This window comes from Bos grunniens, chromosome 1, assembly GCF_055505025.1.
Source record: "Bos grunniens cultivar Pamir isolate PY7600 chromosome 1, Bosgru_T2T1.0, whole genome shotgun sequence".
Classification (NCBI taxonomy): domain Eukaryota; kingdom Metazoa; phylum Chordata; class Mammalia; order Artiodactyla; family Bovidae; genus Bos; species Bos grunniens.
In genome coordinates, this window is record NC_141165.1 from 135164885 (window position 1) to 135225832 (window position 60948).

Sequence of the window (60948 nt, forward strand, 5' to 3'; positions counted from 1 at the left end):
TCTGTTATTAGTGATTATCTTGATTTTCTCTGTTAAGTCTCTAAATCTCTCTAATAGGTCACATTCTGATGTATTCAGGGTTAGGATTTCAAGATATGAATTTGTAGGGGACACAATTTAACCTATCAGATCAGATCAGATCAGTAGCTCAGTCATGTCCAACTCTTTGTGACCCCATGAATCGCAGCACGCCAGGCCTCCCTATCAATCACCAACTCCCAGAGTTCACTCAGATTCATGTCCATCGAGTCAGTGATGCCATCCAGCCATCTCATCCTCTGTCATCCCCTTCTCCTCTTGCCCCCAATCCCTCCCATCATCAGAGTCTTTTCCAATGTGTCAACTCTTCGCATGAGGTGGCCAAAGTACTGGAGTTTCAGCTTTAGCATCAGTCCTTCCAAAGAAATCCCAGGGCTGATCTCCTTTAGAATGGACTGGGTGGATCTCCTTGCAGTCCAAGGGACTCTCAAGAGTCTTCTCCAACACCACAGTTCAAAAGCATCAATTCTTCGGCGCTCAGCCTTCTTCACAGTCCAACTCTCATATCCATACATGACCACAGGAAAAACCATAGCCTTGACTAGATGGACCTTTGTTGGCAAAGTAACGTCTCTGCTTTTGAATATGCTATCTAGGTTGGTCATAACTTTCCTTCCAAGGAGTAAGCGTCTTTTAATTTCATGGCTGCAGTCATCATCTGCAGTGACCTATAACAAGTATTAAAACAAAGGGTAAAGCAGATTAAATTGTAGAGCACCATGTATTATTGCTAACGTTTTTGATACATTTCTTCTATTTTATTGAATTTTGATTTTTTTATATATTTATTTATTTATTTGGCTGTATTGGGTCTGAGTGTGCTGTACGTGGTTCTGTGAGGTCTTCATTTTGTTCTGAGGGATCTTTCTTGTTGCTGCACACAGACTCTCTAGTTGTGGTGCACAGGCTTAATTCTCCACAGCATAAGGGATCTTAGTTCCTCAACCAGAGACTGAACCTGCATTCTCTGCATTGCAAGGTAAATTCTTAACCACTGAACCACCAGGGAAGTCTTTGAATCTGAATTTTAAAAGACACTTTTAAAATAGAGGAGATATCTCTGTAGACGAAGTCAAGGGGAAGGGATAGTAGCACAGGGAAGTGGTGATGGCTAGAATACATAGGTGAAGACAAAGCATCCAAAATGGTGAGGAGCGGTTGTTTAGGGATGCATCTCGTTTTCATCGTAAGAGCTGTCTGTGCAAAGTTTGTTCTAGTATAAACCATGTTTGGATACATAATTCTCATATATAGACAGAACTTTCAGAGAAGGTAACCAATGTTCCTGAGTACAATGGTTAGAATTTCTAGACTATCTTATATAGCACAATATATCATGTAATGTGGGCTTCCCTGGTGGCTCAGATATAAGAATCTGCCTGCAATGTGGGAGGCTGGGGTTTGATCTCTGGGTCGGGAAGATGCCCTGGACAAGGAAATGGCAACCCACCCAACTAAGTTTTCTTGCCTGGAGGATTCCATGGATAGATGAGCCTGTTGGGCTACAGTCCATGGAGTAGCAAACAGTTGGATGCAAGTGACAGACTAACACACACACCATGCAATGTATAACATGAAGCTGGGAATCTAAAGATAGCATGAAATGAACAAAGTGTTGTACAGAAAAGGGACATTCTCATTAAACTTCAGTAAGTTTTGAAATAAGTTTTGGGAGTCTCAATTTTTTCACTTTATTTTTAAGGAAGATTAATTGTAATATGTTAAAATATTTATAATGTATCAGTTGCTTCAAAACTGTTTAGTAGAACTTCCCTGGCAGCTCAGTGGTAAAGAATCCACCTGCCAATACAGGAGACACTGGTTCGATCCCTGATCCGGGAGGATCACGTATGCTTCAGGGCAGCTAAGCCTGAGTGCCGCAGCTACTGAGCCCGTGCCCTAGAGTCTGGGAGCTGCAGCTACTGAGCCGAAGTGCCTCAACAGCTGAAGCCCCTGCACCCTAGAGCCCATGCTTCACAGCAGGAAAAACTAACACAGTGAGTAGCCCGCACACCACAACTAAAGAGTAGATGTGGCTCGTCACAACTAGAGAAAGCGCCCTCATAGCAATGAAGACCCAGCACAACCAAAAATAAATAAAATTATTTTTAAAACCATTTAATAAATTAGATGAAAGGGAAATAAATAAATAAGTGACACTTTATATGTTTCTTCCTCCTTTTCCTAAATGTGACTACCATAAACTGAATATTGTCCATAATTCTTAAAGGTTTTAAATTTCCAAAACATGATATGGTATCCTGCAATAGCAAAGGAAATGGAATCTAGAATTAAACCATGTGACTTCAAAACCTTTCTCTGCCTCTAAAGTGCAGTTATATGCAACCTATTTCATCTCTTTGTGTCTCAGTTTCCACAACTATAAAGTAAAAATAAAAAGAGCGCCTTATTCTTAGGGATGTTAGCAACAACAAAGATCCAGCACAGCCAAAAATAAATATATGAATTAAATTACTAAAAAAAAGAGAGATCATTTAGGAATTCTATGTTTGTATAATTGAGGAAGTCTAATACATAAAATTAAAAACATTTCCCATAATGGTGCTAATTACTGTACAGTATCCATAACCTTTAGAGCACTGAGCTTAATTTAAACAAAAATAACAGATGGTGTTTCAGGAAAACAAGCCTTTATATTGCTGTTTTTCCCTTTTCATATGCAACTGTAAGGAAAGCAGATTTGGAAGTTTATTGAGACCTAATTCTATTTTGTCTTCTATTCTGCATTCTGTATATTTCATTCTAATAACAATGAAATTAAATTAACTTTAACTTAAAGAATATTATAATGATTAAATATCATGTGGAAAACATATTTTATTTATCTTGGCAAAAGTTTCACTCATTCGATAAGATAAAAGAATAAGCTTTTTAAATGCATACTGTATTTCAGATCATGATTTATTATTTCATGCTCTCTATTTGCTTTTGGAAGTGAATCACTTTGGGAAAATTCAGATTAAAGCAAATGGAAATATTGGCTAGAGTTTGAAACCAGTGACATCTTGCTACATTAATGTGCAGTTGTTTTTCAGTCACTAAAGTCACATCCAACTCTTTGTGACCCCATGGACTGCAGCACACCAGGCTCCTCGGTCCTCCGCTATCTCCTGGAGTTTGTTCAGATTCATGTCTATTGAGTCAGTGATGCTATCTAACCATCTCATCCTCAGCTGGCCCCTTCTCTTTTTGCCTTTAGTTTTCCCCCAGCATTAGGCTCTTTTCCAGTGAGTCGGCTCTTCGTATCAGATGGTCAAAGGATTGCAGCTTCAGTTTCAGCACCAGTCCTTCCAATGAATATTCAGGGTTGATTTCCTCTAGGATTGACTGGTTTGGTCTCCTTGCAGTCCAAGGGGCCCTCAAGAGTCTTCTCTACCACCACAATTCGAAAGCATCCGTTCTTCAGCACTCAACCTTTTTAATGGTCCAACACTCACATCCATACATGACTACTGGAAAAACCAGAGATTTGACTATACTGACCTTTGTAGGCAAACTGATGTCTCTGCTTTTTAATACACTGTATAGGTTTGTCACAGCTTTTCTTCCAAGGATTGTCTTTTAATTTCATGGCTGTAGTCACTGTCCAAAGTGATTTTGGAGCCCAAGAAAATAAAATGTGTCACTGTTTCCACTTTATCCCATTTATTTGCCTTGATGTGATGGGACCAGATGCCATGATCTTAGTTTTGTTGTTGTTTTTTTTTTAATTTGAGTGTCAAGCCAACTTTTCAAAGCCTGGGTAAATCTATAAAAATAATTGAAAAATTTGTAGGCAGAAACACACAGAGAAGCTCTCTCAAGGGGGTGGCATCATGATTTATAACAATCTTGTTAAAGTATATTCCTTCTGAGTGTGACAACTTTACCCACTAAGTTTCAAAAAACCTGTTGACTCAACTGTGGTTTTTAGTCCCTTCCCTCAGATGATAGAGTAGACAACTTTCAACAGAAACCATACAAGAGACTGTTATCGAAAACAATATGAAGCAGTCCCATTGCTGATCTAAATCTCAGCTCCATGACAATCACTATTATGCAGTTTTGCATGTCTGTCTTTACATTTATTCTTCGGCTTCCATTTTTATTTATCTACTTCTATGAATATTCACTTATTCCTACCAAAAGAACTGGAAATCAGTTTATTAGTGCCTGAATTAAACAGCCCAACCCCTAAAGCTTTGAAAAAAGACTGAAGTTAATTTTTACTGTATAATATATGGAACCCAATATATAGCAGACCAATGTAGCATTATTTGTATCAGCTGCTACTGCTAAGCTAACCATCCAGAGATTCCCCATCCTCCCAATAAAGTAGTTGGATTTATTTGAATTATCCATACTCTCAGGTACAAACTGTGTGAACTATGTGAACTATTTGCCCTGATTTTGCTATTATATAGCCAGTATTAGAGGAGATGTTCTAATTAGATTCACTTTAACACGGTCAATTTAAAAAAATTGATCAGTGTTAGTTGTTTTTTAAAGTCCAAACCCCAAAACTGATGATATCTCTCTGAAATGACTTAGATTTAGTTTGGCTCGACCTGAGTAGATTCCTCAATTGCCTTGCTATTCTGAGTATCTGCTAGGACCAATTCATACCTCATAATCTGACCATCAGGAGTGCATTATGACTTAGTTGATATCTTTCTCAGTCATTTGGGTGGATTCTAAAGCAGTCTTGAATTAAATAGTCTTTATTCTGTTAATTTCATGTTACATAGAAGTTCCAGTCTATAGTATAAGACCTAATACAAATACACCAAGATTTCACTTAAGCTGTGACCACCCTTCTTGATATTATTCTTAGAATCTCACAAATAAGCACAGGAATTGGTTCATTCCTCATATCAGAATATATGGGGACAGAAGTTGGCTCACGCTATTAGACTGAAGATGGAATTTTCACTAAATCATGAACTCTACTCGGCAATGGAAATGACATTTTTTCAAAATGAATCCCATCATGAAATCCATTGGTCCACTCACTTCCACATCAGTTTAAATCCTGGCTGAGTCTAGAGATTTATGTTTTCAGTTTGGCCTTCTTTTCATTACTGGAGAGCTTTAATTTCTTTCCATTACTTAGGATTCTCTCATTTTCTCTCCTTATTTTCAATGCTCTGCATATATTAACATACCTGTATTTGTCTTTGATAATGAAAAAAAAGACTCATCACTTTCAAGACTCATCACTCTACATATCTTCATTATCTTTGGAATATCTTCACCAAAATATATTAAAATGTCACTAGAGAAAAATTAATGCATATAAAATATATGAATATTACTGGACTAGATCTGTATCGCTCTCTCATTAGTCAGCATGCAGCCTTCTGGCTGAATGCCTACGTTTCAAGTCCAACAAAAAGCAAACAACAAATAGATTTAAGAACATCAGGCACAAATAGAAAGAGTCCTTTTACTGTGTAATGTTCTACCAGTTATTCACCAATTTATGTCTTTTCCTTAGTCATTTGTTTTTTGCATCAGAGTCAAGCAAATTCTTTTGTTCCTGTGCTCCACAAATATATATTGTGTACATTCTATGTGCCAGGAGTTGCTATCAGCACTGGGAACAAAGAATAAGCAAAACAAGCAAGGTCCTTGGTTTTACATAAAGTTTACATTTTAGTTGAAGATGACAGGCAGTAAATGAATAAACACACACATTGTCAAATAGGTCTTAAGGGCCAAGGGAGGAAAATACAAGACAGGAGGAAAGCTAGAATGTCCTCTGGAAATGGTAAGAATGCTATTTTATCTAGGGATATTTGTGTAGAGATTAACGGAAAATAAAGAAGCAGGTCACACGGAAGAAGAGTGGCCCTGGCAGATAATGTAATGTGCAGTAAAATCCTTCATAATATGAACTGCTCCCTACTGGTTCGGAGGTGTCAACTCCCAAGTAATGAAGAGGTCAGAAGTATCAATTCTTTAAAAATTGTATGCTATTTTATTTTCTTAGAAATTTTGCAAAATTCTTGGGAAAATACTGTTCTCATAACCTTTACTCATAGTTTCAAGATTCTTACAAGCTTGTATTACAAAACTGATGCCTCTAAATTTCATCTCTTTAGGGTTGTTTTACATCTTTGAATCAATGACAGATGAGATTTTATTGTAGTTTTGTTGTTGTTGCTCAGACACTAATTTGTGTCTGACTTTGAGACTCCATGGACTGCCCCATGCCAGGCTTCTCTATCTTTCACTGTCTCCTGGAGTTTGTTCAAATTCACATCCATTGAGTTGGTGATGCTATCGAACCATCTCATCCCTTGCCACCCCCTTCTCCTTTGGCCTTCGATCTTTCCCAGCCTCAAGGTATTTTCCAATGAGTTAGCTTTTTTCATCAGGTGGCCAAAGTATTGGAGCTCCTGCTTTAGTATCAGTCCCTCCAATGAATATTCAGGGTTGATTGCCTTTAGTATTGACTAGTTAGCTGTTTGATTACTTGCTAAGATAATTTTTTGCAAGTTTCCAGACAGTAGGCATATGGAGAGCACAAGGAATATAACCAGATGTGCTCCTTCTTATTTAAGAACTGAGATTTCAAGTGACACGTAGTTTTCATATAGTAGTAGTGTTAGTCGCTCAATCGTGTCCAACTCTTTGCAACACGGTGGACTGTAGCCCACCAGGCTCCTCTGCCCATGGGATTCTCCAGGCAAGAATACTGGAGTGGGTTGCCATTCCTTTCTCTTTCCTGACACAGGGATTAAACCTGGGTCTCCTGCATTGCAGGAAGATTCTTTAATGTCTGAGCTACATAGACTGCTGCATTTCATAGTAGTATGAATGTTCTCTGTAACAAGATTCTATGATCTTTGAAATTGAATGCAAATCCCTATCCTCACAGGCAGTCTCCAAAGGCAATCTGAAAAATGCATCTAGATGTTTGAATATAAACTGTGAAAGTAAGAGGAAAAGAGTCCTTACCAAACGGAGAATACTAAATGAATGGAGTGCAAGCAATTTTATTCTTGCAGAGGAACAAAATGTCTTCTTTTTGTTACTTGTCTTTAGTGTCTGTACCTATCAAATGTTTTAATTAATATTTGGCATTTAGACAATAAACATTATACCCCTTTCTTGTTTGATCATAAGATCAACAGGAAGACAAGCAAACATATCTAGTGGTTCACAAATACTTGAATTCAAACTGATAGTGAGTGCAAATGAGAGCTAATACTTTTCATCACTGGATTTAAGCTGCTTTGTAACCTGGTAAAGTCTCGAATTCAACATTGAGTTTTCTCTAAAATAAATAAGTTAACTGGAGGAAGAGCAGATGAATTTACATCCTGTAGAAATGATTTAGGAGATTGATTATCTAAGGTTTATTCTAAGATTAAAAAATATTGACCAAGAACAACAAGAACATTCCCATCCAAAATAATGTGAACAATTTAAAACTTCATTTTTGTATTTTGTCTTTCTTCTCAGTACTTCTATAAAGAGCTTAGTAATCCTGTTATTTATCTTCTCAATATTTACATGTATAACAGTGAAGGGAAAATAATCACTGTTAATGACTGAAACAAAGAGAGTTTAGATAAAATGTTAAGAACTTAAGTGGATTATTGAAGCAATTATACAGATAATCTCAGCAAAAATTCACAAATGTAGTTGAGGTAGACATTGTTTTGTTAGACTTGGTTCCTATATATTTCAAATAATCACCTTGATTTTCTCTTTGCTCTTCATGAAGACACACAGGCTAAGTAATTTGTGTAACATATATTTTCTATATGCTGCTTTCACTACCATCACTGTTTAATCAACATTTATGCTTAGTTGACTTTTCTTAATTAAAAAAGGAAGATTAACTTAGCCATTAATTTACTATCTAAAAGTATAAGCTTCTACCCTGCCAAATAAATAACTAGCACTTGCAAATGAGTGCATGATTCCACTTGACTGATTTTTAGTGACAACATGGCATAGTGACCTTAAGAGAGACAACATGGTCACAAAAGCAGTGTAAATATATATCGGATGATGTTAGGTGACAGGCTTCCTTGGTGGCTCAGCTGGTAAAGGACTCACCTGTGGGGGACCTGGGTGTGATCCCTGGGTTTGGAAAATCCCCTGGAGAAGGCAAAGGCTACCTACTCCAGTATTCTGGCCTGGAAATTTCCATGGACTGTATAGTCCATGAGGTCGCAAAGAGTCGGACAAGTCTGAACGACTATCACTTTCACTTTTAATGTTAGGTGAAAAAGTAAAATACACTATTAAATCTCTGCTACATTTAAAGCTGTTAAAAGTAAGACAAGTAATGAATGGAAACAGGGGGAAAGTATAATGGTTTAGTTCATGACATCATAAAGAGTTGGGTTTAACTAGCGTAGATTCAACTGAAATTTAATGAATCCCTGCTGTTGTTGTTGTTGTTCAGTTGCTACCTCACCTCACGTGTGCTCAGTTGGTTGGGTCTGACTCTTTGAGACCCCATGGACTGCAGCCCACCAGGCTCCTCTGCCCATGAAAGTTTTCAGCAAGAATACTGGAGTGGGTTGCCATTTCCTACTGCCATTCTTTGCAGCCGGGCTCTAGTGATAAAGAACCTACCTGGCAATGCAGGAGATGCAAGAGCTTTGGGTTCAATCCCTAGGTGGGGAAGACCCCCCGGAGAAGAGCATGACAACCCACTCCAGTATTCTTGCCTGGAGAATCCCATGAACACAGGAACCTGGTGGACATGACTGAAGCAACTGAGCACGTTCATTTGCTAAGTTGTATCCAACTGTTTGCAACCCCATGGACTGCAGCACACCAGGCTTTCATGTACTTCACAATTTTCCAGAATCTGCTTAAACTCATGTCACTGAGTCCATATGCTATCCAACCATCTCATCTTCTGTCACCGTCTTCTCCTCATGCCCTCATTCTTTCTCAGCATCAGGGTCTTTTCCAGTGAGTCAGCTCTTAGCATCAGATGGCCCAAATATTTGAGCTTCATCCCTACTGTGTACCAAACACTATGCCAAGTTCTTTCATTCTCCTTTGTCTCATTGTCTTTCATCATTTTTGTAGGAATAGTTTATCACTATGGCAGAAAGTGAAGAGGAGCTAAAAAGCCTCTTGATGAAAGTGAAAGAGGAGAGTGAAAAAGTTGGCTTAAAGCTCAACATTCAGAAAACGAAGATCATGGCATCTGGTCCCATCACTTCATGGCAAATAGATGGGGAAACAGTAGAAACAGTGTCAGACTTTATTTTTGGGGGCTCCAAAATCACTGCAGATGGTGATTGCAGCCATGAAATTAAAAGGCGTTTACTCCTTGGAAGGAAAGTTGTGACCAACCTAGATAGCATATGCAAAAGCAGAGACATTACTTTGCCAAAAAAGGTCCATCTAGTCAAGGCTATGGTTTTTCCAGTGGTCATGTATGGATGTGAGAGTTGGACTGTCAAGAAGGATAGCGCCAAAGAATTGATGCTTTTGAACTGTGGTGTTGGAGAAGACTCTTGAGAGTCCCTTGGACTGCAAGGAGATCCAACCAGTCCATTCTAAAGGAGATCAGTCCTGGGTGTTCTTTGGAAGGAATGACGATAAAGCTGAAACTCCAGTACTTTGGCCACCTCATGTGAAGAGTTGACTCATTGGAAAAGACCCTGATTCTGGGAGGGATTGGGGGCAGGAGGAAAAGGGGACAACAGAGGATGAGATGGCTGGATAGCATCACTGACTCGATGGACATGAGTTTGGGTAAACTCCGGGAGTTGGTGATGGACAGGGAGGTCTGGTGTGCTGCGATTTATGGGGTCCCAAAGAGTCGGACGTGACTGAGTAACTGAACTGAACTGACTGATCTTCATTTTATGTAAGAAAAAAATAAATTTCGAAGAAAAGACTAGATTATACAACTTTGTGAGAAACAAGAGTAAGCCAGGGTTTCTGATGTTTTTCATGTATTTCTTACAGCACATAATGGTTTAAAAATTGTTGTTGTTCAGTTACTAAGTCATTTCTAACTCTTTGTGACCCCATGGACTGCAGCACACCAGGCTTCCCTGTCCTTCACTATCTCCCAGAGTTTGCTTAAATTCAGGTTCCTTGGTTTAGCAACACATAAACATAAAATGAAAACCGAATCAGGACAACTATCCAGTGGTTTAAAAATATGTGCTATATATAATATAATTACAAGGTATATGTAATACAGTAGGCCTCACTGTCCCTGTTATTCATTGTTTAGTCATTAAGTCATGTCCAACCCTTTTGTGATGTGTCCATCCCCCAAGGACTGTAGCCTGCCAGACTCCTCCATCCATAGGATTTCCCAGGCAAGAATATGGAGTGGGTTGCCATTTCCTTCTCCAGGGGATTTTCCCAACCCAGCGATCAAACCCATGTCTCTTGCATCTCCTGCATTGGTAGATTCTTTACCATTTGCCACCAGGGAACCCCACTGGCAGGTATGAGACTTTCAGGAATTATGTCTTGCATTATGGAGTAGGACAGACATGGAATTTCATGTGTATAAAGCTGAAACGGACTGTGAAAAGAGATCCAGAATATACCTCTGTGAAGAACCTTTATTCTGAACTTCTCTTATCTGCCTAAAGGCAGATCCTCCCCAAAGAATTAAACTATCATAAATCCCTCCTCCAGGAGATTTTTATGGCAGTGAAGAAGGTGGGAAAAGACTAGTTGCATAAGCATAAACAAATATTATCACAAACTTCCTTATCTCCTGGGTTTTTTTCCTCTAAGAACCTATCTTTATTTTTTTTTAAAGACACCCATCCATTTTTCCCAGAACCCTTTTCTCACCTCTCCCTTTCTTTAAGTTAGATATAAAAGTCCCTAATCTTAGCTGTTTAATGAGCCACTTCATTTGTGTGCTCTCATGCATGTCCATACAAATAAGCTTTTTTTCCTCTTGCTATTTTTTTTTCTTCTGTCAAATTTGCAGTGCCCTAGTCCCTTAATGGGACTTTCCTGATGGGCTCAGATGGTAAAGAATCTGCATGCAATACAGAAGACCCAGGTTTGATCCTTGGGTCAGGAAGATCCCCTGGAGAAGGGAATGGCAACCCACTCTAGTATTCTTGCCTGGAGAATTCCATGAACAGAGGAGCCTGGTGGGCTACAGTCCATGGGGCCCCAAAGAGTAGGACACAACCGAGCAATTAACATTTTCACTTTCAGTCCCATAATGAAAATAGGTAGAGGAAAAAGCCTTCCTCTGCAACAGATGATGAAGATGCAATGGTTGGGACCCATTGATCACTCTGGAGACTGCAGTTAAGATTTTGGGACCTCTGACCAGGCAGAAAAAAAAGTATCTTTCCTTACCAGTCAGACTCCTAGGTTTCTGCTCAGGGACTAAGTGAGCAAAGGTAATAAGAGCCTCCCCTTGTCTTCTCTTTCCAAAATTTAGATTAGCAGGAGAAAAGACCTGGACGACTATTACTTTTGGTATTTTCCTCTTGGTTCAAGTACTCTTACTGTAGATCATTTTCCTTCCAGAGAGAGCTAATGTGTTCTCTTTGTCTCATTTTGCGTATTGAGAGCTTGGCTTGAATCTAGTGAAAGCATTATCTCTCTAGTTTTCCATTTGCTGGATTTGCACTAAGAAGTGACCAACTATCCAACTGAGTTCAGTTCAGTTCAGTTCAGTCACTCAGTCATGTCCAATTCTTTGCAACCTCATGGACTGCAGCATGCCAGGCCTCCCTGTCCTTCACCAACTCCCAGAATTTACTCAAACTCATGTCCATTGAGTCAGTGATGCCATTCAACCATCTCATGCTCTGTCGTCCCCTTCTCTGCCCGCCGTCAATCTTTCCCAGCATCAGGGTCTTTTCTAATGAGTCGGCTCTTCATATCAGGTGGCCAAAGTATTTGAGCTTCAGCTTCAGCATCAGTCCTTACAATGAATATTCAAGGTTCATTTCCTTTAGGATTGGCTGGTTTCATCTCCTTACAATACAAGGGACTTTCAAGGGTCCTCTCCAACACCACAATTTGAAAACAGCAGTTCTTCAGTACTTAGCCTTCTTTATCGTCCAGTTCTCACATCCATACATGATTACCAGTAAACCCATAGCTTTGGCAATACAGACCCATGACAACAAAGTAATGTCATCCCATTTACAGCTGGTGTCCTATAGAAATTGCCAGCTCTTGATTTTGTCTGTTTCTTTCTCTATGGCCATCTTTGGGAAGTAACTTTGGATATAGGGGCTGCATCCTTTAAGGGGGGTACCTCTTGAACATAGTTAAGCCATAAGGCTTGTTGGTTTTGAGTCACACTTTGGGATAATTGACTCTTCTCTGGTGGCTCAGATGGTAAAGCATCTGCCTACAATGCGGGAGGCCAGGGTTCAATCCCTGGATCAGGAAGATCTCCTGGAGAAGGAAATGGCAACCCACTCCAGTATTCTTGCCATGAATGGAGGAGCCTGGTGGGCTATAGTCCATGGGGTCACAAAGAGTCGGACATGACCGAGTGACTTCACTTTCACTTTCACTTTGGGATAATTGTACCTTTGGAGACCTTAAGTCAACAATGGCCAGTATATATAACCTTTGATTTGGAAAAACTCTCATATTTAAAAGGATTTTCAGAGAGCAGAGAGTTCTCATGCTTAAACAAATTTCCTGTTTATACCTATGGAAGGATCAAACTGAATGAAGAACAAAAGTATCAATTCTAGCCTAAAACATTACCTTGACAAAAATTGAACTGTAAAAATCGGATTTAGAATAAAAATTTAAATCCCAAATCCACCATTAAACCCTTCCATCCACAGTTAAATTGTACTTATGCAACAAGCCAGATGACCTCTGGAAAAAAAATCCTCCTTACTGAGATAACAAATGGTCAGACCCTCTTCCACTTACTCCTATAAATGATCAGAAGTTGGTCTAGTTAATCTGATATTCAGAGCTTGATAGGAGCTATTTTATGTCTTCCCTACCACTATCAATTGGGCTAAAGTAGAAGCATGCACTCAGAGGAAGAAATACCTTCTAATTGGGTTTACTAGTCAAGTAGGCTTATGCATTATCTATTAGATGTTTAAGGTTATAAAACTTATAGATTTTATTTTAATCATGGTTCTGATAACAATAATTGTGTTTCATAATATATATGCTTAGAAATAGTTTCCAAAAATCTTTTTATTAAATTGAAGCTTTAAGGTTATACTAAATTAAGTGATTGATATCAATTGATTATCTATAGCCTTGTTAATAAAACAAAATACTAAACATTAATTACTAAACATAAAATTAAGCTTATCTATCTTGGGCTTTTTATTTTTACAGAGAATAAAGTTACTTGAATCTATTAGTAAACATATTCTTTTTTGCTATATTGAGATATTTTACTATGAAGAGGCATTTGCCTCTAAATTATGGAATTCTATACCCATAAGGGCTCATCCGGTAGCTCAGTGGGCTCTGGTAGCTCAGTGGTAAAGAATCTGCCTGTAATGCAGGAGACACACTTTTGATCCCTGGGTGGGAAAGATCCCCTGGAAGAGAGCGTGGCAGCTCACTCTAGTATTCTTGCCTGGAGAATCCCATGTCAGAGGAACCTGGCAGGCTACAGTCCATAATGTTACAAAGAGCTGTGACAGGACTCAAGCAAATGAGCATGCCTGAACGTATAGATCAGTCCTGGGTGTTCACTGGAAGGTCTAATGTTGAAGCTGAAACTCCAATACTTTGGCCACCTGATCCGAAGCGCTGACTCATTTGAAAAGACCCTGATGGTGGGAAAGATTGAGGGCAGGAGGAGAAGAGGATGACAGAGGATGAAATGGTTGGATAGCATCACCGACTCAATGGTCATGAGTTTGGGTAGGCTCCAGGAGTTGGTGTTGGACAGGGAGGCCTGGCGTGCTGCAGCTCATGGGGTCCCAAAGAGTCAGACACGACTAGGGACTGAACTGAATTGAACTGAACATATACCCATAAACTTGTCAATCTACTAAAAGCTGCTGGTTTATAGCAGACAGATCACATTGCCTACATGCTCTTTTTTTCTGGAAATTGAAGTTACTAAGAGTTAAGAATCATAACCAATATGTGTAGATAAAACTAAGACTAATAAGGTTGAAGGGAAAAGCTCTACGCAAAATATTTAAAGAATGTAGATTGTTATTTTAAAAACAGAGAGAGAAATCTTTCCCTAAAGTAATTTTTTAGAGGTTTTCATGAGGTTGATCCAGAACAAGAAAGAGGAAAATGAAAGACAAATGCCTGAATGGAAATAGAAAGTTATAAAGAGTTAGGAGAAAAGAAATAGGAGAAATAAGACAGCAAGAGAGAATAGCTTATTTGGTTGACCTGACCAAGATTAAATGGATTTATTATAAGGAGCTTTATGATCAATATTAATCTAGTGCAAACTAAAGTTTAGTTTCCTTATCTGTTAAAATAACAAAGTTTTCTTGGATTATTGGTCTGCTCCTAATAAGAGATTATGAAAAGTTTTTCCTTACTTTTTGAGTCATTCACCTAAGAATAAATATACTGTGTCTTACCAGAATAATTTTCTGTGCTTTATGTTGTCTATATCATGTCCTGATGTCAGTTTAGTTCAGTTCAGTCTCTCAGTCATGTCCGACTCTGTGACCCCATGAATCGCAGCATGCCAGGCCTACCTGTCCATCACCAACTCCCGGAGTTTACCCAAACTCATGTCAATCGAGTTGGTGATGTCATCCAGCCATCTCATCCTCTGTTGTCCCCTTCTTCTCCTGCCCCCAATCCCCTCCCCAGCATCAGGGTCTTTTCCAATGAGTCAACTCTTTGCATGAGGTGCCCAAAGTATTGGAGTTTCAGCTTCAACATCAATCCTTCCAATGAACACCCAGGACTGATCTCCTTTAGGATGGACTGGTTGGATCTCCTTGCAGTCCAAGGGACTCTCAAGAGTCTTCTCCAACACCACAGTTCAAAAGCATCAATTCTTCGGTGCTCAGCATTCTTTATAGTCCAACTCTCACATCCATACATGACCACTGGAAAACCATAGCTTTGACTAGACAGACTTTTGTTGGCAAAGTAATGTCCCTGCTTTTGCATATGCTATCTAGTTTGGTCATAACTTTCTTTCCAAGGAGTAAGTGTCTTTTAATTTCATGGCTGCAATCACCATCTGCAGTAATTTTGGAGCCCCTAAAAATAAAGTCTGACACTGTTTCCACTGTTTCCCCATCTATTTCCCACGAAGTTATGGGACTGGATGCCATGATCTTATTCTTCTGAATGTTGAGCTTTAAGCCAACTTCTTCACTCTCCTCTTTCTTTCATCAAAAGGCTTTTTATTTCCTCTTCACTTTCTGCCATAAGGGTAGTGTCATCTGCATATCTGATGTTATTGATATTTCTCCCGGCAATCTGGATTCCAGCTTGTGCTTCTTCCAGCCCAGCGTTTCTCAAGATGTACTCTGCATAGAAGTTAAATAAACAGGGTGACAAGATACAGCCTTGACGTACTCATTTTCCTGTTTTAAACAAGTCTGTTGTTCCATGTCCAGTTCTAGCTGTTGCTTCCTGACCTGCATACAGGTTTCTCAAGAGGCACGTCACGTGGTCTGGCATTCCCATCTCTTTCAGAATTTTCCACAGTTTATTGTGATCCACACAGTCAAAGACTTTGTCATAGTCAATAAGGCAGAAATAGATGTTTTTCTGGAACTGTCTTGCTTTTTCAATGATCCAGAGGATGCTGGCAATTTAATCTCTGGTTTCTCTGCCTTTTCTAAAACCAGCTTGAACATCTGGAAGTTAATGGTTCATGTATTGCTGAAGCCTGGCTTGGAGCATTTTGAGCATTACTTTATTAGCATGCGAGATGAGTGCAATTGTGTGGTAGTTTGAGCATTCTTTGGCATTGCCTTTCTTTGGGATTGGAATAAAAACTGACCTTTTCCAGTCCTGTGGCCACTGCTGAGTTTTCCAAATTTGCTGGCATACTGCATACAGCACTTTCACAGCATCATCTTTTAGGTTTTGAAATAGCTCAACTGGAGTTCCATCACCTCCACTAGCTTTGTTCATAGTGATGCTTTTTAAGGCCCACTTGACTTCGCATTCCAGGATGTCTGGCTCTAGGTGAGTGATCATACCACTGTGATTATCTTGGTCGTGAAGATCTTTTTTGTACAGTTCTTCTGTGTATTCTTGCCACCTCTTCTTAATATCTTCTGCTTCTGTTAGGTCCATACCATTTCTGTCCTTTATCGAGCTCATCTTTGCATGAAATGTTCCTTTGGTATCTCTGATTTTCTTGAAGAGATCTCTAGTCTTTCCCATTCTGTTGTTTTCCTCTATTTCTTTGCATTGATCACTGAGGAAGGCTTTCTTATCTCTCCTTGCTATTCTTTGGAACTCTGCATTCAGATGCTTATATCTTTCCTTTTCTCCTTTGTTTTGCTTCTCTTCCTTTCACAAAAGAACCAAAATTTCTAAGTTATCTAAAAGTTAAAAGAGCTAAATTGTTTGTTTGAATAATCATATCACCTCCTATGTTCTCTTTAAAATCTTTTATTATCACTTTAGTTGAATTGATCACTAAGTATTATTTCATATTGATCTGTGATCCTATTTAATCAAGTGTTCTAATCTTTTGACACTTTTGATAACTTCTCCAAATCAAATTTTAAATAAAATTTTACTAATCTTAAATTGACCTTAACGTTTCCCAGAAAGTCCATGGAAAATTTCAAAGGATTTTTTTTCTTCCTTTGTAAAAACAGAGATGCTAAACTAATTAGGTTTATTTGGAAAACTAAATCAAATGAGAAGCATTGTCAAATATGTAGATATACTTAGATTTCCTAGGTTATATCTGTATGTGTATACATTATTGATGCAAGAATGTCAGACATTATATAAAAAGTTTTTTAGAAATTTTACAATGTCCTTAAATTTGACAATGTCCTTACTGTCTACAATATATCTTGATATAGTTTTATCAGACATGATTCCAGTTATCATTTTAAATAGATGTATGCATATGTATAAGTGAATCACTTTCCTGTACAACTGAAACTTTCACAATATTTTTAATCAATTATACTCTAATATGGGCAGGCTTCCCTGGTGGCTCAGAGGGTAAAGAGTCTGCCTGCAATGCCAGAGACCTGGGTTTGATCCCCAGGTTGGGAAGATCCCCTGGAGAAGAAAATGACAACCCACTCCAGTACTCTTGCCTGGAAAATTCCATGGATGAAGAAGCATGGTAGGAATACAGTCATGGGATCTCAAAGAGTCGCATCAACTTCACTTCATAATCCAATATGAATTTAAAATTTTTTAAAAAGTTGTATGTGAAAAATTATCTAAATTTCCTTTTCAATTATAATAAACTGTGATTAGATCTTTAACTACAGTCATTTTAAGCCTTTCATGATTCACAGCTAGTTATTGTTTTACTCTGTTCTTTTCTGAAAGCTCTTATAACCAGCTCCTGGCTGAAGTGCTTTGTCTTCCTGAAAATGGACTGTCTCAGAGACTCAAGAAAAGGACTATGACAGGTACTCTGAGGTACAAGCATCTAATGGTATTGCTTAAATAACTTTAAGATCATACACTGGATTAAGTACGAATTTCCACAACTAATGGAAAAGCTAATGAGTTCATAAAACCACTAACCCAAGATCAAACAGAGTAAGAATTAATTATGTGGAACTGAAAGAATTGATGAAGAAGGATTATGGTTTCTTTTATGACTTTTTCTCAGAGTATTACTGGTTCTTTAATGTTCTGTTTTCTTGACATAAAGAACCTCTTTCTCTTTTCTCTTAAGCTATATTTAATAATTGAATAGATTATATCTTTGTCAGTAAAAATGAAGCAATTATCTTTTTCTTGTTGCCTGATCCCTCCATAATGCAGAAACTTTGGCAATATAGTTATGTGCATAAATTCTATAAGAATATTTTCTCTCTGTAACAGGAAATAATTGAAAGCATTAGTTATTTGCCAAGATTTTGAGAAGAATGTCATATTTGAAATAATGTGCATAACATCAGTTATAACAAGACAGTCTTAAGAAACTAGGTTGACTTTTAAAGCCAGTGCTTGCACTGCCATCTTTTAAAAAAAAAACACACAAAAAACTTGTGTTGTATCTGATTCATAGGATTTCAAGCCTTACTAATGAATTAGGATGGTCACTTGTTAACAGACTCTGAAAATGTAGGCTACTTGGGGACCCTCATAAAGAGACAAATACACCCAAATCTGCAGATACTGCCAATGAAGTCTGATGGTGAGTTCTTGGCTTGACTTCCTAAAGTCAGGAGGTTTTTTAAAAGTTTCAGTAGAGCAAACTTTAAAAGGTCTCTGTAGTCAATTTCCATTCTTGCCACATTTATGCAAATAACCAAGCCAAATTTAATGAGTGAGTGAGTGAGTACTCAGTTATTGTCTGACTCTTTGCTTCCCCATGGACTATAGCCTGTCAGGCTCCTCTCTCCATGGAATTTTCCAGGCAAGAATACTGGAGTGGGATTGCCATTCTCTACTCCAAGGAATCTTCCCAACCCAGAGATCAAACCCCTGTCTCTAACATCTCCTGAATTAGCAAGCAGCTTCTTTACCACTAGTGCCATCTGGGAATGAGATTAGTCTTATTTTGTAAACAAAGTGATTTTACTTTGACCAGATTTTTTTATCAAAATTGGGTGACTGTAGAGAAAAAACTGTATATTTTGGTGAAAATCTAGACTGCATTCTTGTGGGTTATTAGATTCCAGTGTTATACTTATACTCTTTCAGCTGTTTTTGCCTCTTTCTAAAGTGGATCATTCAGTCTTGCATATTTCGTCAACAATTAATATTTTTAGTTTTACTCCTACCCTCCTGACTTGGCATCACTGAGGACTAAAACCTCCTTTTTCCCAAAGCAGTGAAAGCTGAAGCTGAATGACTTACTACAAAAGATTCACCAGCATAATAGTGAAGATCATTCATAAATGTTACTAGAACACCAGCATCTTCCAATCTCTGCTCCAGGAAATAACCATGACTGCAACACTGTCACTACATCCTCACTATACCATCTAAAGACACTTTGAATAGAAAATAAAAATGAAAGAAATCCTTGGGTTTATAGTTTATTCTCACCGTTGATATTTATAGTTCTTTTGTTTCCATAGCAATATCCCTCATTAAGTGCTAATGTTTGCACCATTTAAAGGCCTAGCTTCAGTGGGTTTACCAGCCCCACTTGAACCACTGCCTTCCAAAACGAGCTACAACAGTTTAACTGTACTGAGAGTCCTATGTCCAGGGCTGAAAGACTGGTTTAGTAGAATATGGGGCAATCAGACAGCTCAGTTTATTTATGAAACTTATGGGAAGTTTCAAACAGAGAATTAAGGGATCCAGAATATAACAATGTGTAGAATCTTTTTCTGAACTTCCCTTCTCTGTCTAAAAAGATTTCTCCCCAAAGAATTCATTTATCATAAATCCCTCCTCCACAGGGGTGAGGGGAGAGTTTTATGGCTAGGAAGAAAATAGGAAAAAGACCACTTACACCTGAATAAACAAACATCACAAACTTTCTTATCTCCCATTTGTTTTCCTAAAAACCCATTTATCTTTCCTAAAAACCCATTTATCTTTCCTGAAAAAACCCAGTTGTTCTTCCCATAGGAATCTTTTCCCCTTCTCTTCCTTTTCTCTTCACTTTCTCCTTTTAAGTTAGATATATAAGTCTCCAAGTCTAGGCATTTATTAAGTGGATTACATACAGTGATTAAACACTTAATTCTGCAAAAATAATGGGCTTAGAAGTTTTAAAGATAGTAAATAAATGAGAATGCCTACTGAAAGGGGGAAAAGGGACACAAGAACAGAGGAGAAATATAGAAAAGGCAAAAAGGTCAATAGAAAAAATACACTCTTTCGCTGAATTAAAACAAGCCTAAAAAGTAACCATTATACAAATAAATATGGCAGTATAAGGCTCAGTAAGCTAAACAGTTCTTTATCTTAAATAAACCATTGAAAAGTAAACAATGAAATAAGAATATGTTAGCCCAAACACTATTTAGGAAATAGGATTCTCATCTATTAATTAATTTGTATTCAATTAAATGAGAAAGTTCAAAAATGTTTCTCATTGTCCTAACATGAACAAAATGAAATTTCAGGTGCAAACTAGAATTTTCTGATTCCAGGCTCAAACTAAATCTCACATGAAGATGACCACGACCTCTTGAAGAAAATTAAGAAACTTGAATGAGAAACTTTGGTCATCATCTTCACAGTATATGTCTATATTTTGTCTATGTTTTCTTAGGCTCTTTGCCATTATGAATGGCTTTCTAGAACCAGCCCAATGAGGCGAACTTGTTAGGCATCCAGACCCTAAAGAAAAGGCAATTACTGTGACCTAAAGGCCACAAAATATGGTCATGCCATGCAATCCTTCCCAACTACCGCATCTACATGTGCACATATCACTCTAGGTGCGTCATTTCTTACAGTCAGAAGACAGGCCAACTTATCCAGAGACAAGAAATACAGCTGGAAGGTGCAACTTGAAAAACTTCTGAGATATTTTCCTCTAAAAGTTTATGCCCACATCTGCATTACAGCCTCCCTGTTAAACCTGTCTTTGGGATCAAAGATCTATCTTCGGGTTAAATAATGGTATAAATGTGAAAACACCTATCCTAGTGCTAGTCACATAGCACATCCTCAGTAGATGTTTACTGGGAAAGTGACCTCCAGATAAATGCCCTAAACAGTTACAGAGAGAGTCATCATTTTTATGATCACATCATAACGAATGCTACCTATACAATTCTCTTTCCTTCTCCTTAGGCTTATGGAGAAGTTCAAGTTCTGTCAGAATGCTTTCTACTTATCCTGCTTCATTGCCTTATAACACTTGCTTCATCAATAATCCTATATTTATCTTGTATTTTCAATCACTTGTTTTACAAAGGCTTTTTCTCTTGATATCTTGATAATTGATATCGTGATATCTATTTCTCTTGATATCTTGATAATTATGATCAAAATGCTTCCCTAGCAGCTCAGCAGTAAAGAACCTGCCTGCCAGTGCAAGAGATGTGGGTTCCATCCCTGAGTCAGAAAGATCCCCTGGAGAAGGGAATGGCAACCCACCCCAGTATTCTAGCCTGGAGAATCCGAAGGACAGAGGAGCCTCACAGGCTGCAGCTGCACAGAGTTGCACAGAGTCAGACATAACTGAAGCAACTGAGCCCACACACACACACACACACACACACTCATACACACACACACACACACTCACTCGTACTAAAATGATCCATATTTGACCTTGTCTGATCTTTTACTGACTACCCTATCTTCATCCCTCAGTCAAAGTATTCTTTAAAGAGGAGTCTGTATGAAGAATCCTCCTTCTCTGAATGTCTCTATCGAAGCATTTTAATCTGGCTTCTCTAATTACCAAAAACATGGCAGAAAAGACCACCACAAACTTAGTTGCTAATTTCAGGAGCTGCTCTTCAAAAAAGTCATATGATTTTCTTTATTTTATTTTGTTTAATGACACCCACTTTCTTGAAACTCAGTTTAAATTACACAAAATCTTCCCAGTGTTCTTTGCTTTCTGACCTTTCCTTCCCAATCTGCTTTTCCAGCATTGTTTTCTCCTTTTGCCCCTTAAATGTTGATGTTTACTCATGATCCTTTGCTTGGCTACCTTCTCTTCTTAATTTGAGTACTTTCCTTGATGACCCCAACCATCTTTACAGTTTAAATTTCACCTATGTTGCTAAACATTTCTTTCCAACACTAGCCACTCTCCTCACTTCCCACGAAATACTTACAACTGCTTCTTGACAGGAACTGCATAGAAACTTCCAATTCAGCATGTTCAATATGAACCATTTATCAAAAAATTATCATCTGCCAGGAATTTAAATTATGTCCATTACCAAATAACTCCAAAAATTTGTCTATTCTAAATCATAAATATATCTTGAATATGTCGCTTCCCCTTGATCTCCACCATTCTCCCTTAGCTCTTATCTTGGGTAATTATGATATCCTAAAATTCATTTTTTGAAGCTATTCAGTTCATTCTCCTTCCTGAGCATGCCTCTCCACTACCCATAGGAAAAAATACAAAATACTTAGCTTAGCAAACTCGTTCATACTTCTTCTAGGCTCCTGCCATTGCCCAATCATTCATTTATTCATTTGAGAAATATTTGTTCTAATTACTGAATATTTATTCTTTTAAATAAAATGATGAATAAGGCATAGTCAAAGAACTTGTAAAATTTACAACCTAGTAGAGAAGAAAGACAAACAAATTTAACAGTTTTTGGAAAAAGTGTTAGAAACTATGAGGTTGGGATATATATTGATACAGAAGGAGCATGAGAAAAAGAGTAGGTAGTTTTTCCGAGTGACATATATTAGAAGATCCTTAGGCAAATGATGCTATGCATAAATCCTGAAAAAGCAAAATGGTGGAGCAGGGAGAGTTTTAGAAAGCCTTTTGCTTTAGAGAAACCAAATTACTTGAAGTTTCTTGTATGTTCCCTGCTCTTTCATATTTGTCACTACACATACTACTCCCATATCCTCTTTCTTGGACACCTAATTCACTTTTCCTGAACCTTCTTAAATGTCACCTATCATGTTGACACTTTTGTGACACCCCCCCAAAACTAAATCTCTTTCTTCTCCCTGATCCAGAGCTTGCTCATACCTCTAAGTGCTTTGTGGTTATTTGTTTCTCCTTATTTATTTTTACCTAGGAGCTATGTGGTTTTCATTTTTGAATCTTGATTGCTGGTAGATAACAATCGCAGTTTCTATTATTATCTGTTGAATGCCCATAATTTATAAAGTTTTTGGTGCATATCGTCTTTAAATTTCACAGAATCTTTAGGTGGTGTTGTTTTTGTTCAGTTGTTAAGTTGTGTCCAAGTCTGTGATCCCATGGGCTGCAGCACACCAGGCTCCTTTGTCCTCCACTATCTCCTGGAGTTTACTCAAATTCATGTCCACTGAGTCGGTGATGCTATCTAACCATCTCATCCTCTGCCACCCCCTTTCCCCTATTGCTTTCTGTCTTCTCCAGCATCAGAGTCTTTTCCATTGAGTTGCCTCTTTGCCCAAGTAGCCAAAGTATTGGAACTTCAGTTTCAGCAACAGTCCTTCCAATGAATATTCAGGATTGATTTCCTTTAGGATTGGCTGGTTTGATCTCCTTGCAGTCCAAGGGATTCTTATGAGTCTTCTTCAGAATCATAACTTAAAAGCATCAATTCTTTGGCACTCAGCCTTCTTTATGGTCCAACTCTCACATCCATTTATGACTACTAGAAAAATCATAGCTTTGAGTATATGAACCTTTGTTGGCAAAATGATGTCTCTGCTTTTTAATATGCTCTCTAGATTTGTCATAGTTTTTCTTCCAAGGAGCAAGCATCTTTTAAATTTCATGCCTATAGTCACCATCTACAGTGATTTTGGAGTGATTTTGTCCTCAGATGTAGACATTATTATTACACTTGTAAGTCACAAAACTAAAGATCAGAGAGGGCATGTTTACCCAACTGGATACAGTTGGTAAATAGTTAAACTGAGATTAAAACTTAGATGTCAATCTGTCACCAAAGCCTATATCTTTATAAATGAACTACACTATCACCCTAGTAGGTCTTGAAGGTATGTTAAAATAACAAATGGATGAATCAACTAATAAATGAATGGTTGAATTTATGATCTACTGGAGTTGAAATAAAAAATTAGGGCAGGCCCCACACTCATTAGCTTCCTCTCTTATATGAAACAATAATGTCTGAACCCACAAAATTTCATTTGCAGTCTTGCTACTTGTACCCTAATCATCTGACTTGATCTGCTCATATCTTGAATATAACTGTCTCATTAAAAAATTGTTTTTTTCATGACTGCTTCCACATCACAAGATTCCACCTGAAAGTAATTACATAATGGTAGCTAAACATAACAGAGAAGGCACTGGCACCCCACTCCAGTACTCTTGCCTGGAAAATCCCATGGACGGAGAAGCCTGGTAGGCTGCAGTCCATGGGGTCACAAAGAGTCGGACACGACTGAGCAACTTCACTTTCACTTTTCACTTGCATGCATTGGAGAAGGAAATGGCAACCCACTCCAGTGTTCTTGCCTGGAGAATCCCAGGGATGGCAGAGCCTGGTGGGAAGCCATCTATGGGGTCGCACAGAGTTGGACACGACTAAAGCGACTTAGCAGCAGCAGCTAAGCATAAGATATTATTTATAGATTAAAAGGTCTTTTGGGCGACATAAGAAAATAACCCAATAAATAAAATGTGGTTATTGATATAATTAAATACACTTTAGAAATACATTCTCACTCATTTCAGAAACTTTACATAATATCTGTTATAATTCCTTCAGATGCAGTTATACAGTAAGTAATGTGTAATATAAAAATACCCAAATAGGAATAAGCTTGTTTTGATATTATTTGGTGTTTACTTTGTCTGGCAAGCCTAGAAACCAAAAACATGAGAATGATACATAATTATCAGTTTTGTGCATTTTGTGCATATCTTTCATAAGCGAGTTCTGTAATTTGTAACCTTATAAAGATAAAGGAAGCTTGAGACTATCTGAATCTACTAAACAACCAATTTAAGCATATTTATACCTCTGTAGCTAATGTGCAATGAAGTTCTGTTGTTAGTTTCCAGTGGCTTCTATTAATACATTACTCAGTATACACTATTCAGTTCAGTTCAGTTGCTCAGTCTTGTCCAACTCTTTGTGATCCCATGGACTGAAGCACAACAGGCCTCCCTGTCCATCACCAACTCCCAGAGTTTACTCAAACCCATGTCTATCGCATTGGTGATGCCATCCAACCATCTCATCCTCTGTTGTCCCCTTCTGCTCCCACCTTCAATCTTTCCCACCATCAGAGTCTTTTCCAATGTCAGTTCTTTGCATCAGGTGACCAAAATTTTGGAGTCCAGCTTCAGCATCAGTCCTTCCAATGAATATTCAGGACTGAGTTCCTTTAGGATGCACTGGTTGGATCTCCTTGCAGTCCAAGGGACTCTCAAGAGTCTTCTCCAACACCACAGTTCAAAACCATCAATTCTTCGGCGCTTAGCTATACACTATGGTATGCTATAATAACACACAAACCCCTAAATCCAAGGATATAGTAGGTAACATGTCTCCAATGATGTTTATATCCCAATTCCCAGAACCCGTGAATGTTGCCTTACATGCAAAAAAGATTTTGCTGATTAAGTTAAAATTTTTGAGATGCAGAAATTATACAAGATTATCTGGATAGGCCCAATGCATTCACAAGGATCTTTACAATAAATGCTTTAAATAATTACAATGATATTAATATGACCTATTCTGAATTCTAGTGACAGAAAAACATAGCTGTTTAAATTTTAAGGTAGATCTCTTCATCACCAAACTATTTACTTTACATGTTTTTCTTTTAAATCCTCTGAACCTTGTCACAGGCATAAAACAATGACCTAAGCTTGTAGAGAGGAAGACTAGTGAAATAAACTTATTTCAGAACATGAATATGGATTTATTCATATTTGTTGCCAACTAATGACATTGGCAAAAAAAGTAAACTAATGAACATCAGAGTGAATTAATTCCAATGCTATATATTTTGAAAAGCTGGTCCTTAAAGCAACTCAGCATTAGAAGAAAGAAAAATTCATTTAAGGATTATTCATCAGCTCCTAGGGCTTTCCCAATGGCTCAGTGGTTAAAGAATCCGCCTGCAATGCATTAGACACAGGAAACATGGGTTTGATCTTTGGGTTGAGGAGACCCCGTGGAGGAGGAAAATGGCAACCCACTCCAGCATTTTTGCCTGAAAAATCCCATGGACAGAGGAACCTAGTGGGCTACCATCCAAAGGTCACAAAGATTCGGACACAACTGAACAATTAAGCATGCACGCAATCATCTCTTATGTCGGAGACCAAAAAGAAAAAATAATTGACATAATTAATAACCTACTAGATAAAGATTTAAAAAGTACATATGCTTAACAAAAGGAAATCATGTTAAATATCAAGCTCTTAGTTTTCTGAATATACACCTCTCAATACGAATGCAATGCCATGGGAAAGGTGTAATTCAGTAAAAAGCCCTATAAATTAGATCCAAAAGCCTGACCTACAATTGAAAAGAACTTTCCTGACCCATATGGTGTTGCTGCTGCTGCTGCTAAGTCACTTCAGTCGTGTCCGACTCTGTGTGACCCCATAGACATCAGCCCACCAGGCTCTCCTGCTCCTGGGATTCTCCAGGCAAGAACACTGGAGTGGGTTGCCATTTCCTTCTCCAATGCATGAAAGTGGAAAAGTGAAAGTGAAGTCGCTCAGTCGTGTCCGACTCTTAGCAACCCCATGGACTGCAGCCTACCAGGCTCTTCCATCCATGGGATTTTCCAGGCAAGAGTACTGGAGTGGGGTGCCATGGTATTACAGTTACATATATTCCACAGCAACATTTCTTCCAGTTCCAAAGTTAAACATTTTTCTTTTCAATATTTTTTGCAAGGTCAAGAATTAAAACAATGTTGTTGTTACATACAAAAGACAATAATTTGAATTGCAACTTGAAATCAGTTGGAAACTAGTCCAATCTCTACAGGACAGCTGCAAGGCACTTCACAGGCCTATTCCCTCAAGTACCAAAAGCAGCCACTATTCAGCACACTAAATGAATCTTTTCCATTGCACAAGAGAATGAATTTGTGTGAATGAAAATTCTGCAAGACTACAGCTTGGCCAAAACAAACTCTTTAACCTTAAAGATAATACTAATCAAAACAATTCCAAAGAGCATTATTTACTGTTCTTTTATCTGGAATTATCTAGTAAGCTTTAAATAGTTTGTCAATAATTAGATGTTTGGGCTTTTACTTAAATGATCACTAGAATTATCAACTCTAAAATCTGGGGCTTCATAAAACTTTAAAATCAAGTAGCTTCATAAAGTGGGGTGAAATGTAAATCCCCAGTCTCAGGTATCTCATCTCTGAAATGGGAAGTCTGGAACAAATGATCCAATATCAATCTGCTATGGCTGCATTACAAACCATCCCAAACTTAGTGGCTGAAGACAACAGCCACTTATTCCTTTTTCTCAACCAGAATGGGTTGGCTGATCTCAGCTAGGCTCACTCATGCTTCGGTTGTCAGTGAACTGATCAGTTGTGGTTAGTTTATCTTGATAGTATCCCTAAGAAAACTCTCCTTCATTGGTCCTTCATTGAGCTTCTCATATACCTCTCCTGCAAGCTAGTCAGGGCACATTCTCATGGCAGAATCCAAAAAAGAAGCAGAAATGCAGAAACAGATAACTAATGAGAACTTACTGTATAGCACAGGGAATTCTACTCAGTGCTCTTTGGTGACCTGGATGGGAGGGAAATTTAAAAACAAGAAGGGATATATGTGTGTGTGTGTGTGTGTGTGTGTGTGTGTATATCTGTTTCACTTTGCTATACAGCAGAAAAGAACACAACATTGCAAAGCAACTACACACCAATAAGAAATTAAAAAAAAAAAATAGTGCCCTACAACTGACTGATCCACCTTTCATTCATTTTCCTCTTAATATTTTTATCAAAACAATATAATAATCAGGCAAGAAAAATTCAATGGATAACCCATTCAATGAATGCATGATTACACACATTAACTTTCATTTCTCATTTTTATTCACAGAAGAAAATGAAATTTTAAGAAGAGGAAACTGATAGAGTATTTTTTTAAAAGAAAGAATATTGGGAGTTTTATTTTTGCACATTTCTCTTAATGCTCATCAAGAGATTCAAAATAAAAACATCTTTTCCTTAGGGTAGTTGTATTGATAGATATTGAGGAGTAATTGTGACTAAGTAAGTGGCACTGCAAAGTCATCCTCAGAAACTGTTTTATAAACCACAACTAGATAAAAGAAGTCTTCCCTTACTGACCTCTTCTTTTAGGACCAGAGAGGAAATCTATTAAATTTCAGGCTCAAATTATGCCCATAGACAGTCTTAAAATCCAAGGTTATAAGTCATAATCCTGGCCACTGGTTAAATCATCCAGTAATAAAAATGCATTTCTTCCCTGTTTTGAAGGATAACCCCAAGAACTAAGGTATGGTAGAGGACAAAGCTATGCCAGCACATATAAATCACAGTTATGTTTTAGTCATAGTCCTGATATCTCTGCTCCCAACCCCTCTGTCTTCTTTTCCTCTCAGGTAGATCCCAAGACTTGCAACAAAAACACTTATAGTAGTACTTATACTTTACCCATACAAATGATGTAAGGCAATATTCAACTTTATATTTTTAATTTTCTAAGAATTCTTTAGTTGTTAAAAGCTGTGACCAATTTTACTGATGTATAAATTTTACTGAATCAACCACTATGCCAAAATGAAATATCTGCCTCCAGGGAACAGGGCAGAGGATGATCAATCTGTAGTGGTGCTTAGAAGAAATGGAGTAGCCATCATAGTCAACAAAAGAGTCCAGAATGCAGTACTTGGATGCAACCTCAAAAATGACAGAATAATCTCTGTCCGTTTCCAAGGCAAACCATTCAATATCACAGTAATCCAAGTCTATGCCCCGACCAGAAATGCTGAAGAAGCTGAAGTCGAGCAGTTCTATGAGTGAGTGAAAGTCTCTCAGTCGTGTCCAACTCTTTGCGACCCTATGGACTATACAGTCCATGGAATTCTCCAGGCCAGAATACTAGAGTGGGTAGCTTTTTCCTTCTCCAAGGGATCTTCCCAACTCAGGGATAGAACCCAGTTCTCCCGCATTGCAGGCAGATTCTTTACCAGCTGAGCCACAAGGGAAGCCCAAGTGGTTCTATGAAGACTTACAAAACCTTCTAGAACTAATACCCAAAAAAGATGTCCTCTTCGTCATAGGGGAATGGAATGGAAAAGTAGGAAGTCAAGAGCTACCCGAAGTAACAGGAAAATTTGGCCTTGAAGTACAAAAGAAAGCTGATTAAAGGCTAACAGAGTTTTGCCAAGAGAGCACACTTGTCATAGCAAACACCCTCTTCCAACAACACAAGAGAAGACTCTACACATGGACATCACCAGATGGTCAATACCAAATTCAGATTGATTAAATTCTTTGCAGATGAAGAGGGAGAATCTCTATACAGTCAGCAAAAACAAGACCAGGAGCTGACTGTGACTCAGATCATGAACTCCTTATTGCCAAATTTAGACTTAAATTGAAGTAGGGAAAGCCATTAGACCATTCAGGTATAACCTAAATCAAATCCCTTGAGATTATGCAATGGAAGTGTGAAATAGTTTCAAGGGATTAGATCTGATAGAGTGCCTGAAGAACTGTGGATGGAGGTTCATGACACTGTACAGGAGGCAGTGATCAAGACCATCCCCAAGAAAAAGAAATGCAAAAAGGCAAAATGGTTGTCTGACTAGATGAGTAAAGAAGGGAAGTAAAAGGCAAAGGAGAAAAGGCAATATATATCCATTTGAATGCAGAGTTCCAAAGAATAGCAAGGAGAGATAAGAAAGCCTTCCTCAGTGATCAGTGCAAAGAAATAGAGGAAAACAATAGACTGGGAAAGACTAGAGATCTGTTCAAGAAAATTAGAGATACCAAGGGAATATTTCATGCAAAGAAAAGTACAATAAAGGACAGAAATTGTATGGACCTAACAGAAGCAGAAGATATTAAGAAGAGGTGGCAAGAATACACAGAACTATACAGAAATGATCTTCATGACCCAAATAATCACGATAGTTTGATCGCTCACCTAGAGCCAGACATTCTGGAATGTGAAGTCAAGTGGGCTTTAGCAAGCATCACTACGAATAAAGCTAGTGGAGGTGGTGGAATTCCAGTGGAGCTATTTCAAATCCTAAAAGATGATGCTGTGAAAGTGCTTCACTCAATATGCCAGCAAGTCTGAAAAATTCAGCAGTGGCCACAGGACTGGAAAAGGTCAGTTTTCATTCCAATCCCAAAGAAAGTCAATGCCAAAGAAAGTTCAGACTACCTCACAATTGCACTCATCTCACACACTAGCAAAGTAATGATCAAAATTCAACAAGCCAGGCTTCAACAGTGCAAGAAAGTGAACATCCAGATGTTCAAGCTGGATTTAGAAAAGGTAGAGGAACCAGAGACCAAATTGCCAACGTCTGTTGGATCATTGAAAAAGCAAGAAAAGTTCCAGAAAAAGCATCTACTTTTGCTTTATTGACTAAGCCAAAGCTTATGACTATGTGGATCACAACAAACTGTGGAAAACTCTTCAAGAGATGGGAATACTAGACCATCTTACTTGCCTCCTGAGAAATCTGTATGCAGGTCAAGAAGCAACAGTTAGAACTGGACATGGAACAACAGACTGGTTCCAAATTGGAAAAGGAGTATGTCAAGGCTGTATATTGTCACCCTGCTTATTTAACTTATATGCAGAGTACATCATGCAAAATTCCAGGCTGGCTGAAGTACAAGCTGGAATCAAGACTGCCGGGTGAAGTATCAGTAACCTCAGATATGCAGATGACACCACCCTTATGGCAGAAAGTGAAGAGGAACTAAAGAGCCTCTTGATGAAAATGAAAGAGGAGAGTGAAAAAGCTGGCTTAAAACTCAACATTCAGAAAACTAACATCATGGTATCTGGTCCCATCACTTCATGGCAAATAGATGGGAAAATAATGGAAACAGTGACAGACTTCATTTTGGGGGGGCTCCAAAATCACTGCAGATGGTGACTGCAGACATGAAATTAAAAGACGCTTACTCCTTGGAAGGAAAACTATGACCAACCTAGATAACTTATTATAAAGCAGAGACATTACTTGGCTGACAAAGGACTGTCTAGACAAAGCTATGGTTTTTCCAGTAGCCATGTATGGATGTGAGAGTTGGACTATAAAGAAAACTGAGCACCAAAGAATTGATGCTTTTGAACTGTGGTGTTGGAGAAGACTCTTGAGAGTCCTTTGGACTGCAAGAAGATCCAACCAGTCAATCCTAAAGGAAATCAATCCTTAATATTCATTGGAAGGACTGATGCTGAAGCTGAAACTCCAATACTTTTGCCACCTGATCCGAAGAACTGACTCATTTGAAAAGACCCTGATGCTGGAAAGATTGAAGATGGGAAGAGAAGGGAACGGCAGAGGATGAGCTGGTTGGATGGCATCACTGACACGATGTACATGAGTCTGAGAAGCTCCAGGAGTTGGTGATGGACAGGGAAGCCTGGCGTGCTGCAATCCATGTGGTGGCAAAGAGTCGGACACGACTGAATGACTGAACTGAACTGACTGCAAGTTCAAAATTTCTTGAAGATTCATACTTTATTTAGACAAATCGTTTAAATTTTATATCACACTGCATATCATGGTATTGTTAAGTTAGAATAAAAGTATCTGAAATCTTTTAACAGTTAATTTACTTATCTTCTTTTCCCCCAAATCCCCATGTAAATCAGTACAACAGAAAGAAGCTGTAGGCTCATCTTGAGGTTTCAGAAACCCAAGTCCCAGTTTGGGAAACATGACACTAATGTTCTGTATTACCTGTATTACCCTGACAATTGAAGTTTCATTTTCTCAGGGTTAAACAAAATCCTAACATAATTTTGTACAATGGGTATTGAACCTGAAATTACTGACTTCAAAATGCTTATAGATATCTTGCTTGCCTCCTCTGTCAGGACCCAATGGTTATTTGAAAAATTATAGGAGGTCAGTTTCAATTTATCTTGAGATTTCAATTGGATAACACAAAAATGCCACAATTTTCCCTCTAGTTCGCTCTCTGGTATATTGTTATATACTATCAGTGAAGTTATTGAGCCTACATTTATGAAATGCCCCCCCTCCCTGCAAGAAGGTAAAAAACAAGTAAAACTTTTTGCAAATCAAACAGGATGGGAAGATGGTTTGGAGCTATGTTCCCAAATGGATCAGAATCTGCTTATTAGTTATGGAGGCCTTTCACACACTCTCAAATTCCTGCAAAAACATAATACTCTTTTAAAATGTCACATTACATGGCCATTCATTAACTTTTATACTATTATTCAAGCCCATCATTTCAGAAAGTCCTTCCCAAACGGTTCAGGGTGAAACTAGTTTCTCTATCATTTAAATCATCAAACCAGACTATACTCCTTTGCTCTTAATTTAATTTTAATTTATATCTGGTTGGAAGCCTATCATCCAAATCTCCCCAGCCTGCCAGGAAGTTTTCAAAAATAAAATTTTAATTGGGCATGGGGGTGGATGCAGAGCCAGCAGTGGCCCACCTAAACATCAGGGATCACATTTTACAGGTCTTGAGAAAAAATAGTGGTGAGAAGGGAAGTAGGAAAGGACAATAAAGAGAAGAAAAACATGTTTTGTTTAGACTTTATTCCCTGTGTATAAAACTCAAGACTCAAACATATTTTCAGTTTAGTGCTTAAAGGAGAAAACTAAAAGAAGCCCCCTGCTGGCCACTCTAATTTCTCCCCTATTGGCTCAAAAAGAAAAAAAAAGGAGAGAGAGAGACAGACAGGGAGAAAGACCTCTTTCTCTACCTGTATTTAAGATATCATTTAATCTTCTATCATTATTTTTTATGTATCATATCTCTCTTTAATTGAAATAAATGCATTCATACCAACATATATTCCTAAAGACAACTTGGTATTTTGTCTTTCCTTGATCATAGGAAAAAAAATTAGTCTTAAATGTATTGTTTTAAAATTGCACTTAAAACTATTTCACTAGCAGATTCCTTTTTGTTCTTCATACCATATCAGGGCATAAAATTTGGGCTAATTATCTCAAACTCACAGAGGTCTTTAAAAATAATATAGTAAATCAGAGTTTTATTCAAAATTACTTATTATAACTGTCTTTTGTCCTGTTCTAGAAAATTAAGGTACTATGCATGGCAAAAGTCTCCTGGTTGTGTGTTTCATGCTATAACCTGAATCTATGAGGAAGTCACCCCATAGACTATTCTTTAGAAAATAGAACTTCTTGGGGCAGAATGACCCAAGTTGCCCAGGAATGTAAATTAAAATGATTGAGTATTTCTCTTTCCATAAAACAAATATTTTACTACATTGTGTACTATAATAACCTTTCTCACATACAACATAGAAATATTAACATCCATCATATATAATTAAATGCTCAAAGCCTATTTGTAAAGCAAAATCTGCAGTAGAATGACATCACTTACATTTAGTTATCGTTTCAAAAGAAAGTGTGATTAATAGAAACAGAAGGATTCTCCTAGAGAGCTCGTGTCCTGTAACAGTGACATTTATATTAGAACAAACTACATATATAACATTTGTCTTTATTTTGCTCCAGATCAACCTAGCTGAATGTTTTTTTTTTAAATTTTATTTTATTTTTAAACTTTACAATATTGTATTGGTTTTGCCAAATATCAAAATGAATCCATCACAGGTATACATGTGCTGCCCATCCTGAACCCTCCTCCCTCCTCCCTCCCCATACCATCCCGCTGGGTCATCCCAGTGCACCAGCCCCGAGCATCCAGTATCGTGCATCGAACCTGGACTGGCGACTCGTTTCATACATGATAGTATACATGTTTCAATGCCATTCTCCCAAATCTTCCCACCCTCTCCCTCTGCAACAGAGTCCATAAGACTGTTCTATACATCAGTGTCTCTTTTGCTGTCTCGTACACAGGGTTATTGTTACCATCTTCCTAAATTCCATATATATGTGTTAGTATACTGTATTGGTGTTTTTCTTTCTGGCTTACTTCACTCTGTATAATAGGCTCCAGTTTCATCCACCTCATTAGAACGGATTCAAATGAATTCTTTTTAATGGCTGAGTAATACTCCATTGTGTATATGTACCACAGCTTTCTTATCCATTCATCTGCTGATGGACATCTAGGTTGCTTCCATGTCCTGGCTATTATAAACAGTGCTGCGATGAACATTGGGGTACACGTGTCTCTTTCCCTTCTGGTTTCCTCAGTGTGTGTGTCCAGCAGTGGGATTGCTGGATCATAAGGTAGTTCTATTTCCAGTTTTTTAAGGAATCTCCACACTGTTCTCCATAGTGGCTGTACTAGTTTGCATTCCCACCAACAGTGTAAGAGGGTTCCCTTTTCTCCACACCCTCTCCAGCATTTATTGCTTGTAGACTTTTGGATCGCAGCCATTCTGACTGGCATGAAATGGTACCTCATAGTGATTTTGATTTGTATTTCTCTGATAATGAGTGATGTTGAGCATCTTTTCATGTGTTTGTTAGCCATCTGTATGTCTTCTTTGGAGAAATGTCTATTTAGTTCTTGGCCCATTTTTTGATTGGGTCATTTATTTTTCTGGAATTGAGGTGTAGGAGTTGCTTGTATATTTTTGAGATTAGTTGTTTGTCAGTTGCTTCATTTGCTATTATTTTCTCCCATTCTGAAGGCTGTCTTTTGACCTTGCTAATAGTTTCCTTTGTTGTGCAGAAGCTTTTAAGTTTAATTAGGTCCCATTTGTTTATTTTTGCTTTTATTTCCAATATTCTGGGAAGTGGGTCATAGAGTATCCTGCTGTGATGTATGTCGGAGAGCGTTTTGCCTATGTTCTCCTCTAGGAGTTTTATAGTTTCTGGTCTTACGTTTAGATCTTTAATCCATTTTGAGTTTATTTTTGTGTATGGTGTTAGAAAGTGTTCTAGTTTCATTCTTTTACAAGTGGTTGACCAGTTTTCCCAGCACCACTTGTTGAAGAGATTGTCTTTAATCCATTGTATATTCTTGCCTCCTTTGTCAAAGATAAGGTGTCCATATGTGTGTGGATTTATCTCTGGGCTTTCTATTTTGTTCCATTGATCTATATTTCTGTCTTTGTGCCAGTACCATACTGTCTTGATCAGAGCAGAAAAAGAAATAAAAGGAATCCAAATTGGAAAAGAAGAAGTAAAACCTAGCTGAATGTTTGGGCACATGCGACAACTGTAGAGAGATGGACAGCTTCTTTGGTATTGACTTGGCTTTTGTAGAAGCTTTCGCTTCCTTGACTAACCCTTTTCTCATTTCTACCGTCTTAACTTTGGGGACGTGCATACATAGCTGGGCCATTTGCCATGCTCTCTGTTAGATCAGGGACAAGCAGACTACTCATAGCCCAGTTCATGATTCAGTTTTAAGAACATTACGATTCTACATAATACCCTTGACCTCTCAGAGCTGGTGATGTGAGCATAAAGGTTGCCAGGACACCATAAACTTGTCCTGAGACAGAGTCCAATCAACAACTTTATGACAGTCCTTCTGGACGGTTTGACCTAATACCTACAAGCTGGTCATGAGACAGTCAGGGGGTTGGAAATGTATCGCTTGACTGGGTTTTCAGATTGATAAAAAGAGAGTAAGCAACTGTGCTATCCAGAAGGTTCCAAAGTCTCAGGGTCATTTAGAGTCAAGTACAGCAGCTCCCCTTCCTAAGTCCGGGAGTTCTCCCACCAACCAGTGCCCAGGAGAGGGGAGTTTCCCTAATTTAAACAAGAAAGCCCACAGCCTGCTCAGCTAAGAGCCAAATGAAAAGGCAAGGTTGCTCAAGAATCATGAGACAGTTGGAAAACCCCTGTGGCTGGCACCCGTTATAACAGAATCTGCACATTAAATCAGGGAGGATTCATTTGGGCTTCCAGTTTTGATAGAAAATAATGATTTCTCTCCTACATTTGTTGTCTGTTGGTTTATGAAGATCAAAGTTCTTTCTCTGGCCTGATTGCACCCCTGTTCTTTCTTTATTTATGTCCTGAAAATAAAGCTCATTTATTCTTAGTTTATAGCAGCCATTTTCTTATTTAGAGACTATACTATTAGCTAATATAACCTATGAAAAATTTTTTATGGGAGTAGAATTGATTTACACTGTTGCGTCAGCATCTGCTGTACAGCAAAGGGAATTAGTTATACGTATATCCATTCTTTTTTAGATTCTTTTCCCATTAGGTCATTCCAGAGTATGGAACAGAGTTCCTGTGCTATACACAGTAAGTCCTTTTTTTATATACAAAACAGATAACTCCTGCTCTTTTAACAGCTGGACAAGTCATTGCAACTTTCCATTACAGAGATGCTCCTGATGGGGGCAATATTGCACCTGGTCAGGCGATGATTTTCCTCTTCCTGGCTGCGGCTTCCCTGTGCATGACACCATGGTCTTCACAGACAGGACTTCTCTGTCCTTAAAAGGAAAAAGGCCAGCACACTTGAGAGTTGGATTGAGTCAGTGAACTAACCCTGAGAAGCACTAGGTTCGTCTTTAATGGTTCCTGTTTACTTTCCTGAGGAGAGATTATGAGAAGGAAATAAGATCACATTTTGAAGTATTTTCATAATGCAAGTTATTACTGAAACCAAATACTCTTTTGAATCAAACAACCTTAAAGTGATGTACAATTCTAATATCTATTTAATTAATCAAAATTTTTCTTAATAAATAATAAAATATATTCTATTTGTGTTTTAGAGAGGACATATATTGCATATACTCATAAATATTTAAATACAGGGAACCTGCTTGGCATAGAAAATTTTAAACTTTTCAGAAGTCTTCATTATACTGGAAATTTTTGAAGGGAAATAGAATTTTAACAGCTTTTTACTTAATCATAGAAAAAATAAAATTATTTTCTAAATTCTGAAGGAAAAAGATATATTAGGTTATAGATTGCAAATGCTTGTCTCATTTCAGACCTCTTGTGACATCTTATGACAACATTGCCTACCTTAGTAACTGTGGAGTATTAGGAATCTTGCGAAATAGTACAAAGCATGAGAAAAATTTTATATTTTCATGTATACAAATATATGTATATATGTGAGGACTACACAGAGAAAATCTAATAAACCTGTATCAGTATCCATGTTTTAATATTGATTGGAATAGCTTAGGAGTTTATATTAATAAAAATATATCCTGATTTTCTAAAGTTTTAATAATTATATATATACACATATACATTACTAAGGAGAATGCCATGTGACAATTGAATTATACAACTGCAAGCCAGGGAACACCAAAGTTGGCCAGCAAGCCATAAGAGGCTGGAAAGAGACAAGGGTTTCCATAGAGGTTGCAGAGTTCCATACAGGTTTCAAACTTCCTTTGTGGTTGCTATAATCTGAATATTTCTATCCCCTAAAATTCATGTGTTGAAATCTTCATTCCCAAAGATGATAGTATTAGTAGGTGTGGCCTTTGGGGCTTAGTTTTAGGTGAGAAGTTACAATGCTGCACAGATGTGATATAAAATATATATATTTTATATATTAAATACAGCTCCAATAAACTTTTAAAAATTATTTTAATATGACAAACTGTTTTAAAATTATATAGGTGAGAATTGCCAAAATAGTTCTAAGAAGAATCCTGAGAACAGGATATTTTTCATAGTAACAGTTACAGTAAAAAGATACAGTAATGAAAACAGTATCCAGAATAGACAATTCAGTGGGACAGAAAAACATGTACAGCAAAGGGCTCAAATATTTATAAAATTGTAGTAAAGGATAAAGTTGGAATTATAAATTATTGAGGAAACATGTTGCTGTTCAACGAATTGTGCTAGGAAAACGGTTCAAGTTTTGGGATACAACATATAGTAAAATAAATTCCAGGAGAACTAAGTAGATAGATGTAGAAAAATGACTATGTGAGAAAACAAGAGAAAATATAGATAGCTATTGGGCTTCCCTGGTGGCTCATGGTAAAGAATCTGCCTGCAATGCAGAAGAGCCGAGTTCTATCCCTGGGTTGGAAAGATCCCCTGGAGAAGGGAATGGCTACCCACTCCAGTATTCTTGCCTGGAGAATTCCATGGACAGAGAAGCTTGGTGGGCTACAGTTGATGGGTCGCAAAGAGTCGGACACGACTGAGTGACCTACACTTTCACACTTTCATTTATATGTGATATTATCATGAGAAGCCTTATCTAAGTTTTAATGCAAAGTAAGAAATTTCAAGGCAATATTTCGCAGTGTGATTCATTAATTACTTCATTTAAAGTCAGCTGGGTTATTGCTGAAATGGTTGCCAGAGCCATACCAAAAGATTATTGAAAAATATTCCCTGATAGTAGAGCCCAGAAATCCGTGTTTTAGTGAAAATACTAAGAGATCGTGATGCACATTAAATTTGAGAATCATTTCCAGGCAGGATAAGATCGATAGATTTACTACAGTTGTGAAAATTTCTATAAAGTAAATACACAAAATCAAGAGTCAAAAGAAAACCTGGCAGGGGACTTGGCTGGTGGTCCTCTAGTTAAGAATCCACGTTGTAATGCAGGCGACACAGGTTCAATCCCTGGTCGAGGAACTAAGATCCCACCCACATGCTGCAGGACAGCTAAGTCTGCAGGCAGCAACTACCGAACCCACCCACCACAGTTAGTGTCTGTGCATGGCAACAAAATATCTTACATGACTCAACAAAGATTGGCATGCCACAACCAAGACCCAATACAGACAAATATAAAGCAAACCTGGCAAAAATAAACTGCAGTGTTATATGACAAACAGTTGAATAATAATAAATCAACAGAAAAACAAATTACTAAGGAAACTTTTCATGGAGTGACTCCATGAAAAGAAAAACAGGCAAAAATGGGAATAGACAATTCCAAATGGAGAAAAAGTCTAATAAACACACACACAGTCAATTCTCAGTTGCAAAATGAAACCAGATTCAGACTCCTTTACAAATTGAGAAAGATGTTTTTAAGTATAATGACTAGTGCTGGCAAATGAACTTGTCCCTCTCAAATATCACGTAAGAGTTTCATGTGATACAATATTGCTGGAGAGCTATTCAGCAATATGAATCAAGTATCAAAAATTATTGACATCTTCTGACCTAGTAATTTTCCTCTTTGGGAATTATGCTGAGAAAATAATTAGACCTGCACCAAATATTTATGCACAAAGATGAGTAAATGAAAACAAGGATAAATCCATGGTCTCATATAAAACAATGAAAAATGAAAACAACAGTAATTCCCCAAATTATTTTTCTGAAAAATTTTCACAATAAAATTTTAAGTACAAAAAAACATGATGTAATATTTCTCAGATATATAATTCCAAGCTTGAGAAATATATATATATAAATATGTGTTATATATATTTAGAAATAAACATATATATTTTATATATATTTAGAAAAAGTACTGTCAAAATTCCCTGGTGGCATAGAGGGTAAAGAGTCTCCCTGCAATGCGGGAGACCTGAGTTCCATCCCTGAGTCAGGAAGATCTCCTGGAGAAGAAAATGGCAACCCACTCCAGTATTCTTGCCTGGAAAATCCCATGGACAGAGGAGCCTGGCAGGCTACAGTATTCTTGCCTGGAAAATTCCATGGAAGAAGAAGGAGCCTGGTGGGCTACAATAGAGTCAGACAGAACTGAACGATTTCACATTCACTTCCACTTGCTTTCACTCTCAAAAATGCTTCTCAGAGAGTTTTAATAATATACTATAGTTTCAATTTTCTTCATTTTTTCTCCATTTTTCAAGTTTCCTGCAAAAGAAATATCTTACCTTATAGATTTGAAACTAAAAGAGGAGTGGTTAGAATATTTTCTCAAACAACACTGGTATATCATATTTTCGCTTTCATTTAGGCTGTTTAAGCCATAAACGAACATATGCATGGAACTGGCCTTGTTTTTCTAATGACTAGTGCCTTTTGGAGGGTCAAAAATTCAGATAGTGCTAGGGACTAAATTGTATCATTCAAAAATTGACCTGTTGCAATCATATTCCCCAAACTGGCTATGTTTGGAGATAGTCTTCCGGAGGACTTCAGTTCAGTTCAGTTCAGTTCAGTCGCTCAGTCATGCACACCAGACTTCCCTATCCATCACCAACTCCCAGAGTTTACTCAAACTCATGTCCATTGAGTTGGTGATACCATCCTACCATCTCATCCTCTTCAGAAGGAAATTAAGCTCAAGTATTAGGTGGGACCCTAATCTGATAGGACTGGTAGCTTTATAAGAAGAGGAAGAAATCTCTCTCTCTCTTTTTCTCTCCAAGCTTACACACTAAAAGAAGGCCAAGTGAGCACACAGTCAGGAGGCAGCCCCATACAACCTAAAGAAGAGGCCTCAGAATGAAACCTACCTTGACGGCACCTTGATCTTGAGCCTTCCAGCCTCCAGATCTGTGGGAAATAAATTTCTGTTGTGTAAACCATGCAATCTGTGACATTTTGTTATGGCAGCCTAAGCAGACTAATACAGGCAGTTTTATCAATCTCATCATCCTGTTTGGTTTTGAACAAGTCTGTCAGTTTCAAGGTTCAAATCTACTTACCAAGAAGCATGATGTAACACTTCCGTGGATAGTAATAAAAGTGTACTTAAAAAAAAAATCATGAAAAATCATCTTGCAAAGAGAGGGATTAATTAGAAGCAAACAGCATTCCTTTGGGTATGTAACTGCATGCTTGCTAAGTTACATCCAACTCTTAGTGACCCTATGGAACATAGCCCATCAAGCTCCTCTGTCCATGGGCTTCTCCAGGAAAGAATACTGGAGTGGGTTGCTGTGCCTTTCTCCAAGGAATTTTCTCGATCCAGGGGTCAAAGCCGTGTCTCATATCTCCATCTCCTGCATTGGCAGGCAAGTTCTTTACCACTAATGCCACCTGGGAAGCCCCCTTTTTACCAACAATGTATTGAATCTTTGGATATTGAATATTGGATTTAGACCTCATTACAAATGAATTAACAATTCAATATTTATGTTTTAGCTTGCATTGGAGCAGGAAAAGGAAGAAAAAAGATTTCAAACACATAAGTTTCAGATCTAAACTCTCTTGTAAAATCATTATCACCATTGTCTTGACGTTTAAATTTTCCATTTTTGATACATATTTTTGTTTTATTTTACAAAAAAGAAATAGTCTGTTATTTCTACTTTATTATATACTTCATGTGAGAATAAATAAAACTATCATAAAACTTTGATCTACTCATTAGGAGAAATATGAATAACATTTTAAAAGCTGAACGACTACCCTTTCATCCTGCCTTTCTAAACAATCACCTTTTTCTCAGTGATTTACTGATAATGAAGACTAGATCCATGGAGAAACATATGTACTCAGAGATACACATATACATGTTCTTTATATTTATTAATATAAATCCATGTATATTTGTGTATATGTAATATGTTATACATATATATATAATTTTTATCTGCTTGGTTTAGGGGCCAAGATTCTACTCACTTTTCAGAAAACTCTAGGAAGTATTTAATTTTAGAAAGGCATATAGAACAGGACAGCTCAGAATGGACTAGTCGCTTCCAAGTGCCAAATAGCCACTATGGATAGAAGATACCCTATTTGTATCTTTTCTGGTGGCTTAGTGGTAAAGAGAAGGCAATGGCACCCCACTCCAGTACTCTTGCCTGGCAAATCCCATGGACAGAGGAGCCTGGTAGGCTGCAGTCCATGGGGTCGCTAAGAGTCAGACACGACTGAGCAACCTCACTTTCACATTTCACTTTCATGCATTGGAGAAGGAAATGGCAACCCACTCCAGTGTTCTTCCCTGGAACGCCCCTGGTGGGCTGCCATCTCTGGGGTCGCACAGAGTTGGACACGACTGAAGTGACTTAGCAGCAGCAGCAGTGGTAAAGAACCTGCCTGGCAATGCAGGAGACATTGCAGGAGATGCGGTTCAATCTCTGGGTCAGGGAGATCCCCTGGAGGAGGGCATGGCAACCCACTCCAGTGCGATTCTTGCCTGGAGAATCCCGTGGACAGAGGAGCCTGGCAGGTTACAGTCCACGGGGTTGTAAAAAGAGTTGGAAATGACTGAGTGACTAAACAACACCACCAACATTAAGGACATATGCATGTACTTGCAATTTTCTGTACATTTTCAATTTTTCAAAATAAAAAGTTTAAGCGAAAAGACATGTAGAAATATTCCAATCACATTCCTTCAGTTTCAAATAGTTTACTCTTTTTAATCCCTGCAGTGTGTTGGTCACTCGGTCGTGTCTGACTCTTTGCGACGCCATGGACTGTAGCCCACCGGGCCCCTCTGCCCATGCAGAGGACTTTAATGTTTAATCCACTAGCATTTTTGCTTTTTGAGCAGTGGTATCCCCTTGGACCATATTATGGTCTTTCTATTTTTTGCATAGTTTCGTGGCTCTTAAAAAATGATATCACATGTAATAAGCAAACTAATCACTGGTGACACTAAAATGGGAAAGGGGTCCTTGGCATGGCTCAAAAAGTCCTGTATATAATTTTTAAATCAAAGCTACGATTTGTGGTCCAGTGAGCAAGATGGTGTCTTGCTAGATTGCTCTGCTGATGAGAACTTGTCATTCTTGTCATGAACCAGAATCACCATTTCTGCACTTTGGTTCTGGGAGGCAGACGTCTTCTCTGACCTCATCCGTGTCCTCTGACAAGGAGACAAATTTCAGCTTGTCCAAGAAAAGATACCCTCTGCTGCTCGTTGCTTGGGAGGGAAAACACAGACTTCTTCCTAGGAGACAATGAAATAAGAATTGAGTCCCAAAGAATATATAAAGACTCTTCATTTTCTTCCAAGTTGTCCACTTTATTGGCATATAATTGTTGATAGTAGTCTCTTATGATCCTTTGTATTTCTGTGTTGTCTGTTGTGATCTCTCCATTTTCATTTCTAATTTTATTGATTTGATTTTTCTCCCTTTGTTTCTTGATGAGTCTGGCTAATGGTTTGCCAATTTTATTTATCCTTTCAAAGAACCAGCTTTTGGTTTTGTTGATTTTTGCTATAGTCTCTTTTGTTTCTTTTGCATTTATTTCTGCTCTAATTTTTAAGATTTCTTTCCTTCTACTAACCCTGGGATTCTTCATTTCTTCCTTTTCTAGTTGCTTTAGGTGTAGAGTTAGGTTATTTATTTGACTTTTTTCTTGTTTCTTGAGGTGTTCCTGTATTGCTATGAACTTTCCCCTTAGGACTGCTTTTACCGTGTCCCACAGGTTTTGGGTTGTTGTGTTTTCATTTTCATTCATTTCTATGCAAATTTTGATTTCTTTTTTGATTTCTTCTGTGATTTGTTGGTTATTCAGCAGCGTGTTGTTCAGCCTCCATATGTTGGAATTTTTAATAGTTTTTCTCCTGTAATTGAGATCTAATCTTACTGCATTGTGGTCAGAAAAGATGCTTGGAATGATTTCTATTTTTTTGAATTTACCAAGGCTAGCTTTATGGCCCAGGATGTGATCTAGCCTGGAGAAGGTTCCATGTGTGCTTGAGAAAAAGGTGAAATTCATTGTTTTGGGATGAAATGTCCTATAGCTATCAATTAGGTCTAACTGGTCTATTGTATCATTTAAAGTCTGTGTTTCCTTGTTAATTTTCTGTTTAGTTGATCTATCCATAGGTGTGAGTGGGGTATTAAAGTCTCCCACTATTATTGTGTTATTGTTAATTTCTCCTTTCATACTTGTTAGCATTTGTCTTACATACTGCGGTGCTCCCATGTTGGGTGCATATATATTTATAATTGTTATATATAAATTCTTAGAAAAGTACAACTTTCCAAAACTGGACCAGGAAGAAATAGAAAATCTTAACAGACCCATCACAAGCACGGAAATTGAAACTGTAATCAAGAATCTTCCAGCAAACAAAAGCCCAGGTCCAGACGGCTTCACAGCTGAATTCTACCAAAAAATTTAGAGAACAGCTAACACCTATCCTGCTCAAACTCGTCCAAAAAATTGCAGAGGAAGGTAAACTTCCAAATTCATTCTATGAGGCCACCATCACCCTAATACCAAAACCTGACAAAGATCCCACAAAAAAAGAAAACTACAGGCCAATATCACTGATGAACATAGGTGCAAAAATCCTTAACAAAATTCTAGCAATCAGAATCCAACAACACATTAAAAAGATCATACACCATGACCAAGTGGGCTTTATCCCAAGGATGCAAGGATTCTTCAATATACGCAAATCAATCAATGTAATACACCACATTAACAAATTGAAAAATAAAAACCATATGATTATCTCAATAGATGCAGAGAAAGCCTTTGACAAAATTCAACATCCATTTATGATAAAAACTCTTCAGAAAGCAGGAATAGAAGGAACATACCTCAACATAATAAAAGCTATATATGACAAACCCACAGCAAACATTATCCTCAATGGTGAAAAATTGAAAGCATTTCCTCTAAAGTCAGGAACAAGACAAGGGTGCCTACTTTCACCATTACTATTCAACATAGTTTTGGAAGTTTTGGCCACAGCAATCAGAGCAGAAAAAGAAATACAAGGAATCCAAATTGGAAAAGAAGAAGTAAAACTCTCACTATTTGCAGATGACATGATCCTCTACATAGAAAACCCTAAAGACTCCACCAGAAAATTACTAGAAATAATCAAAGACTATAGTAAAGTTGCAGGATATAAAATCAACACACAGAAATCCCTTGCATTCCTATACACTAATAATGAGAAAACAGAAAGAGAAATTAAGGAAACAATTCCATTCACCATTGCAATGGAAAGAATAAAATACTTAGGAATATATCTACCTAAAGAAACTAAAGACCTATATATATTAAAAAAAAAAAAGTTTAAATAAAAACTAAAAAAAAAAAAAATATATATATATATATGAAACTAGTATCAGACTGACATGCTATATGCTTTAAAGAGGTTGAGACAAAGTGCTGAGGCAGCACAGGAGAGGGAAAGAGCAGATCTAGCAAGACTAAGAATGTAGCATTGGTGCTGAAGGATAGTTAGAATTAGGCAAGCTGTGATGAGTTGGGGACTGAGATAGGGAAGGGAAAAGTCATGTTAAAAAAAAAAAAATCCAAGCAAGCTTCCTTATAGATATCAAAAATTTTATTCTAAAATTCATATGGGAAGGCAAAGGAATAGAATAGTGAAAACAATTTTGAAAAAGGACAAATTTGGAGGAAACCAATCACGACAAGGTAATATTGGCAAAAGGATAGTCACATTGATCAATGGAACAGCATAGAGAGCCCAGAGATAGACTCAGGCAAATAGAGTCAACCAATTTTTGACAAAAGGACAAAGGCAATTCTTTGAAGAAAGGACAGTGGTTTCAACCGTGGTTCTGGAATAGTTGGATTTACATTAAAAAAAAAAAGAAAGAAAAACTACACAGAAGGTGGAATCAACGTTCCCATTTTATAGATGAGGAAACTGAGGCCCAGAAAAAAAAAAAAAAGACTCTTCATTTTCAACTGGTCAGCCTTTCATTTTTAGCCTGAATGCAGCCTTGCCCTGAGAGATGGGGGGGGGGGGGGGAGGGCGGTGACAAGCGGCTGAATTTCCCCTTCTTGCTCAAGCAGTCATTTATTCTGACAACAGCATCTTTTCAGTAATAAGAAATCAGTTCTAATTTCCCCAGTTTACTTAACAAAAATATGGACTACTTGTTGATAGGACTGCTACATTTCTTGTGTGCATGTGTGATCTAAAATGCTAAGTTTGGGGGATGGGGAAAAACACAGAGAAACAGCTTTTACTGGGGGAGAAAATATTTGTAGCAGTAAAGCAGCTACTCTAATTTGAATAGAACAAAGCCATCTTGAACTTCTTGTTCTTTTCAAGTACCTTTCCAGCATACCTGAGTTCTCACAGTCCTGGAGAATCATTTGAAACAAGAAAACTTTGTGATTGTTTTAAAACTTCAAAACTCCTGCCAGGATTGGCTCTAAATATCAGAGAGGTCCTTGTGGAAGAAGACCTAAAGATATCTTGTAAAACCGGCTATGAGCTGCATAGGCAGAGCTTTAAGATAAAAGTTAAGGACAAAAACTTATTTTAGCTCCTCAAACAAAGGAAGGAAGAAAGACACTTTGTTCCTGATTCAGAAAAAAATGTTATTTAAGTGTAATGAAATTTATGAGCAGATAACACTCTATTAGTGAGTCTTTATAAATTTTATCACTATTCTCAATTAAGAATATGTAAAATACTGGTGTTGCTTAGTCGTGTCCGACTCTGCAGTGCCATGGACTGCAGCTCACCAGGCTCCTCTAGGTCAATGTGTAAGTGTATTTAGTTCCCAGCTTGAAGTTTAAAGATAATCCCTGCATACTCTCTATTTATATCTTTTAAAATTGAATATAATATTTATTCAGGTTATTTTTTTCTGATTCAATCTTCAGTGAAGAAAAATATAATTTTCTTCCTGGGGAATCAGAGATTTCACACTAGCTTTAATAAAATCAATTTCATCACTAGATATAGAATATTTCCCTAAGGGTCACAAAAAACTGACGTTGATTCATCTTCGTCAAAACAGAGAAGTTGTTAAAGGAAAGAACTGATATGAGAGTTCTTCCCACTAACTGAATGAACACAGAGGAATGAATAAGATGAACTGTACGTATAAACATACATAGAGTCCTTTTCTCCTCGTCTGTCTCTTGCTCTGCTCTCTCCTCAGAACTGTCGGCAAGAGCAGACATACTGAGAAGTCAACTCAGCTGAGTGATACTGAAACTTGAAGGAAAAAGAAACTTGATGTGCAAATATACTATTGTTCAACAGCTTTGCAGGTGATTTTATTACCTTAAGACATCATGGTTTCTGTCTCCTCTCTCTGTGTCATTTCTCTGTCATTGTCTTTCTCTCACACACTCATCCAGAGGGGCACACATATTGATACCTGGTGGGGAATTTCTTAAAGTTATTTCTTCTCCAAACCGAGAAAAGTCAAAGACCCGGCTCCATTAAATGAATAATCACTTCTTAATATTTAAAATGAACAATCTGGGAGAGCAATTTAAATGAATATGAGGATTCTACCAAAGTAATACAGTTGACCCTTGAACAACACAGGTTTGAGCTGTACGGGTCCACTTATGAATGGATCTTTTTTAAAAATAAATACGTACTACAGTACTACAGTAGCTCAGTTGGTAAAGAATCTGCCTGCAATGCAGGAGACCCAGGTTTGATCCCTGTGTTGGGAAGATCCTTGGAGAAGGAAATGGCAACCCTTTCCGGTATTCTTGCCTAGAAAATCCTTGGTACAGAGAAGCCTGGTGGGCTACAGTCCATGGGGTTCACAAGAAATAGGACATGACTTAGCAACTAAGCCACTACCACAGTGCTACATGATCCATGCTGGTTGAGTTTGTGGATGTAGAGCCCTGAATAGGGAAGGCCAGCTGTGAAGTTATATTCAGATTTTCAATGGAGAGGGTTTGGGCCCCCCTAAGTCTATAGAGTTTAAGGGGACACATAAGAAGCCTTCTTTTTCACTTCCCCTTGCCAAAAACAGACATGGGAAGCATGGCACACATGCGCAAAATTTTAATGCAATAATTCTAGTTTCCACTTTGTCCCAATAAATGTAGACATAACAACTTTAATCTAGCTCTTCATTCTGTGTACCAAATTCAAACATTCTACCAAAAATCTTCAGGCATTTTCTGACTAAAAACATCGTTTTCTCCCTTAAGGCTAAGTTAGCCCTATGGGTAAATAGGAAACTTGTAAAACTGGTTCTACTAGCAAACTATAAAACTTTCATGCCCTATTTACCACATTAGAAAAGAGCAACGTTCTCCTTTTTTCTCATTCTCGTTTTAGCCTGAACACATGGCTTTTTCTGAAGCTCTGCCAGGTTCAGGTCAGATACTATTAGGGCAGTGATGACTGTGGGTTAAGGCACATACTCCCCCCATGGTTTCACCTGTGAGAGCCCTTTAAAGTCTCTATCTGGCCCTGTTCTCATGTGAATGCATTTGTGTGAGCAATCTCTGGACGATATTAAGTAGTTGTATCAACAATAAGTGTTGGTGATGCTTATCTCTCTATTTCTCTGGATTCTAGCACGCGAGACTTTTGAGATGACCTACTAAGATAAAATCTAAGTGACACATGTTACAGAAAAAAGGCACAATTTGACTGGAAAAGACTTAAGAAGTAAACGTGAAGGTTACTTTCTGCAACACTAGCAATCCAGTGAGACTGCTCTCCTAGTGCTTATTTTAGAACCCTGGCTAAATTCTTGGTGTTTGACTCACTGGAACAGAGTGAATCAAACACAAGGAATTTAGAATTTATTAGCTGGTAAGATCCCATGAGTTTAGAATACTCAATGAAGACTATATGTATTTTTTAAAAAAGGTGGTGGGGGGGGTGTTTCTGTTCAATTAAAATTTTTAATTGAATTATAGCTGATTTATAATGCTTTATTAATTTCTGTCACAAAGTGACTCACAAATATATTCTTTTCCATTATGGTTTATCATGGGATATTGAATATAGTTGCCTATACAGAAGGGCTTTGTTGTTTATCCATTTGATAAACTTACATCTGCTAAACCCAATCTCCAGCTCCGTACTTCCCCCAGCTGCCTCCCTCTTTGGTTCAAAAAAACGTTTTTAGTTCACTCATTTCTGAGGAAGTGAAAACATCTCGGTAGTTCAACTCTTGCCCTACACTGCCTCCCTCACCTTTGACCTACCTATCTTTCATCCTCCTCTCCTGTGCTCCTAACCTTTTTCCTCCCCATCAAATATATGATGGAGAGAGGGTGAAAAGTCAGGACTTGATCATTTTCAGTCTCATCATCAGCCCTGACCTAAATGCTCTTGAAGGTTTTCCTAGTCAGATCAAGTAGCTGTCCATATTATTTAAACTACTAAACAAATATCCCTGAAAATGTAGTGGTTGAAATAAAAGACAAGTGAATTTATCTTTTAACTAACAATCTGAGAAGGAAAGGAGATAGTGGGGAGACCCCGCTCCACTCAGTCATGCAGGAACCCCACCCAGAATGAGACTAATCCTTCCATCTTCAACACGTGGTTCTTAAGGTCCATCCTGTCATCACCATTTCAGTCCATGGGAAAGAAAAATAAAAGCTGTAGAAGTGAGCGTGCAAGTTTTCAAGGCAAGTCTTGAATGGTATCTATCACTTTTGCTCACACTCTCTGGAGAGAGCTTAGTGTTAGGGTCACAACCAGCTGCAGAGGAAGCAGGAAAATACAGTCATTGGCTGGAAAGCTTCATCCCAGTTATGACATGATCTTACTTCAGAAGCAGTGGAGCGCAGATTGGGGTGGACAACTTGTAATCTCTACCACACCTTTCTAGGTGGCACTAGTGATAAAGAACCCACCTGCCAATGCAGGAGATGTAAGCAACGCAGGTTCGATCCCTGGGTCGGGAAGATCCCTGAAGCGGGAAAGGCACCACTTCAGTAGTCTTGGGAAATCCCATGGATAGAGGAGCCCGGTGGGCTACAGTCCATAGGGTCACAAAGAGTTGAACACAGCAGAGAGTGTGAGCACGGCACAGGGTAAGATGCAGAATCAAGAATCAATTGTTCTGGGCCCTTTGCCCATTGGCTCCTGCCAATGCAGGAGATGTAAGAAACACAGGTTCGATCCCTGGGTCGGGAAGATCCCTGAAGCGGGAAAGGCACCACTTCAGTTGTCTTGCTCGGGAAATCCTATGGACAGAGGAGCCCGGTGGGCTACAGTCCATAGGGTCACAAAGAGTTTAACACAGCAGAGAGTGTGAGCACGGCACAGAGTAAGATGCAGGTTCAAGAATCAATTGTTCTGGGCCCTTTGCAGAGCAAAGTATTCCTATATATTATTCATCTGTAATGAGAATGTATTTTCTTGATCTCATAAATTAGTGTATACTCTTATTTCCTAGATGAGTTATGAGAGTAAAATAAGAAAATATATCTGAAAGCTGTTTGGAAAAGATAAAAATATTTATATTTTTAGTGTCTAATACTAACATTATATTTTAGTCTATATTTAGTCTAACACTATATTTTAGTGTTAGAAATTAAATTAAATTATTATTTCATTGGACTATTACTCAGTTATAAAAAATAACAAAATAACACCATTTTCAGCAATATGGATGGACCTAGAGATTATCAATGGCACCCCACTCCAGTACTCTTGCCTGGAAAATCCCATGGACGGAGGGGCCTGGGATGCTGCAGTCCATGGGGTCACTAGGAGTCAGACACGACTGAGCAACTTCATTTTCACTTTTCACTTTCATGCATTGGAGAAGGAAATGGCAACCTACTCCAGTGTTCTTCCCTGGAGAATCCCAGGGATAGGGGAGGCTGGTGGGCTGCCGTCTCTGGGGTCGCACAGAGTCGGACACGACTGAAGTGACTTAGCAGCAGCAGCAGAGATTATCATACTAAGTAAAGTCAGACAAAGACAAATACCACATGATATCATTTACATGTGGAATCTAAAATATGATACAAATGAACTTATTTATGAAATAGAAATAGATGCACAAACACAGAGAACTCACTTGTGGTTGTCAAATAGCGGGGTGGGAGGGAGGGATGGATTTGGAGTTGGGGATTAACAGATATGCACTACTGTATATAAAATAAATAAGCAACAAGCTCCTACTGTACATCATAGGAAACTATTTTCAATATCTTGTAGTAACCTATAATGGAAAAGGATGTGAAAAAGAATATATATATACATATATATACACACAGACACACACACACACACATATATATATATGTACACATAAATGAATCAGTCTGCCGTATACCAAAACATTGTAAATCAACTATACTTCAATATAAAAAATATCATTCCTTCATTGTTCAAATCTAAGAATGAGTTTGAACCTATGAAGCCAATGCCCAGCATTTCCACATTCAGATAAAACATGACTAACAGATAGACTGAAAAAAAGCAATCTTCAAACAGAGTCCAAACAGAAAGTATATAAGTAAGGGTTGAATATATATCACAGTTAAGCTAGGACACTTCTGTTGAAAATGGGTCTGAAATGTAAAGGCAGGTTTATCAATATAGATAGCAAATTTTATTCGAGTCAGTATCACAGCTCAGTGAACATCAAAACTGACTACACTTCTTGTAGCATCACTGAAGTTTGGAGGATCAATGAAGTTTGAAGGCAAAACATAAAATAAAAGCCTACAGAATGCTAAGAAAGACCCCCAGTGAATGGACATTGGGTAGAGAGTGTCAGAAGAAGACTCAAGTTTTGTCAAGGGAGTACAGGCAAAGTTGAAGGACAAATAAGAGACAGAGCACACCCCTTCAGTGGGATCACATAAAAATGCAAATCATGGCAGGATATAATATATTAGTTAGACTCTGTTTTTTAAGAAGTTTAAAATAAAGATAGAGAACTCCATGCCCAACCTCACATAATAACCCAGATCAATACTCTGACATGTCATGGAAAGAGAGACCAGCTAAGGTTAGGTAATGGAGGTGACCTGACCCATTGACCTTAGACAGTCAACGTTCTGCCATTAAATGTCAGATCAATTCCCAATGACTTAAACATTACCCAAAAGCCTCTAGTTTCCTGGAATCTTTAATAAAAAAAAGCAAACTTCAAACACTACCATTTTCAAGAGTCTAAGGAATTACTATCTACTATATTAGCTTAATCCATCTTGCTTGCTCAATTTTTAGAATTCTTGTCTCAATTGTTTTCTAACATTTACAAAGCAGTGCCTGCATTTTTAAAAACTCTATATTATTATCTTTAACTTATGTTTATATCTATCTTTTTATATTCAGGAAATAACTTTTCTTTCTGGGATCTTATAAACAACTTACCATAGACTGTCCATTTTCTCATACCACTGTTACCAGAATTATTCTTATATTGCAATTGCATGTGAAAAGGTTTTTCTCCCTTTAGGTCAAGGATGGCCCATGTTCAATTAATCTTTTATCCATATGATGCCTTGCATTTGTAGGTGGTGCTAGTGGTAAAGAACCCACTTGCCAATGCAGGAGGTATAAAAGACACAGGTTCGATCTCTGGGTCAGGAAGATCCCTTGGAGAAGGGCATGGCAACCCGCTCCAGTATTCTCGGGAGAATCCCATGGACAGAGGAGCCTGGAGGGCTACAGTGCAGGGGTCACAAAGAGTCGGACACAACCGAAGTGACTTAGCATGCACGCGGTACATAAATTAGCACAACTTTAGCCCAACTCCATTTCCCTCAACTCAAGGCAGTGCGAGGGAGATGAGAAGAAGGTCCATCTATATGGTACTATAAATTTGTGGGGGAAATTCCTAATTTTCCTCTTGGGGGTATGATGAACCAGTTTCTTTAATCCTTCACAAGGAACATCAAATCTAGTTTTCAATACTCTATCAAAGGTAAAGGTCGGAAAACATCTAGGGTATGCCCTATGCCTAGAAGTCCGTAATAAACAGTCATTTAGCGGTGATAATCCCAAGCTTACTCTTTTATATCTCAGGGATCACCCAACGATCCCTGTGTCCAAAGACTGACAGATCTTTTTGATGGGCATGATCCATGTTATTTGGATGACCAATTCAATGAATCAATGAGCCAACTGCCATCTCTAAACACCAGCAAATTTCCAGCTGGAATCTGGCAGCCTGAAGGTGTCACTTGCACTAGGTGTGACAAATTGTAATCTAAAAGAACACCTAATTTAGATCCTAGTCCACTTTTTTCAGAGCTGCTGGGGGAAAGAAGGGAGAAGATTACAGCTCTTTGCACTCCCAACATCCCCCATCCATTGTACCTGCTGTACAATTACTGCTGCCATGCTTGCCAAAGTGCCATTAAGGTTTCTGGAGCTCCTGGAACTTGGGTAGATATTCTACTTAATCACCAAAGATGACTTCTGCTTGCCAGCTGGGTGCCTCCAACCAAAGGAAAAATATCAGACAGATAAATGCAGATCTATTTTTTTTTTCTAAATGTATAGAGAAAGAAGACAGAGAACAAGGACTTTTTGGGAGACCTCTTGTGTGCTGGGTGAACTTCACCCTTGTTCATTTTTGCTCTTTTTTTTTAAGAGTAAAAAGTTCAGTAAGAACTTAAAAAAAAAAATGTTATCATCAATTCAAACAATCATGCCAAAAGAGGTCATATTGCCAGAAACAATAGGCAGCTGTAGAGAATCCATCAGGCTTCCACTGCCTCTGGGAGCAAGGTCTTCGTTTGTCAGCTGAGTTAGGATTGTTGGGAGAGGCAGCAAAGGTATTTAGTGCCCACTGCCCTCCCACTGACCTCAAGTGTGGCTGCAGCAGCTCAGAAATAGGGTGTGGGGCTTGGCCACACGTCACAGCACTCGGACTCTCCTACCTGCAGGGGGGTCTTTGGGCTTGTCTTGAGGTGAGTCTTCACTGCAGATAATTCACATACTGACTCATTTGGCACTGGAACTCTGGGTTGTGCTTGACTCTCTGTTCTTCTTCTGTTGCCTTAAGGTACAGATACTTTTAAAAAAGAAAAATGAGTAAATTTTAACAAACATTATCATCATCACCCTGAATTGAGCCATCAGTAATTTGCTCTAGCCCATCACTGAGAATAGAGACATAAACATTTTTTTTTAATTTCACAAGTACAACATTTCTTCTTTGCATTGTGATGTTTTCCATTGTAGGCAGAAGTAGGTGGCAGACAAAACCCAGCCCTTATTTCTTTCCTTTCTAGATGTTGATCAAAGTGTCAGTGAGGCAATATGACTTGTTTTATGATGACAGTCCCTGCTCTGCTTGGTGACCTGTGACCTCCCTCCTCAGGGGATCTTGAGGTTAACATGAAGGCACACCGGACATCTCCACAGGAATGTGGCAAGAATTAAGTGAATGTATGGGCCTTACCGAGCAGGGAAAACAAATGCGTAATTTTGCCCACCAAAAACCCCGAAGCAGAGTTATTTGCAGCCCACCGGTCTGTGACATCAATCACCTGACCAGAGATATTCATATTAGTGCCATCTCTTGCTTAAATAGTAATCACCTGCCTTGTCCGGCCCTAGGAGGAGGGAGAAGAACAGAGGAAGTCGTGAAGCAGAAGTAGGTTAGTGCTAGCGGGAGAGCTGGGTGGGTAAACATCTGTGACGTGATCAGAGTCAATTACAGCTGTTGACACTTTATCCAGGCAGTGACCCCAGGCCCTGGTTATAGAGGGCCTGAACAGACAAGTCTCTAGCCAGCCAGCCATGGTGCTCTCATTCCCTTCTCCCCTCTACAGCTATCTCAGCAGGAGGGCTTCAGGAAGGATCTTACAGTCACATCCCCCTTGCTTCTTGGAACCAGGAAATGAGAAAATCATTGCTCACCCCACTCCAAACTTGCCTCATCTCGAAGCTCTGTATCAGCTCTGAGGTTTGCAATCACACCGGGAGGATCTCTTCTGTAGAAGCAAAGAAGGACAGAATGTTGGAAGGGAGCTCTCCTTGACAGATGGGAATGAGAGCGGTGTGAGTAACTAACTGGAGGCAATAAAGGTGTTAGCAAATAGCAGGATGGAAGAGCGGCCCCCGGGATGACTGGCTCTGTTACACGCGGTGTGTTGTAAGGGCACCAGCAAGAGCTGCCTGTCTCAGCTTTGGTGTGAAGAGCATGTGGCTCCCCCAGATTTGCAACATCCTTGTGGGCTTTCTCGGAAGCATAAGCACTGGCTGAGCCCCCATCCAACTGAGGGGGCTTCCATGTCTTTGTTGCCCTCCTTTCTAAGGCCTATTCTCCAGGTCTTCCCTCCTTTCTTTGTCCTGGTTCTTTTGTTCTTTTCCCTGGTCCTTACGTCTCATTACATGATATTCCCACTTTTCCTTTGAGATTTTTGTCTTTTCTTAAAGCAAGGAGAGCCTCATCTTCAGTGCCAAACCCAGCATCATGTAACCAATCACCCAAAAATCACAACCATGTAGGCCCTGCCCTCTGTGTTAAGAAAACCCAGCTGTTGCTGAGAATTGTGTATCTATACAGTGTTTACACATGAACGTAGCAGGAATTCTTAAGGCTGAGATGCCATTGAACCAAAAAATGTCATAACACAAAGGAGTCTTACGGACTTATTACCGCCTCCCAACTACATTCCATCTGACAACCAAGCAAATCACGACTTGGGAAAGTTAAATAAGTTTTCAAGCTTACACAAAACAATTATGAAGAACACGGGCCTCTGGACTCTCTAACTAGTGTGTGTGTGTGTGTGTGTGTGTGTTTCCATTTTATGATTTTTATCTTTTTTAATTTTTTATTTTATTGCTGCTGCTGCTGCTGCTGCTAAGTCGCTTCAGTCATGTCCAACTCTATGCGACCCCATAGACGGCAGCCCACCAGGCCCGCCTCCCTCCCCAGTCCCTGGGATTCTCACTGGGGTATAGCCAATTAGCTATATTTTGATAGTTTCAGGTGAACAGCAAAGGGACTCAGCCATACATATGCATGCATCCATTCTCCCAAACCCCCTCCCATCCAGGCTGCCACATAACATTGAGCACAATTCCCTGTGCTATACAGTAGGTCCTTATTGGTTATGCATTTTAAATATATCAGTGTGTACATGACCATCCCAAACTCCCTAACTATCCTTTCCCCCCTATCCTTCCCTCTCCCTGAGCAGGCAACCATATCACTTTATGAATTTTAACATAAAAATAAAAGTCGCAGATTCTCTAGACCCCTATGCTACCTAGGGAAATATTTCTTACCCCCAATCATGCTTGAATCCCTCTACAACAGAAGCAAACACAGCTACTGAATCAGGGAAGCTCTTCTGTTCTCCCGTGACGTGCCTGAGGGTAAGGAATTCTCGGGCCTCCCTGGTTCTCTATTCTCTTCACAGCTGAGGAGCCCGGATAGACCATCTAGGGTGGCTTCTAGTTCCAAAATTCAATGACCCTTTGAGTCTAACTTCTTTCATCAGGATACCTGTCATTTCTAGGTAAGTGGTGTTCTCAGTCTTTTCTGCTAAAGGAGGTTAAGTAAATAAAAAGGAAAGATTGGGCTTTGCTTTTGGCCTAAATTATAACTTCATGACGAGGGATGAAAGAAGTTAATAGCAATAAGAAAGCTTCCAAGGTCTACCATTTACAATTTAAATCCTTTACTTGGAAGGTTAAAAGTTCAAAGTTGAGTCATAGTCTGAGGTGGCTCTGCTCTTTCTTTTTAATTATCTGAGGTCAGGAAGTTAATAATACCAGAAATCCCCAGTGGAGACCTCTTGTGCACTGTGTGAACTTTAAACTTGCTCATTTTTTTTAAGGGTAAAAAGTTCAGAAAAAACACAGTGGACTTTTCCTCTTAGCCTCCACCCATTCATCCCCCAAGGTCAAAAGTTGAACTGTAAAACAGAAACCCTTGTTCTCTGATCCACATTTAAACAGATCACTTATTAAAAGGTAAACATTCCAAATGCAAGCCAAGATACAAAGTGAATCTGTTCAATAAAAATAAAAATATTGTAATAAAATGAGTCTTTGATCTTTATCACTTGTCTTGGAATTGAGCATCAGAATTTATTTTATTTTTTGAATCTCAGAGAAAGAGCAGTCACAAAAGCTCTTTCCTAACCGATCTCTGCCCTGAGATTGGCATATCTGGAAAAGATAAACCTAAGACATTTAAAAATAATTCTGTTTACAGTCTTATCTTAAGGCAATTTCTACAACTAATTCTACACCATTTTTTATTTGTTTGCTTGTTTTGCTCAAACAGGAGTTCAAGTGTGGTTTAAATCAGAAAGATTTAAAGGACTGAGGAATTAAGAGATGTTTGCTGAAAATGGTGGGGGATGTGGAAAAAATAAAGAAATGGTTGAATCAACACAATGAACCTCATGGGAACCATGGGTAGACTATATTTGAAATTTTCAGAACGTTAAAGCTCAAACATGAAGCCAAAAGGACAGCTGTACAGGCTTAAATATGTACAGCCAACCCTCCATATCCCTGGTTCCACATCTTTAGATTCAACCAACCGCGGATCAAAAATATTAAGGAAAAAAAAATTCCAGAAAATCTTGCACATGTCAAGGCATGACTAGATTTATTTAATAAGTGTAAGACTAGCTTTCTTAAAGTAATAGTGGCAAATTTAGGAAGTAAGTCAGACAGAGAAAGAGAAATATCATATTATATAACATATGTGCAGAATCTAAAAAAAGAGTGAATAAAAATGAACTTATTTACAAAGCAGAAACAGACTTACAGACTTGAAGAAGGAACTTATGGTTATGGGGTGGGGTGAAGCAGGGTGGAGAGATAGACAGGGAGTTTGGGATTGACATGTAAACACTATCCTATTTGAGATAGATTGTTAAAGGTTGTTTTTATTGCTTCAAGTATTATTTTGACAACTTTAAATGCCAAAGATTTTGAGAAAAAAAAGTATGGAAAAGTCAGCTGAATATTAACCCAATCCAATTAGCTAGCTTAGAAAAGCTTCCTGAACCACTATCATATTAGGTTGTTATTGTATGCAACCCCTAAGTGTTCTTTTCTAATAAAGCAAATGATGTATGTGTCCATTTTCTTTTTCAGTGCACACCCTTTATGGGTGCTTTGATTAAAAAAAAAAAAGCCCAATCTGGGAATGAATATCTGTTCCAAAATCTTTTAAGAAAGCACCTTTGTCACAATTTAACAAAATGAAGATAATACCACTTGCTTGTCTACCTTAATAATTTTTGTACCTGTCTAATGAGAAAACTACAGAAAATAGTGAGAACCTTGAAATGATATGCAATGAATACATTCATAGTAAATATTTTTCACTGATGCCAGTTTCAACAAATGTCTGTTAAGTTCTTGGACTTTCTGATTAATTTTAATGTGAAAACTAGAAGATACGGCTCCAAAGAAGTTGTGACCTAGACCATTTACACTGTATGTAATTTTCACAACATCCTCTGGGACTCCTGGATGCAGCTGGATGACCCAGACCCAGGAGTGACATGCCAGGAAGGAAGTGGGGAGAGCATTTGGGGCTACTTCCTCTTGTGAGGACTCCCCTCTCAACAGCTGTAAGGAAGGGTGGAAATTCCTTATGAGTCAAAGGGTGACTTCAAAGTAAAGGATGAAATTTGAGAGACATGATCATATTGATTAGGGTGTTGACCAAGAGAAAATCCCTGCATTTAGAAGTGTCCAGGGAAAAATCAGGTATTAAATAGAAGGTGAAGGGCATGTGGACATTGCTCACTTAGGCAGGTGTTACACTCGTGAGAATAACTTCTGGTTTCAATTTATCTTGTGAATACATTTCCATGAATATTTATGTTTCTTCTTCTTTAAGTCATGACTCTTTATTTGAACTAGTTGTTTTCAACCTTCTGTCTGACTGAATTCCATATAAATTTTTTTTCTTTTCCTACAAACCACTTCATTTTATGAGGCTATTATATGGTATGACCATGTTGTGTTCTGGACATACTTATCCTAAATGTTCTCATAGGAGAGAAATAGGACTAGATCCATGTGAAATCAACCCTACACAGCACTGTGAGGCATATTCTACAAGTGGTATGAACGAAGAGCCATGAGAACCCTGGGTCTTTGCCACACTTTTCATGCTTTCTTGCCTTGCACTTTCTGATCAGTCCTCCTGGAAGACCTCATTTGCCCTTGATTCCCGGGACTCTGTGCTCTGCCTCAATACTGCTCTTCCTTCACATCTCACATCCTTCTACTTCTCTGAATGCAAGTGTCCCTTCCATAGCAATATACGCAGGCGGTGACATCAGAGTCACTATCTCACTATACTGAAATGTGCAGTTAATTTTGCTGCCTCCAACAATAAATTACAATCAAACTGAGAGAGAGAATTCCCATGCAATTCCCTGGGAACTTCTTCTTTAAAAACATAGAATGAAACCTGACAGGATTTAGTGTATACCTTAACGGATAGCAAAGATGAGCTGAGACTCAACAGGGTCTATGACAGACTGAATTTACAGAGTCCTGCTGGCTTTGCAGGACACCATTAGCACAACAGTTTCCACTTTTGCTGTGCTTTGCTATCCCCTGAGAACTTTAAAATATTCTTGATGTCTGGGTCCCAGGCCTAGATATTTTGAATTAATTGAACTGAGGTAGGGCAGGGTCATTAGGGTATTAAAACGCTCCTGGGGAAATCTGTGATGATAAGAACTGAAGAATATGGGCCAGTGTACAGGAAGATACTCTTAAATGCATCCAGGAATTGTCAATGACATTGACATCCAGAAGTCACAAATGGACTGTTAATTTGAGGATAATTTATTTTCATAATTCTCTTGAAGAATAAGTCATTTACCCATCTGAACTGATTTAACAGTTCTCTGTTATCCTCAGGATAAAGTCTTGGCCAGTCAACATATTACATCAGCCTCAACACAAAATGGTCCTGTCTTTTTCTTCTTCCTTATTAATAACGTGTGTGCTCGACTCATGCAAAACTGCTTGCTATTCCCAGAGTGTGCCATGCAAACCCTTCCCATATCTTCCTATGGGTCTGTTTTTAGGAATACCTCTGCTCTTGTTCCTCCAGGTAATTCATATTTGTACTTTAAGATCCAACTCAGGCTCGTCTTTTCCTGAATGCCTTTACTAGTCTCCTTGGTTTTATAAAGTGCTTCTGCTCTGTGATGCACACAACCTAATTCACTGCTCAATTGTAGCAGTTAGCACATTGGCTTAAACTAGCTCTTTGCCTGCCACTGACTGGATTCTTAGACTCCCAAGGGCAGAAAATGTGTCATTTTTCTGGATCCCCTTTCTCCAGTATCCAGCAGAGTGTTTAATACATAGTAAATGCTATGTGAATGCTTGTTGAATGAATGAATAAAAGGATAGACAGATGGACAATAAAAATATGATCATATAAATAACTCCATTATTTATTTAACATCTAGAAAGACTCCCATGATATTCGTCACTGAGGAGAGAGAATAATAACTTCCTGTTAGGTTTATTTCATATTCATCTTCCAGTGGTTGGAGACCCAGGAGCCTGAGCCAATTATAGAATAAGAGACACCAGGCCAGAGCAAGTGGCCCCAGGAAAAAGGATTACAATCACGACTTCCTTGGTTATGTTAGGATTTTCTAGTTAAAGAAATGGAAACAAACATTGACTCACAGTGTTTCAAAATTGTGACCTTTCTAGATGGTTGCTTAGTCCTGAGCCACGTCACTTTCCGTTTGTTCTTTCCTGCCCTCACGTTGGCCTTGGGGTCCTCTTCACAGAATCATGTTCAGTATCAATGCATTTGCTCCTCCCCTCCCAAGTTGGGTTGATACTAAATTATATGTTCATAGCTTCTTAAAGCTAAAATAAATTTTAGGGAGACTTCCCTGGCAGTCTAGTGGCTAAGACTCCATGTACCCAATGCAGGGGGCCCAAGTTCAATCTGTGGTTAGGGAACTAGATCCCACATTTGTATCTGAGTTTGTAAAGCTCAACTAAAGATCCCTCACACGGCAAGAAGATGGAAGGTCTTGGGTGCCGCAACTAAGACACAGTGCAGCTGAATAAATATTAAAATCAAATACATATACTTAAGATTTTTTAAAAATATCCCTTCTCCAGGGCAATCTTCCTGACCCAAGAATCAAACCCAGGTCCCCTGCATTGCAGGCAGATTCTTTACCATCTTTACTAGGGAAGTCCTTATACGCAGTTTAAAAAAATAAATAAGAGGATTATCTCATGCAGCCCCTCCATTTTGGAGACCTAGAAAGCTTGGGGGAGGTTCAGGGAATGCACCGTCTGTGACAATTAGTGGTGTAGCGGGGTGGTTCTGAACTCCATCAGCATACGAGGGCCAATAAGGTCACATCACCTGTAACATTCAAATCACTTAGGAACTTGGGTTCCCTCTTAACATCTTCTGTGACTATTTCCACAAAGCCCCAGGGAGAGTCCATGTATGTTCAGAAACAAGCCAGTTGATAGTCATTTTCCCTGGCTGCTTCCCTAAGGCTGCTTGCTCTCTAGGTCCCTGCTCTGGGTCTCGGGTCTCTGTGCATAGTCCTCCTTGTGTACTCTCAT

The 60948-nt window shown here is 38.3% G+C and overlaps 1 long non-coding RNA gene across 1 annotated transcript; it reads right to left on the reverse strand.

Annotated features, from left to right (window-relative positions):
- Positions 1-31401: 31401 nt before the first annotated feature.
- LOC147380227 (uncharacterized) lies at positions 31402-53287 on the reverse strand. Its single transcript, XR_015167478.1, has 4 exons — positions 53268-53287; positions 52702-52822; positions 40244-42636; positions 31402-36401 (listed from the first exon to the last, which is right to left on the reverse strand). It is a non-coding gene; the product is annotated as an uncharacterized LOC147380227 (long non-coding RNA).
- Positions 53288-60948: the final 7661 nt, after the last annotated feature.